Raw genomic sequence first — 71,756 nt, 5'->3', positions numbered from 1 at the left:
GGGAAATCAATCTTCAGAAAAGTTAACAAGCAGCAGAGGTTCTCACCAGAAGAGTTGGGCAGCGATCAAGTGATCAAAACAATTAAAGCCACAAAACCAACCTCCGTTTCAAACTAACAATTGTTCTTTGTTTGAAAAATTGAAGCAGGTGCAATCCAAAGCAACTGTACAAGAAACAGGTGCAAGCAAAAAGGAAAAAGAAATGTGCAAGTGCTAGAAACAGCTTTGCAACAATAATCAACCCAAAAGGCAAGTCTCATCCAAATTCTTTCCTGCATTTTTACTGAAAAGTGAAATGAAAAATGAATTGAAAAAAAAAGAAATAAGAAGAAAATTCAAAAAAAAGGATAGCTTAGGATTCCCAACCTCAATCTTTTACGCTTTTGCCAACATTAGGGCTCCAATCCCTAAATTTGAGATTTTAAACATAGAGCCTCCATTCCCTAGTCACCTTTTGCCAACATTAGGGCTCCAATCCCCGAGTTGAGATTTTAGACATAGGGCCTCCATTACCTAGTTGCTTTTTGCCAACATTAGGGCTCCAATCCCTGAGTTGAGATTTTTAGACATAGGGCCTCCAATCCCTAGTCGCCTTTTTGCCAACATTAGGGCTCTAATCCCTGAGTTTAGATTTTAGACATAGGGCCTCCATTCCCTAGTCGTGTTTTGCCAACATTTGGGCTCCAACCCCTGAGTTGAGATTTTTAGGCATAGGGCCTTCATTCCCTAGTCGCCTTTTCTTTGCCAACATTAGGGCTCCAATACCTAAGTTGATATTTTAGACACAGGGCCTCCATTCCCTAGTCGCCTTTTCTTTGCCAACATTAGGTCTCTAATCCCTAAGTTGAGATTTTAGCCATAGGGCCTCCATTCCCTAGTTGCCTTTTGCCAACATTAGGGATCCAATCCCCGAGTTGAGATTTTAGACATAGGGCCTCCATTCCCTAGTCGCCTTTTGACAGCATTAGGACTCCAATCCCTGAGTTGAGATTTTTAGACATAGGGTCTCCATTCCCTAGTCTCATTTTTGCCAACATTAGAGCTCCAATCCCTGAGTTGAGATTTTTAGACATAGGGCCTTCATTCCCTAGTCGCCTTTTCTTTACCAACATTAGGGCTCCAATCCCTAAGTTGAGATTTTAGACATAGGGCCTCCAATCCCTAGTCGCCTTTTGCCAACATTAGGGCTCCAATCCCTGAGTTGAGATTTTTAGACATAGGGCCTTCATTCCCAAGTCGCCTTTTCTTTGCCAACATTAGGGCTCCAATCCCTAAGTTGAGATTTTAGACATAGGGCCTCCATTCCCTAGCCGCCTTTTGCCAATATTAGGGCTCCAATCCCTGAGTTGAGATTTTTAGACATAGGGCCTCCATTCCCTAGTCGCCTTTTCTTTGCCAACATTAGGGCTTCAATCCCTAAGTTGAGATTTTAGACATAGAGCCTCCATTCCCTAGTCGCCTTTTGCCAACATTGGAGCTTCAATCCCTGAGTTGAGATTTTAGACATAGGGCCTCCATTCCCTAGTCGCCTTTTGCCAACATTATGGCTCCAATCCCTGAGTTGAGCTTTTTAGACATAGGGTCTCCATTCCCTAGTCTCCTTTTGCCAACATTAGGGCTCCAATCCCTGAGTTGAGATTTTTAGACATTAGGGCTCAAGAAACAAGCCCAAGTAGCAATTGGTGTTTTATTGCTGGTAGGGACTCGATATTGAGTCCTGATCCTCAGCTTTGACTTTGGCAAGGTTTGGATTTCTTGAGCCTGGGCCTTGAGGTCATTAGCAAGAGAGGGCGGTATGCCATAGCTACTCGGGCTTGTTTCTTGATCCCAGTAGCTCGTTTGTTTGCTACTGGATTTTCCTCACAGAAAATTTGATCCAAAAATGCATAAAAGATAAAGTTAGAAGCTCAGTTAGTTGATGTGTGCTAGATTAGTTCAAATTCAGAAGTTAAAAAGGGTAATTCAATTTTGTGTTTCGTATAGCATTAGTTGGTTGGCGTTTATTTGATTCTGCAAATTGTTTGGCTCTAAGCGTTGGACATAATGCTGGCCTAACTGATGAATGTTTAATTTCTTGATTCAATTGCATGTCTCCATGTCACTTGGTGTCTATCATTTCATAAATCTTGGGCTCATGTTGGGCCCAAGCCTGAAGAGGCTAGCAAAGGGGACCATATACTTTACACCATTTGGGTCTGTTTTGTCGAACCCAGTCCTTTGTTTAGTTGTTGTTGTTGAAGCAACCTCTCTTTAAATAATTGGTCATTCAACACAAGGCCCATCAGTAGGTTCGAACCCTTAGTAAAAAAAATAATAATTAGAATTACATTAAGCCTTTTCTTAGTTAATTAATTGGGCTCTTAAAAGTAGATTTGAGGCGAACCGTATTAAGTAAGATATAGTTATGGACCTCAAAAGTTTAGTTTGAATTCTTTTTAAAATTGGAATTGATGTGCGCCGTGCCAAATAAAATCTCAAAACGCATGGCCCTCATTTAATTAATTTTAATCCTTAGAAATCGAGTCGTGCCATTTAGTTGAATTTTTCATGGCCCTCGTAAATGTGAAAGTGCGTAGTTGCTTTAGGTGCATAATTTAAATTAATTTTCTTAAACTCGAGTGTGCATTTCATGTGACCCAAATTCAAATCTCAACAACGTTAAATAAAATGTGTCGCGGATCGTGGGTGCATTTCATGTGGCATGGTCCAAAGACATATTTTAGATAACGTTGAATCTTCCTAAAATCAATTAAAAGCGGTTAATAGTTTAAAATTATACCATAGGCTAAAGCATGTATTAAAATTAGATAATAGGCCAATTGTGATAGTTTAAGCGACCGTGCTAGAACCACGGAATCCGGAGGTGCCTAACACCTTCCATCGGGTTAACAGAATTCCTTATTCAGAATTTCTAGTTCGCAGACTTCAAAAGGAAAGTCGAATTTTCCTCGATTTGGGATTTAAAATAAACTGGTGACTTGGGACACCTAAATAAACTATTCCAAGTGGCGACTTTGATAAATTGAATAAATTAGTCTCATTTCGAATAATGTCACTTAAATTGGAAAAACTCCCATATGCCTTCGGGTGTGTAAAAAGGAGGTATGACAATTCTAACCCGTCTTTTCATTTTTCAGACGTATATGGTGGAAGTGGAGAGCATTCGCAGGGCCAAGATTTTCTTGAAGATGTTGGATAAATATTGTCGTTACCGCAACAAGTGTTGCGAGATGCATGAGCGGCTGAAGGCAAACCCCGGTAGTCGGGCTCTTGGTACGGAGTCAGAGAAACGTGACCAGGAATTAATGCAGGCTATCCGCAGCAAGAGTGTGCTTGAGGAGCAACTTCAAATAAAGAACGAGGAGCTCGAGTTGGGCAAGGGAGTTGCCATAGAGTGCGAGCATCTGCAGGAGAAATTGAGGTCAATGCAGTCAGAGATGGATCGGAACTTGATCAAGGTCGAGGCACTGAGCGCGGAATAGATGGGGAAATTGATTGAGCTAGAGAACAAGGTTGCTGGGTTGGAGAGCATCGAGAGTGCTTGGTCCGCGGCTTCGACGAGGGCGGCGATCCTGGATAACACCATCCACATCCTCCAATCTGAGCAGGAGTCAGAGAGAGCGACGACTACCCTTATGGAGGCAAGGCTTGAGGAGCGCATTAGCGAGATTGACCAAGAGGCATCGGTTCTGGGAGATCGGGTCGCATCATTGGAGGCAGAAAATGGGCGATTGTTGGGTCAGATTGAATCTCCCTCTACCGCCATTCCCTGCCACATGCATGAGCTTTAGGTTTACGCCGAAGCCTAGTGGGATATATACAAGAGTTTGTGGGAGGGGGTACTGTGACTGACGCTGCATATGAAGAGGCGCGAGTGAAAGCACGAGAGGCTCGCGTCAATTGCGGGTATGATGCGGTGACACCAGAAGCCAATGGGGGCACGGACGCCGAAGGAGAACTTCCCAAAGATGGCAGTGGAGAGGGTGGCGATGATGATGCAGAGTAGAGGGATAGTGATATTGATCCGTTTTCCGTTGTTTTCTTTCCAATTTTTTGTTTGTAGTCGATTGTCGTTGTTCCTTTCTTCTTTTTCCCTTTGTTGTTTTTTTAGATTGTTGACTTGTTTTTTTATGTAATCCGCAACTATTTGCGCGGAGTCTTTGTATAAAGGAGAATTTTTTGATGTTATTTGTCTTGTATTCTATTCTTGTTTTTGTTTCGCGTGATTTCGGTCTGAGATAGACTCCCGCACGGTGAGTCCCGGTCTTTTGTACTTTTTGATGATCCTTGGCCGTTGGAATATTTTGCACTTTCTCACTGGCGATGGCTTATAGCCTTAAAGGATGTTTGCCGAAATAGTAACCCGTCTTCATTCGACCGAGGTCAAACTCTCCTCTTGGGTGAAGGCCCTTGGCCTTAAAGGGTGTTATTTCGAACTTATCGAATTAGTAACTCTTCGTCGTTCGATCGAGGTCAAACTCTTCTTTTTGGCAAAGGCCCTTGGCCTTAAAGGGTGTTATTTCGAACTTATCGAAATAGTAACCCATCGTCATTCGGTCGAGGTCGAACTCTTATTTTTTGGCGAAGGCCCTTGGTCTTAAAAGGTGTTATTTCGAACTTATCGAAATAGTAACCCATTGTCGTTCGATCGAGGTCGAACTTCTTCTTTTTGGCGAAGGCCCTTGGCCTTAATGGGTGTTATTTCGAACTTGTCGAAATAGTGACCCGTCGTCGTTCTTCTTTATTGGTGAAGGCTCTTGGCTTTAAAGGGTTTCATTTCGAACTTGTCGAAATAGTAAACCGTCATCGTTCTTCTTTATTGGCAAAGGCTCTTGGCCTTAAAGGGTGTTATTTCGAACTTGTCAAAATAGTAACCCGTCGTCGTTCGATCGAGGTTGAACTTCTTCTTTTTGGCTAAGGTCTTTGGTCTTAAAGGGTGTTATTTCGAACTTGTCAAAATAGTAAACCCTTGTCGTTCTTCTTTATTGGCGAAGGCCCTTGGCCTTAAAGGGTGTTATATTAAGCTTGTCAAAATAGTAACCCGTCATCGTTCGATCGAGGTCGAACTTCTTCCTTTTGGCGAAGGCCCTTGGCCTTAAAGGGTGTTATTTCGAACTTGTCAAAATAGTAACCCATCGTTATTCGATCGAGGTCGAACTCTTTTTTTTTGGCGATGGCCCTTGGCCTTAAAAGGTGTTATTTCGAACTTATCAAAATAGTAACCCGTTGTCGTTTTTCTTTATTGGCGAAGGCCCTTGACCTTAAAGAGTGTCATTTCGAACTTGTCGAAATAGTAACCCGTCGTCGTTCGATCGAGGTCGAACTTCTTCTTTTTGACAAAGGCCCTTGGCCTTAAAGGGTGTTATTTCGAACTTTTCAAAGTAGTAACCCGCCGTCGTTCTTCTTTATTGGTGAATGCCCTTGGCCTTAAATGGTATTATTTCCAGCTTGTCAAAATAGTAACCCATCGTCAGTCCCAGTTTTTGGAGAGTTAGGTCTTTTCTGGGAGAGTCCCAGTTCGTTTGACATTACTTGCATTAGGGGCTGCAACGTTAGAGAATACGAAACGTTGCTATTTCTCTTGGGTTCGTTCTGTGCACACATTGTAGTTTCCTTGTCTGACTTCTGCTTTCCGGCTTGGAGGTGTCACCGACGGGCGGTGTTTCAGTTGTTTTGCAGTAGTTTTTCGTTCTTTAATTGAGATGTTTCTTTACTTGCTCGTCCGCGCGGCCTTTATGTTCATTCTTGAGTAAAGAGCAGAAGGTGAGTTAAAATGATATTCCCTCCGGTTCACAATAAGTGACCAGTTTTCTTTTAGCACGCCCATTAAGAAAATGCTAAATCCTATACAAAAATACCTATTATGACTAAACTATCCTTATTAAATATTGGTCACATAGTTATAGTGAGGAGTGAGAAAACTTTTTAGGTATATGCACATAAGGATAAAAGAGTAAAAACAAATTGAGCTTTTTCTTGATTACCTAACTGGACACTTATTTTGAACCAAAATAAAAAAGTAAACTGGTCACTTATTGTGAACCGGAGGGAGTACTTTCCTTGCCCCTATCCGGTGGTCCAATAGGGGAGAACAGGTTGGTAACGTTGTTCTTCTTGTTTGGCATTTCGATGGTTGATGGGGCGAAGATTTCTAAATTTGGTGATTCTACTCAGCTCTCCTCCCCCTCCTGTGTTGTGCTTTTGTCTCGCGTGGGTTGGGTTTTTCCTTCGCACTCTTTTCGGTTGGTGATCGTATTTCTTGTCTTTGATCTGGGAGAGACTATGAAATTTCACTAAGAAATCCCTACAGACGACGCCAAATTGTTTGACTCAAAAGATAGCGGAACCTTTTTGGACAAATCAATCAAAGAAAATAAAGGGGTAAATCTTAGTAAGACATAAAAAATCCAGATCAAAGAGCTAATAGAATAGATTATTATAGGACGAAAAAGATATAAACGATCTTATTGAAATTCAATATTGTGATTCCCATCGATCGATGGGGGAGATAGATTTACATGTTCTTCTGTAGATTTCTTCTTTACTATCAAGATTACAAGAATAAAGCTTAGAGAGAAGGGGGGGGGGAGGAGCCTTCTCTACTCGAAGGTTTTCCCCTACTATATATAGTCAAGACACCCTTGCCATTTACTTGGTCCGACGCTCTCTCGCCTCCAGTATGTCTTGGTCGTCCTTTAAGGCATTGCTCTTTCCGACTCGACGGGTGTCGGGAAAGGGATATAGAGTGGGCTATGTTATCTTTCATTGCCCGATCACTTAGGCGGGACGTTGGTCAGTTCGGCCGCGACGGTCAGATTTTGACCAATACAAATATGTTTTTTCCCAATAATTTTTTTCCAATGAATGTATTTTTTTTTTGAAAAAAATGGAATATGATCACACATGATTGTGACGATTGTAATTATAGTTGCTTTTTCTTGACTCGTGCAATACGAAATGGGTACTCGAATATCCTGGATTTGGTCCCCTCCGCCCTCGACCTTCTCCAAGGCTCAGCCGCTCAAAAACCTTTAATCAATAGTTGTATTAATATTTTGTTTTCCACCATGTATTTATAATAGAGCTGTCAATATGGGCCGGGACGGGATGTGGACTTTAGCAATTGACGGGCTGGGCTGAGTTAGCCCACTATTTTGATGGGCCTTATAATGGTCAGCCTACCCCACTCCTATATGGGCCGGGGGCCCCACGGGCCGGCCCATCATTTTTAATAATAAAATTTTATATTTTTTCTTTAATTTCTGACCTAAAAAAAAGATAATTATTTAAAAGTTAAAAAATATCTTATTGGAAAAAATTCGCAAAACTTAGTAACTTTTTATATTGTTCCAATTTATCACAATAAATACTAAAAAAAGTAAAAGACAAGGCTATATTTCATTCACTAAAAGTCAAAACATAAAACAAACTATTCAATAGAACGTTCATGATGCTTATGAGATATCCAACGCATCATCTTCATCAAACACATTTGAATCCGCTTGTGATAAGGTTGTCTTAACATCTTCACTTTCATCTACAATTCATATGCAATATTAATTAGTTAAATATTAAAAATAATTAAATTTTAAAAATTAATAATATTTAAATTTACATAAAAAAATATTACCAGTTTGAGTTCGGAAAAACCTGTGCAGCCAATTTCAAGTAGTAACAAGTGTTTGGACATTTTCATAATAAATTCAACTTCTGTACTTTTTAGAACACGCCACCAAGGTTAAATGTTGATTCCGATGGTATAGTGGTAATAAGAATGCTAAGTACATCATGCACCATCATTAAAAGATCGGGATATTTTCTAGAATGGTCCTTCCAATACATGACAACATCATCTCTTGAAACTTCTCAAGATCAAGTTTTGGTTCCTCTTAGTAAAGATCCAATTCTGAATTTCCATCTCTAAAACCAGTATATTTTTTATTTTATTTTTATATTTTAAATAAATATTTTATTAGGCCCACGGGTCGCCCCAGTCCAGCCTCAGTCAAGTCTTACGGGCCACGAGCTTACTCGGGTCGGGCTTAAATGCCTCATTTTTAAACGGGCTCCAAAAATTCTAGCTCAGCCTTGCTAAATCACGGACTGGGCTAGGTCGGCCCAACGAGCCAAGCTCATATTAACGGTCCTAATTTACAATCAACTACATGTAGTATTTCATTCATAATAATAGAATAATAATGAGATTTAAAATAGAAGAGTTGAAACATCTAATTTCGGTCATGAAGGTGGCATTAATTAGCATCATTAGCTTTTGGGTAGCCAATTAATCTTTAAATTATGAGCATTCATCAATCATCAACAAAGCGTGTAAAATAATTGAAAAGCCGATAAGCAATCAAAATTTTCTTTTATTCTTTGACTGGAAAAATGCCAATCACATTACAAAGATCCTTCAAATATGTTGGAGTCACTTTGATCCTAAAGTCAAATTTCTAGTACATATGACAAAATAGCGGTGCAACAATTAAAAAAATAAAAAAACATTTTAGAGGCAATATTGTCGGGCATGCCCTATTTTCTTCCTCTTCTTCTGCCACTAAATATAGTCAACCGAACATTCTGCTAATTAATTTATTTTATTTTCATGTTTTATATATGTAAGGTAAAACATGCACCACGCCATATGAAACTGTAGATGCATTAACCAATACGGGAACGTTACTAAGACTGCATACTATTCATTTGCCCATTTATTTATTAGGTATTTTTGTTATTGCAGTATAATGAGAACTGCCTGGGTTCTTGCATATATACTTATATAGTAAGCTGCCAAAATCGGAATGCAATTAAATATCCATGCATGCTTTTCCGGAAAATATGAAAAAAAGAAGGAAACTTTCAAAGAGCAAAAAGTTCCAAAATCTTGCAAATTCATTTCCTACGTGGATGGGTTACTTAGTTTGTTTTTCCCTTCTTTAGATATTGTGAAATCCCCTAATTTTGGGGGGTTAGTTTTGCTTTGACTAACTTCTTTTTCTCCATTGCTATGACTAATTTGAAGAAGAAGAAGTTGGGCCAATAGCCTCAGGGGTCGTTTGATTGCTTGTTAGAGTTATACAAGGTTTAGTTACGCATGATTTAATTATGAAGGAATTAGTTGCGTAAGAATTAGTAATTTATGGATTGTAATTGATGGTAGGCTAGAAACCCGTATTTTAGTCATAGTTTGCACTCTAATTAATGTATTTCATTTGTGTTTGAGCTTGAATGATAGTGAAGTGCACTTATTATGCGTGTTATACCTTGCAGGAAGTGATTCCTAGTTAAAAATATAATAGGGAGCTTAATCGAACAAGTTGGAACATTGAAGTATGAGTAAAAGCTCAAGAGATTAAACCGGGATAGCGTTCGAGGGTCGAGGACCAAGCCTGGATATCAAAAATCAAAGAAGCAATTTTACTCTGTAAAAAATGCACAGCTGCGGCGCATGGCAGTGCTTTGTGCTATTGTCTGTTAGAAACGACTCTCCGAATTTCCCCACTAGAGCCCCGTATCGGGTAGCGCACATGTACAAAATTCTCAAAGTATTTTTTCTATTTCGGCTTGGAAAGGGGAGTTTCGTCCGGGCACATTTCTACATGGTATAAATACACCAAAAAGACATTTTTGAAGGGACTTTTGACCTTGGAAGCTTTTGGAGAGCATTGGAGGCTACAAGACACGAGATTTCATCATTTTTTTCATCTATTCAATACAGGGGTTTGGATTGTAACATTAGATTGGTGTTTTTTTACTCTTTAATTATATTTGTGATGACTTCCTCTATGATTATGGAGTAGTTTCCCTTAGGATTTGACAGATATAATGTGTTGATAAATATTTGTGGATTTTAACTCTAGTTCTTTGCTTGAATACATTTATGGAGCTTTGAATTGTTGCAACTTTATTCACCGCGTTTATTTAATCGAAAGACGAATATTTTGGTGATTATCTTTGCATTATTTTGTTTGGTTTAATTCAGTAATTCTCTTAAGTAATCGAAAGAGCTTGTTGAATTGTTGACTAAATCAAGTTAGGAGAATATTCGAGAGACATTTTTCTGAAGACTAATCGATTAACGCATGCTTGCATATTTTCACAGTGCTTATATTAGTTCACCTCGTAGTGTTAAGATATAATCGAGAAGGGAGTCTTGACTATACGTTTGAACTAATCATCGAGTGAATTTGTGAGAATCATTATGACATTAGAGCAAATTAAACTAGAGTTGAATCCCAAATAGTTATCTTACACATATCCTGTCATGACCCTTATTCCTCACATTGATCAGAAACCAATCCTGCTAATCTCTAGTTCTGTACAGTTAATTGTCAATTACTTTACTTTAGTAGTTAATCATAGTTTGTAATCAATCCAAATCAAGTTTTGATCATCCTAAGTAATAGTTAAACTAGAAATTACTAGAGCATTGTTTAAATTCAATCCATGTGGAGACGATAATTTAATTATACTATATTTGGCTAGCAAGCATCAATTCGTATTGTGTTTTGCGCTCGTCAAATTTTGGCACCGTTGCCGGGGATCGACAATCAATAGTGTTCAAAATAGTTTTTGGTGCTAATTCAGAAGTCTATTTTATTTTATTCTTCACGGATTTTCTCTTCATGTGCAGGAAACATGTTGACTTCTCTGATGTATGACTTGATCTTCGTCAAAAGAATTGATTTCATACAATCAAGAGGTGGAAAAGTGTCTGCGACAGTTGAGGAAAGAGATATAATTCACTAGAAAATTTTTAGGGCAATGTTCAACCCAAGAACACGTGGCTAAGAACAGTGATGATGGGGTAGATTTGGCTGCAAGAGAGGTAACACAACAAGAAGTTTTAGGGATAGCAGCTGAGGTAGCCCTCAGAGCTAATGAGGACACTATTGGAGATGGTAGGGGTCGAAGATTCAATCTAAACTAACCATTGGTTGAAGACTAGCTTGAAAGTATGATACCTAGGCTTGGTAGAGCATTGGGTGATTATGCTAGACCAGTCTACAATCAGGGACTGTCCAGTGTCAAACCTCTATCCTTAGCAATACCTTCTAGTACAACGGAGTGTCAAAAGATGAAGTCTGCTTAAGGGCATTCCCCTTTTCACTGAAGGATGACACAAAGCAATGGATTCGTAGCTTCCTAACTAGGTCTATCAGGACATGTGAATATATGAAACTAAAAAGTTCCTTGACAAATACTTCTCAACTGCAAAAATAGTGAAATTTAGAAAGGAAATTCACAACTTCTTCTAGAAGGACATGAAATAGTTTTCAAGGCTTGGGAAAGATTTAAGGAGATAGTGAGAAAGTGTCAGCATAATAGGATTGAATTGTAGATGCAACTCTAGGACTTTTGGGATAGACTGACACCCTCCTCACGACGAAATCTGAGTACTGCAGTTGGAGGTACGTTAATGAAAAAGACTCCTGAGAAAATTGTTACAATTCTTGATGAGCTTTCTGAAGATGCTAACCAATGGCCTGCTAAGAGTAATGATAGAAGAAAATTAGCTGAGGTTCACCAGGTAGACCCTAACACATCAGTGCAAGCCCAGCTAGACACCATGGCCAGAGAGATAAGAAAGTTAACATTGGCCAAGGTACAGAGTGAGTTGCAAGCATCATGTGACTTTTGTATAATGGGACACCCTACACATGAGTGTCAAGCTTCAGTTGAAGTAGATGTTGTAGGGAGCTTTGATAGAGGCAACTACCAAAGTGACAACATTTTTAACTCCATGGGACATAGGCACCCAGGTTTCTCTTGGAGTTCACTAGGTGGTAGTGCAAACGCATGGCAGCAAAATAACTCCAGACCCCAGGGACATAGAGCTCCAGGTTTTCAAAATCAGCAGAGGCAGCAATTTCATCCTCCATAGTCTAATCAGTCTAGCATGGATGATCTAATGAAGACTCTTATTATTAAGACATATGAGAGGCTTGAAACCCATGTCACAACTATCAGAGAACAGGGCACGACAATTCGAAACTTGGAAAGGCAGGTGGAGCAACTTGCTAATCTATTGTCTTAAAGGATTCCAAGAACTCTCCCTAATGATATTAAAAGAAATCCAAAAGAGACAATAAATGCAGTGTCTTTGTGGATTGGGCACGTTTTGGAGGATCCCAGGGCAAAACAACAGGATGAGCTGATTGAAAGACGGGTGGATATTGTGGAGGAGCAGAAAAATGACAACATTCTAGAAAGTGCAGAGATGGTAGATGATGGTCTGAAGAAAAAGGGGAAGACTAGAGCTGAGAAGAAGAAGAAGAAGAAGAAAGATGATAATATGATAAATGAGGAGAATGAAGAAAGTAAATATATGCATGCTCTACCTTTCCCACAGAAGTAGAGAAGAGATAAGCTGGACAAACAATTTAGGCCACTTTCTGGAAGTGCTCAAGCAGATGCATGTGAATATACCTTTCATAGAAGTGCTCTCACAGAAGCCAGCTTATGCTAAATTTTTGAAGGAGATATTGTCCAAAAAGTGAAAAGTGGAAGAGACATCGGTTGTCAAGCCCACAGAGCAGTGTAGTGCCATTTTGCAAAATAAGCTCTCTTAAAAGTGTGAAGATCTAGGGAATTTTACTATATCTTGCTTTAGGAAGTACTAAATTTGAAAAATCTTTGTGTGATTCAAGTTCTTATATTAATCTTATGTCTTTGTCTATTTTTAGGAAATTAAATGGAAAGATTGGAGAAATCAGGTCGGTACATGTGTCCTTCCAACCGGAGGAACATAACACAATCATACTTGAAAGAATAGTGGAAGGTGTGCTAGTTCGGGGGGAGAATAATGAGGTCCCTCTAATTTTAGGAAGACCCTTCTTGGCTACTGGCAGAGTAATTATAGACATTCAGGAAAGGCAACTCATGTGTAGAGTGGGAAGGAAAGGGTAATCTTCAAGATGGAAAGAGTGAAAGAGACTTAAAGGAGCAAATTAGAGGGAGTAAAATTGATAAGCGTGGGGTGTACCGAAAGAAGGCAGAAAAGAAGCTCTCAGCATGGATGTGTGCACTAGGTCGGGCGTGCAAAGGAGATCCCGACTTCGATTCAGATCCCGATTAGATGAATTAGAAAAGTATTTTTTACCTCTTGCATTTTATTTGTGTGTCATGGGGACATGCCACAATTTAAACCATGGGGTGGGGGATGTAAATATGTACATGTGTGTTTGTTTTCATTTCTTTTGATTTGATTTTTTTTTTACTTTTTCCGATGATGGATTTCCTCGATTGTCTTCTTGAGGGATCAAAGTAGAAGAAAAAATATTTTATTTTCTTAGGTAGTGTAACAATTCCCCCTTGTTTTTTCTTTGTATTGCGGTTCTTTTCCAAGATTTTGCTTGAATCGAGTGTAATTAGTTTTTCTTTTATTAGGAATAGTGAAGTCTTGTGCTACAATATTAAATGTAGATGGCTTTTCCTAACGTTATTGTGCCTTGAGAGTAGTGAGTGCTTTAGTTGTGACGCCTAGGCTCAGTTCTTGACTCATGTATAAATATCGTAAAATGTTTGATTTTGATGTTGCTTATCTGCTTTGATTAGAGAGTCGAGATATATCCGATACTGAGTGAGTTATGTGCCAATATGTGTGTGAGGTTATTGTTGATATTCTGTGCATGCTAGTTGATGTCTAGTACTTGCCATGTGTTTGCAAAGCGAAATAGTAGTCTTGTTCAGTCTACGAAGTGATATAGGCATTTCTTTATTGAGCTAATTATATGTTTATGACCCGCCTAACTGTTATGTATCCTAGTAGCCCCTTTGATCCTATAATCCTACTTCATTGGCAACCATACTACAAGCCTGATCCATTTTGATTTAAATTGACTATCTGTTTGAATCTTCTACCTCTCTTGAGCAATTGAATTTTTTATGACCTTGTAAAAGTTGAGTTGAGGTATGGTCGAATTTTTTAGTGGAACTATTGAAAAAGAACAAAGGTGCACTGTTTGAAAAAATTGTGAGAGCCACTTGTAGAGAATAAAAAAAAGAGAAATAAAAAATGTTGGTGTTTGTATATAGTACAAAGAAAATTATTCCTTGCTAGTGGTAAATCTTGCTTTGTTTGTGTTTAAAGAAATTGTGAGCTTGGTGTTAATATGATGTGAAGGTTAGGATGTGGTTCAACACAAGTGTGTGGTTTAAATTGTGAAATTATATGTACTAAAGTGCTTAGGGAGGTGTAGTCAATATTATCCAAATTATATCTTACCCGTCCCGCAGCCTACATTACAATCAATTAAAGTCCTACTTGATCCTTGACTGAATGAGCTTAATTAGTAGAGACACTATGGACAAGCATATGATGCGTCTTATGTGGCACATGAATTTTAATTCTGAGAATGAGTAAATTATTTCTATCTTGAGTTCCTATGTGTTCTTAAATTTTATTGTGTGTGGAACTGCTCTCTATCTTTGGTGTGAGGTCACATGATTTGCGACGAAAAGGTAATATCTTTGGCCTCTGAGTTGGAGTAAGTGAGTAAGTTTTGAAATATGTGGCGCGTGTGAGTCGAGTCTTGAGGCTATGATGTTATAATATGGTGCTTAGTCTGCTTTAAATATTCTTGGTATGATGAGTTAAGGAAGATGTATGATAAGAAAGTCGTCTTTATGTGAAGTGCAATTTGATTACACGGGGACGAGCAATGGTTTAAGCGTGAGGTGTTGATGGTAGGCTAGAAACCCGTATTTTAGTCGTAATTTACACTCTAATTACTGCATTTTACTTGTATTTGAGCTTGAATGATAGTGAATTGCACTTATTATGTGTGTTATGCCTTGCAGGAAGTGATTCCGAGTTAAAAAGATAATCGGGAGCTTAATCGAATAAGTTGGAGCTTCGAAGTTTGAGTAAAAGCTCAATGATTAAACCAGGATCGCGTCAGTATCAAAAATCGAAGAAGCAGGCAGTGCGACAGTGCTTTGTGCTGCTGTCTGTGAGAAACGACTCTCCGAGCCTCGCATGGGGCGGTGCGCATGTACAAAATTCTCAAAGTATTTTTTCTGCTTCGGCTTGAAAAGAGTAGTTTTGTCCGGATCTGTTCCTACATGGTATAAATACACCAAAAAGATATTTTTGAAGGAAATTTTGCATTCAGTTGCAAGAAATTAAAATATTCGCTTTCAAGGAAAATGTTGCCTTTACTCAAGCCCAAGTTCTAAGAAGCCCTTTGTCATTTTGTTACTTGGCACATGTATATGAAAATTGAAATGACATTTTAAAATATAATTTAAGTTGTTAGGGGAAGAGAAACATTTTTGTCCAATAGAAAAGGTATGATATTTTATTTAAACAAATAAACTTATGTGAAGCTTTCCTTTTTTTCCCCCTTAATTTCTTGTCTGGAACTTTCCCCCCTAATTCGTTTCCCGAAAGAGGGGAGATTGGAGTATCTCAAACGCAAGGAATACAGCCATGGGACAATCAATTCAATGGGCCCACAAAGATCTAGTCAGATCTGCCACGTTGCCCACTCTGCAATTCGACAGGACTCCGAGTTTATAGTATCCAATAGCATATACCATATTCCCGCTGTATACCACCACAAGCTACGGCAGCGCCACCACAGAAGATTCACCGCTTCACAACAATGGTGGCTCTAACTAATAACCAAATATTGTTGTCTCTTCCACTGTCTTCCTCTCAATCTGCAACTCCGCGAGAATATAATCAGCTCGAAGTTAATTCTTACATCCGTCGGAGAGCTCATTCAAGGAGGTGGAAACTATGGAGTTCATCGCAGCCATTCAACTCCTCACCCTCTAGGTAAAACCTCCTACAGCTATTCATCGCGAAATTAGTATAAATACATATATGTTCTACTCTATTTTTTTTAACTATATAGATAGTGGTTGAGCTCAATTGCAACAACTCCCTTAAATATGTGCTTGATTTCATTTTGTGGGCTTCTTTTGCGATGGCTGTGTATTTTGGTTTTTGTTTTCTACTTCTCAAGGTGAGCAGAAGTTTGACATTTTGAGTGTTGCATTCTTTTTAATTGACTTTTTGCTTCCTTTTACTGTCTCTACCGACGCTGCCTATACATGTGAGCTTCAAAAGTATACTCAGGTCCTAATTTCGGACAGAGGTGAATGGTTGCTGTAGGTGTAAATATAGTTCAATTATGATGAATATTGCATACTGCCTGAATAGAGCGGAATAAATAAACAGGATTCATTCAGTCGATCCTAATTAGTTTGGGGTTTCGATAAAATCCTACCTAATTTGGAATTGAGGGACGGCTATTTGATTTTTACTGTCACTACATCCATGGGAGAGGAGGGAAAGTGGAGTAGGTGGATGCATGGATATCTCTAAAATACCTTAATTTTCTTCCTTTTGCTGTCTAGCACAACCTAATTACGTTAGTGTCCAATTTAGTGCGACCATATAGAATTTCATAGACACCTGTACGTTGTTTGAGTTGAATTTTCAAGGAGACATTTTAGTTAATGTAATTTGTAATTTTATTGTATCTTTTTATGCATCAACTAGAATATTCCAAGAGGACTCCTGTATAACTCCAAAACTGGAATTTAAGTCTAATCAACGGGTTTAGTTAACTGAAATTATCAATGTATTTTGGTAACGGACCTTATATATGTGACAGATAGTTATCCATTCGAGTGTAGGATCAAAACATTTCAGCTTGTGAGAGCTAAAAGTTATGAAGCAGGACAGTCAGAGGACGCTGAGGAGACAATGCATAAGTCTTCCAATAATTTACCTGGTAGTCCGGAAGGTAAAACTGTCCGCACAGGAAGTTCGTTTCTGGCAAAACTGGCAATAGCGCTGGGTATAGCTGCTACAATTACATTCCTATCCATAGGCCTTAAACAGCCTAATCAAGGATCAAATTTTGGGATTCAATATCTGGTTGATGGATCATCATCTTCCACAATTACTACACCTGCTTCTGGTTTTTCTTTCAAAACTTTTGGCTATAGAGTCATGCTTCCAGAATATGCTCCAGGGTAAGCAACAGTTTTCATGCATCTGCAGTTTCATCATGACCTAAGCAGAAAAAGAGACGAACCTTATGCTTAATATACTTTAGCTACCACTGTGGTAGATGCTAAAGAAATTGATATCCTGGATATCTTATCTATTAGCTTTATTTGGGATATGATATTAAGCCCCTGTACTTCTCATACTTCAGATGGATCTACTTTTGGCTTCTGATGGCAGCTGGTTGTGGAATTTTTATTAGTGAGGAGGCTTTGAATATATGGGTCTGTCTCCTCTGCTGGTACTTCTGTTCATGAACTTCCCTGCTAACAAATTTTCTGTGTTGCAGATACTGTAGTTTTCCTACGATTATATTTCTTCTTTTGATTTGACATTTCTTTCGACATTAACGATTTAAGTTGTTCTTGTGATGTGAGGAAAAAGTGACAGGCCAAGTTGGAAAATGAGTTAAAGAAGCTTTAAGCTTTATAAAGTTAAAAGCTAGAACCTTATCTTTAAAAAGTTGAAAGCTAGAAATATGCTGTCATATAGTATCTTTAATAAGCACTAAGTTGGCTTGTTATCCTTCTTCATGACATTCATTATTAAGGTCAAATTCTCTGATGAATCGTGTAGGTTGGAGCCTCTATAGCACGAATGCTTGTTCTAGATGGAACGTGGCAATCGCTGGTGAACTCCTTTTCCAGAAATGCTCCATATATAGCATCCACTATTCTCTGGGTGTACTGGTTAGTAGAAACTGTCCTTTTGAGTTAATTTTCATGAATACATGTGCATGTCAACCTCTCAAGATTCTGCCGATCGCACAACCTTCCTTTGCTACTACAATTTACAAAGATATTATGCACCTTCGGTGCTACTATATATTGTTTTTGTAGAAACAGTTATTCCCACAATGTTAACATTATTGTGGATTCTGAATATTCAGGGGTGTCTGTATAAGCGATATGATACCTTTTTACCTTGGGAAGCTTTTTAAGCAATCTGGTGCGTCCAATGATGTTTGCTCAAAGGTTTGTTTTGGCTACTAGCATTTCACGCATGTTAAGATATTCAGTCTCCTTGTATTATTTAAAAACATATAAACTTTATTTTTGGGAATTCAGATTCAATTTGGTTGTAGTTAGGGATCGGTGATCAGAAGGCAAGAGATATTACAAACGCTGTACAAAAATATGGAAATCTCATTGGTTTTGGTGAGTTCAAAAAGATATGCTGATTTACTCCAGTTATCTCTTGCCTTGTGCTGAACTTTTAATTATGAAACCTTTGTTTCCTTTGATACTTGCACATTTATAACTTTGATCATAATCTCTATGTGATGTCTGAAGGAGTATGATTTAATTCTTTGTTAAGGTCTCTCTATTTTTGGAAATATTAGATCAAAATAAGTGGTCTACCTTAAAATTTATGCTATGTCTTAAGAGGTTGTACTTCTGGTCCATCTTAACCCTCATATCTATATGTATAAATCTCTTAACTTCTTCACATCAATCTAAAACAGCTGATCCTTCTTCTTATGATCTCATATTTCCGACATCCTTAATTGCTTATTGGTGGATTTTCCAATGCTGATGCAGTGGAACGGTTTTCTCTTGGAGTGAGAAATCCCACCGCTTTCCTTGCAGGGGCTCTGGTGAGTGATCTTTTTCTGTTTTCCTTCTTAACATGCTGAGTATTATATAGCTTAACACCCTTTTCTACTCTTTTGTTCCCTCTTTTGGGTACTACAAGTTTGGTGGTACGATATGCTTACCCATAAAACAAAGAGGTCTTAGTTAAGCAAGGAATGTGTTATCACATATTTCATTGATAATGTCAAAAACATTGCCTTCAATGCCTAGAAGTTTTGATAATCTCATTCCATTGCTTGAAACGATTGACATATTTAGTGAAAAAGTCATGCTTTGAAAACACAAGAAGGATAAACCCAGTGACCCTCAGTTATGAAGTTTGTATGCTATTTCTAAACCTAGTCTGACTAGAAATTCAATAACTGAGAATACGATTCCTGCATGACCAGCTCAGAAGCTCTAATACATTTTTGTATAATTTTTGATTTCTTTTGTCCTACTCCTACATAAAATGGCTACCAAAAAGGGAAAGCACCCGCTGCAATCCACCACTGGGTCCGTGTACTCCAGCTCACGGAGGGGCTAACTGATTTTGTAGAACTGAAAATAAGTGGTCCTTGGTTTCCGTATTCTTGAATTAGCCTATCAAGTGCCGTATTTTGCATGTTCGTCCCAATAAAGTTGATTATAACATAAGAGAGATAAAGTGGAACCTTGGTGGGGCATCTTCTCTCACCAAAAGGTTTTTCCACTCAAATCTGGAGCTTTGCCTGCACTTCATGCATTGGCAACTTAAAATTTGCCTAATCTTAGCAATTAGGGAAAGAATGATACAGCAGCATCTATCAATTTGGTGTCCTCAGTCTGTTCTTCCTTCCTGACCATTTCTAACCATTTTAGGTTCATTGTATTAGTAATAGCATTTTGTTTCTAATAGTGTTATCCTTAGATATTCATTTACCTTTCTCCTACAAAATGGTATGACTATTAATGGTCCATCTCAAGATTCTTATGATGGTTATGTGGTAGCTATTACCCCATGAACAAATGGTGAACAACTCAATGAATTCTCCCACGTTAAACAGATAGTTATACTGTTACAATCATTCATCTGCTCATATCTATTGCAGGATATATCACCAGAGTATTTCTTTGCCGGTGTCTGTTGCGGTGGCTTGATAACTCTTCCAATTCAGGTAAGTCTTGTGCTTGAGAAACAAGAGATTTACAGTTTTTAAATGTGCGTGCTGTTCATGCTCTTATCTCTTTTCTTTTTCTCCAAAATGCAGTTGACAATTGGATTTTTGCTAAGAGAGCGTCCTGTATTTGCAGTTGCAACTGTTGCTACTGTACTGGTAAAGCATAAATTTTGCTCTGCCCAATTTTGCATTTATTACCACAGAGTTAAAGAATCCAATTCCGGTTCCTACTAATTGTGCAGGGAATCTGGACAGTATTCCCCTATGCAGTGGCTGCTTGTACAGCATTATTCCTATATCTACGGCACCAGTTTTCCGGTTAGGCCAACTCATTACTTTTCCGATTGGTTTCACAAGTCTTAAACAACGTGGACTGGAGGCAAGCACATGACTGCTCGCGCTGGTGCAAGCCTGGATGGATGATGCCACTATTTGTTGATAATCACCCACATTTCTAGTATCTTCCAAATCAAACTGATTGAAAATCATCGGAGATATTCTAGAATGATAAACTAATGTATAATTGATTAATGATATGCCCATGGACACTATTCTTTATTCTCAACGAGGATGTTTAACTCTTTAAGATGAGAAATCTTTTTCAAAAGGAGGGGGAAAAAGAAAAAGAATGGGTAAAGGCTGCAAAATTAGCTTCAAGATTGTCTGTAAATTCAATAAGAATTGAAGATTCAATGGAACCAAAGAGTATGGCCCGGTGGTCAATGAAATGGGTTCCCTTGGAGATCAGGTTCACATTCCAGTGGAGACAAAAAACACTAGGTGATTATTTTCCATATGCCTACAAATTGGTCTAGATGCACTGTTAATATTTAATTTTTTTTTGAAGATTTTGTGATACAGGCAAGATTTTGGGAACTTCTTTTGCAGATATTGTGATAAGAATTTGGAAACAAGGCATTTTAAATAGACAAGTATGTAATTAAGGTAAGTTTTTGGGGAAGGGAGATCCTTAAATGTGAGATACATATCAATAACTTAAAACATTTTCAAGCTCCCATTTAAAACTTCACGCATAAGTTACTGAGACGAGCTCATATATTTTCAAATTCCGAGCTGCATTAGTGAAGGCATAAATTATCAATTGGCAAGTCCTTCAGATGCTAAATAGGAAAGTTGAATGCTGTATGCATCTTTGAGCTCAGCCAATACTTCTGCAATACTTGGCCTCCTCAATGCATCCCTCTCCACTGACCTAGAGGCGATTAAAGCCGCTCTTCTCATGCTCTCCGTATCAAAAGTTCCTTTTATGCTCTCATCTACTATCTCAAATGCACCTGCCTGCAAGTATGGCTTTGCCTGAAATTCACAATTGATATACAACAGATGAGTATTGTTGGACTTCAATGAAATGCTTTGTATTATATTTGCTGTGTAACACAATATAAGACTTTTATTTACCCATAGAACCAAGTTAAAGGAATCTGGAGAGCCCGAGTGACTAAGTGGTTCTCGACCACAGATAAGTTCAAGAAGAACGACTCCAAAACTGTAGATGTCACTCTTTTCAGTGAGTTGTCGAGTGGAATAGTATCTGTGGACAAGTAACGATAAAGGTTTAGGATTTTGAAGTAGCAAAATTGAAACATTGAGAACAGTATCTTGAAGCTTACTCGGGATCAAGATAGCCAGCAGTGCCTTTGACAACAGTGCTAACATGAGTTGCATCTGATTGAGTTACTTGCTTAGAAAGGCCAAAGTCAGATACCTTAGCATTCATGTCTGCATCCAGAAGTATGTTGCTGCTCTTCACATCACGGTGTATAATTCTTGGCTCAGTTCCATTGTGCAAGTAATCCAAACCTTTGAAAGTTATAATCAACTATTATAAACTATGTAAAACTTATTCTACATCATAAAGCTATAAGTATCTGCAGAGGGAGCAAAATCTACAAAGCAACTTATTCCTCTGGGCTATATATGGATCTTTTGGTTGTAGAAAACCAAGCATTTTGCCACACAACTGAGATGAACTCGCAGAACTACTTCAAGTATTTGTTTTCTCACTATGTATGATGCAAACCAATGTTTACTTCTGTACAGAAGAAATTTGTTGTTGATGGTAGTTCTCCAATGGAAGACAAGTTCGTTATTATCACGTCTCACTTTTACACATACCTTTTGCAGCATCAACTGCTATTTTCAATCTGCGCACCCAGCTTAGTGTCAATTTCTTGCTCATTGCTCCTGAAACAGTTATGAAGTGTTAGTTAACAATACGAGACAGAAGAACGTGGTGGATTTAGCATGTGTATACGGGTGAGATCATGTGTGACATACCGTAGAGGTTATCAGCCAGTGATCCTCCAGGTAAATACTCATAAACTAGAATTTGCTGTTTAGATTCATGGCAAAATCCTTCTAGTGACACAAGATTTGAATGACTTATATGTGATAGAAGGGACACCTAGAGAGATAATAAAGAAGCTGTTGAGTCTCTTTTTTCTTTATAGACTGAAACTGAACTAGCACAAGTTTAGTGACAAACCTCATTGATAAAAGAATCAGCACCTAGTTGAGTTTTATCGAATCGAACTTTAACAGCAACTTGTTTACCATCAGGAAGTTTCCCAAGATAAACAGACCCGAAACTACCGCGACCAATAACCTCTTTGAAGTTGTTTGTAGCAGCTTTGATTTCTTTGTATGAAAAGACTTTTGCAGCATTCCAGTTTTTCATTTCTGCTGCAGTTCCTAAAATTAGAAAATAGTTCCTGCTTAGAAGTAGATTTATCACAATTCTGCTGATAAAGAAAAGTTTCGACTTTTTCATACTTGATGCATATGTATCTCCACTTTTTCTTCTCCTCATGTACAAGAATACTGATATAAAGATTAGGAATAGAGCAACTATAGCTACTCCAACTGCACCAAGTATAATTGCTAATCGTTTATGGCTCTTGCGTTTTGTGGGGGTAAATACAGTGACTTGTGGTGTCTCAATTGTAGGGTTTTTTGAGAAGTCATTGCATAAAGACATAGTGAAGGACAGACATAGATTTCCTGATGATCTGCAAAATAGGGGGGAAAAAACATAAATCGAGAAACTGACATGAGAAGCAAAGAAACACGACGTTTTCAATTTCGTACAGGACTTGTAAACTCTCTCTGTTCAAAGCTTGTGGCAGCGGGCCTTGCAGCTTATTGTTCTCTAGGTTCCTGAATGTTGCAGAGAGGTAATCAGTATACTTCATCAGGTGAAGTACTTTAACAAGTTCTAAATGCCAGTATATATTATCCTCACTCACAGTAAGTGGAGGTCCTTCAGTTCTCCAACGCTATCGGGTACTGTTCCCTGCAAACTATTGTTATGCAAGTCCCTTCAATAGAAAACACATCAGTTTTAAATACTGTCTTTCCCACCGTTGAACAATAGTAGCAACAAATAAGCAGTGAGACTTACAAAACTTGAAGGTTTATCAAGTCTTCTAACTCAGAACCAAAAGCTGTAAGTTGATTGAAGCTCAAGTTCCTGCATCATTGAGCACAAAACTATTTTAGTCAATGCTCTCTAAAATACATTAACATAACATGGTAATTCCTCATCACAAGTATTACAGCTTCTTAAGATGTTGCAGGCTGCCGATATTTTGTATCTCTCCAGCAAGTGAAGTGTTATGCAAATCCCTGCAACAAGCAGAACCTCAAATAAGTAAAACGCAACGTAGCTAAACAATGGGTTATTAAGTGATAAGTTGTTAAGATTAATGACTCTTACAGGGATTTCAGATCCAGTAAATCACCAAACGTTGGGCTGATTGACCTCAAGTCTACATCAGAAAGCTCCCTGTACAAAGTCTAACTTTAATATGTTTTGTTCTTAACAGAAGTGAGACCAAGAGATAAGGAAAGGAAAATATAGTTCCTAGGAAAGCTTGGACATACAATGAAGTTACCAAATTTCCTTCACATTCTATGTGTTCCCATGATTTAGGAGAGCATGGATCATCTTCCCAATCAAGATGTAGACCAGTTGACTGCTGAATAACTTGTAGGGCTGAAACTGCAAAAATTAAACAATGTCAAAATTTGGTGCAATTGGTTCTAACAGACTACTTTGAAGATCATAGATATCGAAGAGACAATAAAACAATAATAGAACCTGTGGTTGTGGAAGTTTCTAAGGGAATTTCCAGGATCTCATAGACCTCAAGAGCATTGATTATGGGATAGTAGTGAACAGTCTTCAATGTGATGTTCAAGCTATCAATTCCTTTCATGGTAAAGAACAGACTACTGACTTCCCATCGATTCACTGTGTAGTTTGATCGAACAATATAACCATTAATGAGTACATCGAATGAAGGGGAGACAGGCAAAATCCCAGCAAAGTAAAGAACAATGTGGTAATCTCCTTGATGATCAATAGGAAAGTTATATGTCATGTCGTTCCGACGTGCCAAAACTCTTCCAGTTTGAAGAACAGCTGCAGGAGGGCTCTCTTTCAGAACTGACATATTGAAATTGGCTTGAATATCAAAACCAGAAGACACATGAAATGGACTGAAATCTTCATCAGCATCCCAAATTCTATCATACAGATCAATCGGGTACCTTTTACATAGCACGAAAAACATCACATTTAGACAGAAAGTAAGGACTAAACAATCGATAATACATTAACATAATAGACAAGTGAGAGTTTTGACCTTAAGGACCAATTATAACCACAATTGACACGATAACATTTCCTCAACATCTTGTTCGGAAAATCTCCCAAGGCATCGATGTAAGCTCCTTGAGGAAGTGGCCTAAGTTCAAGGGATGAAATAACTGGAAATCCACTATTTGTAAGAGAGTGAAAACATAAAGACACAATGTCTTTATCAACTGTCCATATGAACTCTTCGATCCACGGATCGGTGTTACTAAGATTGACTGTGGTTGTGATAGCCCTCCCAAGAGAAACAGAGAATGCAGGGGGTTTATTAAGTCCATCATAATTCTTATACACAAACTGAGTCCTCACAAGAACCAAGGATGATACATTTTTCACTGGTAGCTTGTAACATTTTCTAAGCAGAGAATCAGGAAAGAACCTAACTGGGAGAGTAGATGGAGAGGATCCCTCTTGAAAATGGACAGTGGCGACGTCGCCAGCTGAGATATAGGCACCATCTGGTGTCCATGTAATGTTGGAGGAATCAACATAGGTAGTATTTTCACCACAAGACAAGCTCAAAAATCCTGCATATTTTCACAACATAAGCAAGAGTTCATCTCAAAACATTTATTTATTTGTGGAGAAAGATTGTAATAGTAAAAAGTTCTAAACTAACAGCATCCTACTGCAACATAAGGGAATGATTGTAATAGTTAAGAAAATGGACCGGCCTAATTCAAACCCAAAAGCTAGTTCATAAGGGAGTGATTGTCTAAGAATATATAAGAAAATAAACACATACTTTCAGTCAATGTGAGACTCTAACAGCCCCCACATGCCCAAAGATGAACATATGGAACAACATAAGATGGAAGTCCGACATTGAGTAAACAAAAAATATGGATGATTTGGCTCTGATACCACGTTAAAAGATAGACGTTGAGCCTAACTCATGTTAATGTTAACTCATTATGTGAGAATTACCCAAAATCATGTAAAGGACAACTGATACATACTCAACAAATGTGGGACTCTAACATTTAGGTTCTTAGAATCATACTTAAATTTCTATTGTGTAACGACTATTGAATATTTTCTAAAGCTTTGCATAAGGGTAAAAGAAAAGAAAAAGACAATTAAAGACTAATTGTGTACCATCTGGATCGCAGAAAGCAACAGTGATGAAGAGAGCAGATAGAAGAAACCAAGAATAGTAACACCGATGCAGCTCCATTGAAGAAGAGCAAAATAGTAGAGATAAGTGCCTTCCTTTAATATCAAAGAATGTATGAAAAGTTAAATTTGGAACTGAAGGGTCTGAATTGAAGGGACAGAGGTGAAAGCAAAAGGGAATGTTGAGGACATGTAATCAGTCGCAGCTTAGGAATGAAGAAGAAAGAAAAGCAGTAGCAAGAAAAGAGAGAAGAGACAACAAGTCCTTTTCAACTTTCCTTTTATGTTGCTTTATTGACAGAGTTGAGTAAAAGAGAAGATGTGATATTGACAGCCGTTGAAGCTGCGTTAACGGGCAAAATGATAATCATACGAAGATCAGAGAGGAAGAAAATAAAAGGGTTATGGCACATGGGAATGAGTAGTACTACAAAGCAATGATGTATGATGATGACCATTGTCTCCATTGATAAGCACGTCTTTTTAACAAAGAAAAAGAAGGAGAGACACTACGTGAAACACTGTGTCCTAAATGTCATGCACTCAAAATATGATGAGCAATTGTTGCTTGTTAGTACTACTCGTAACCGTTGCCCCTATGCCTCAAGCCTACCACACCCCTTGATGGTAATAGATACATGATATATGTTTGCATATACATTTCTTTAACCTAATCACAATTAGTTATTGCATATATATATATATATATATATATATATATATATATATATATATATATATATATATATATATTTTACCGTATTAAATCACTTAAGTGTCATTTGACACCCCTTCTATATGTATGTATGTGTTTTTTTCCTTCTCTTTCTCATTTTTTGGTTTGAGATTATTTTTAATCAAGGACAGGAATGATCATGTAAAATAATGGTGGATAGGAGAATTTAACAGTGTAAAGAAGTATTTATTTGTTTTGGGCATTCAGAAGAAATAAAATTCTTTCATTGTGACAATTTATAGGGAAAAGCTCTTGAGTTTTGTATTTTTCTAAATACCTGGCTGAAATGTAGGGAACTAATGAACTGTTGCCCAATCATTTTTCTTGCTTTTTAAATCTTGCTCTTTCAATTTTTTTCCTATTAATTATATCCATAATGCATAGGATGCTTAGTATTCCAGCATTCCCTTATATGATTGTTTTTAGGCTTTTTGCTTTTCCTGTCTTTTTATCTTTATAGGAGTATTCCATAGCTTAGCTTTCAAATCAGTCTCCATTTTGTTGTCTTCCTCATCAAGGAAAATCATCAATCTCAAGGACAAGGAAACATGGTTAGTCAACACAATGATTATACATTAGTTTACTGTCAAATATAATAATAATAATAATAATAATAATAATAATAATAATAATAATAATAATAATAATAATAAGAATAAGAATAAGAAGAGTATAAAGCTAATAATTGATTATCCATGGACAATGAATATTTAACGACTCAATTACAGCACAATTAACGGAAAAAGTTATATGGCAGTTCATTATGATATGAGGAATCTACTTTTTTTTCTCGAATAATCTAATTTTTTAATAACTATCTATCATTTTGCCAACATAATTTATGGCCAATTCAGGCGACATACATTAGTTAGCATCGCCCGTCAGCAGCGTAAGCTACTTGATTTTTTTCCCAAAATAGTATAACAACCTTTGATGTTACAACTTTGAATTAGTTTTCCAATACTTTTAGCGTAATTTATAATGTAAAGATTCGTAAAACTACTGCATATCATTTTAAAGATAAGATAGTACACAATATACAGATTTTTCGGCGCAAGTATTCTCGTTACTAAATTCTGAAGCTCGTTACAGAAGAAGCTCATCATCAAGCATACAAATTTTCATTTCCCATTACGACAACCTGTGCCAAAAAGAAGGGAGAAAACAGCATAACGATCAAAATGGACTACTAGTTACTCAGTACATATATTTTCTCTCCCCATACGTATTCTTTCCAATGATATCTCCCTTTTAATATTAAGTTGAGGATGGGATAAAGAACCTTTTCATGAGACCTCTTTAAATAGGGAACTAGAAAAACAAGCTAAAGAGTAATCACAAGTGCAAATAACGTTACATATAAAAGTTCTAAAATAGGACATTAACCATTAAATTAAATTTTCCACATTCCATTTACCTTAATTAAGAACAAAACAAACTCCGAATTAATGAAACCTTTAGTTCCATATTCAGCACAGACTCAGATAAGGAAATTAAATCAGGAGCAAAAGAGAAGCAAGAAGAACATTTCCATTTCACTGGCTTAATTTTATAAAGTAATCCATCCAACACTGTAAAATAGCATCTTCAAGAAAGCTACAAGACACACCAGCAGAAAATAAGCCAAATATACGGGTTATGAGGCGCACGTTAACCGTTGCTCTCGGCGCATGGTAGCAAGGATTGCAATTGTGACCGGAATCAATGGCTCGTCGCCGGAAAACTGTGCATGATACTACTACGCAGTCGGGGAAGCTTATTACTCCAGCAAACGATGCTCAAACGGAATTACCTCCACTCACATTTGGAAGTTTCCTTCCACAGAAATACCAGTCGACCGAGGAAGCTCATGAAACAAGCAGTTCTGAAGGAGATGTACAACTTCAACCTATTAAAGCAGAAGGAACAATGAATCCAGCAGTGAGACGCTTACAGTTTTCAGAAGCAAGTGGATCGGAGAAGCCAACTCCTACGGCAACTGATATTGTACGAGGGAATCGCATCTCGCAAATGGGTATAACATTATCATTTGTTCCTCCAATTGATAGAGATGGTAGGAAAATTGTTAAATTGAGTGAGGATGATCTGCAATCTCACGCGGATTATTGGAAAACCTCACTAATTGGATACATAATAGGGGAAAATCCTTATGAAAAGCTATGGATAATTTTGTAATGAATGTGTGGAATTTTATTACTAAGCCTCAGATTCTGATTCATTCTAAGGGCTATTGCATTTTTAAATTTCACACCATAGCTGATAGAGATCAAGTTCTTCAATCAGGACCATACACATACAGGAACAAACCTAGGGTGCTAAGGCTATGGGAAATTGACTTTTCATTCAATAGAGACATCTTAAGCATAATTCCAGTTTGGGTGAGATTTCCTGGGCCACCAGTGGGGTATTGGTCTACTGAAGCCCTAAGCAAAATGGCTAGTGTGGTGGGAAAGCCCCTGTACGCTGACAAATTTACTGCTCATTATGAGAAAATATCCTATGCTAGAGTCCTTGTAGAGGTAGATGTTGTCTCTGCCAGATCAGATAGAGATAAAGTCACCTTTTGGGCTAATGGTACAGACTATTGAATATGATTGGACACCTATTTTTTGTAATGACTGTCTGAAATTTGGGCATGACTCTATTGATTGTTGGCATAACACAAAGTGTGATGAAGAGCAGGATACTAAGGAAGGGGAAAGACCAAGGAGACAGAGAAGAAGAGCAAAGAAACAAGCAAAACTGTTAAACAAGCTTGGCTTGTAAAAAATCCTCAAGTGAATGCAGAGTTAGATCCTCAGAAAGGAATAGTCCTACAAGAGAAACCTACTCAAGAAAATGATTGCTTGGAGAAGGTTAGTGGAAGTATAGAGACTACACAACAGACTGCTTCTCTGCCATGTCAGGCAAGAGATGGGACCAACACACAGGAGATTATCTGCAGCAATACTGTGGTAGAAGGAGATATTGACAAAGGAAAGGCAATTGCTGAGATATAGGATGCTGGGCGAAGAGGACAACAGGAAGATCCAGGTCCATCTTGCCCCCTAATTTCCAATTTTCTATGATTATTGTCACTTAGAACATTAGGGGGCTAAATCAAGCCCATAAGTAGAAAGTGGTCAAGACTTTTCTAGCTACAAATAAAGTAGATGTAATGGGATGTATAGAAACCAGAGTTAAGGAGCACCAGGCTAAGAAAATACAAAAAAAGATTGCCCAGGGATGGAATGCTTGCTGCAATTCTTCATTTGTTGTGAATGAGAGAATTTGGATACTTTGGAAAGCTCATATACAAGTACAGATTATCCTTATTACAGATCAATTCATCCATTGCTTAATAGAAGATACTAGCACTCAATTTAAAACACATCTGAGTGTCATTTATGCTCAGAATGATGGCCACCAAAGGGAAAATCTATGGAGGGATCTTAGACAGATAAATATTCCGGCCCACGAAATATGGCTGCTTAGTGGAGATTTCAATAATGTTCTTTCTTCTGAGGATAGAATAGGATCCCCTGTAATTGCTGTTGAAATACAGGGATTTAAGGATGTGATAGATACTCTACAGCTTACCCCATTTAGAGCTAAAGGTTGGCATTACACTTGGACAAATAAGTAAGGTACTGGTTTAAGAGTCTATAGTAAGATAGACTGGGCATTTGGGGAACTATTAGTGGATTCAGCAGTATAGTCATACAGAAGCTGATTTTTTGAATCCATCACTTTCTGATCATTCCCCTATCTTAATCAAATGTGGTAGTCAGAAGTTATTGCATCCTAAGTCATTTAGGCTATACACAAATATCATGGAGATAACACAATTTCAGAGTATTATTCAGCAAGTATGGAATCAGGACTATGATGGAGCACCTGTGCAACAGATCTGGTGCAAACTAAAGACTATGACAGAAGAACTGAAGGATATAAATGCCTATATGACTTCATACAAACAGAAACTGGAGCAGGCAAGAAAAAATTGGATATTATTCAGAGTCAAATTCAACAGTATCCTCTGGCACATGGCCTTTTTTATGAAGAGAAAGACACTCTAGCTGAAATTGAGAAATGGAGCAATGTGGAGGAACACGTGATGAGGCAGAAGTCCAATGCTTGCTGGATTGAATGTGGAGATACGAATACAAAGTATTTTCATGCTCAGTGGAAGATTAGATCCAGTCAGAATAGTATAACTTCCATATATACTAATATAGGAATAAAACTAACAGAGCCCAAATTAGTTGAGCCGGAATTTATCAGTGTATTTCAGTCTTTTATGGGAGATTGTACTACTGAGTTTCCATGTGCAAAACACAGCTATAATTAAGGAAGGACCATGCTTAACTATATCACAACAAAGAAGTTTAATTTAGAATGTTACAATGGATGAGATCACAACTACAATAAAGGAGATGCCTAAAGACAAATCACCAGGGGTTGATGGGTTTCCTGTGAAATTCTTTACCAGGAATTGGGAGATAGTGAAAGAGGATATAGTTGCAATTGTAAATGACTTCTTTTCTACTAGCAGATTGCCTGGAATGATTAATACAACAACTATTACACTAGTGCCTAAAGTGTTATCACCTGCAACAGTAAAGGACTATAGACTTATTGCATGCTGTACTGCACTTTATAATATCATATCCAAAGTCATTACACGGAGGATAAAAAATATTCTTGATGGGTTGATTGGTCAGTCTCAATCAACATTTGTTGAAGGGAGAAGTATAATTGATAATATTCTGCTTAGCCATGAATTGTTTAAAGGGTATTCCAGAAAATGTCTCTCCTAGATGTGCGATGAAGGTGGATTTAAGGAAAGCCTATGATACTCTGGAATGGATTTTTCTTAGACAAATGCTTATTGATCTTGGGTTTCCATTCAAATTTGTACAGTGGATAATGATATGTGTCACCACTGTATCATATTCCTTGGTCCTAAATGATGGTCTGACAAAGCCTTTCAAAGGAAAGAGAGGGATTAGGCAAGGAGACCTAATGTCTCCATGCTTGTTTGTTATTGCTATGGAATATTTGAGTAGAGAACTGGGACAATTGCATCAAAATGGAAACTTCAATTTCCATCCTAAGTGCAGGAAACTAAACAACACACATATATGCTTTGCTGATGACCTTCTAATGTATTGTAGAGCTGATTTTGAATCCATAATTATCCTAAATGCTGCCTTCCACAGATTCTCAGCTGTATCCGGATTACAGGCAAATGTTAGTAAAAGTACAATATACATGGCTGGGATTTCTCAAGCTGAAAGAGAAGAAATACTTGAAACATTGGGGTTCACTAAAGGAAAGCTCCCTTTCAAATATTTGGGAATTCCTTTAGATTCTAAGAAGCTAGCAATCTATCAACATTTGCCTCTTATTGAGAAGATAGCAACAAAAATCACATGCTGGTCAACAAAACTTCTATCTTATGCTGGTAGGTGTCAACTGATAAAGGCTGTTATTTTTGCTATTCAAACATATTCGGCACAGATTTTTATTCTTCCAAAGAAGGTGATGAAAATAATTGAAGCAATATGCAGAACTTTCTTATGGACTGGTGTTGCTATATTTCAAAGAAGGCACTAGTAGCTTGGGAAAATGTGTGCAGACCAATAATTGCTGGAGGACTCAATGTACTGGACATAAAGGTTTGGAACAAAGCTACAATTATCAAACATCTATGGGACAAAACAAGGAAGAAGGACTGTTTATGGATAAAGTGCGTACCCAGTTTATATATAAAGAACAGGGACTTGAAAACAATGGCTACTGCTAAGACAACATCTTGGGTGGTGAGGAAGATACTAGACAATAGAAGTTTGATCATGGAGCATCAGCAATTCTAAGGAAGCATTCACACCGGATTACAGGCAATGTGCAAGAATGGAAAATTTCAGATCAAGCAGATGTAATTGAAGTTGATACCAGATTACCTCAGAATTGAATGGAAAAGTTTAATGCTGTATATAAATATACATCCTAGATATAGATTCACTCTTTGGCTTGCAGTACAACAGAGACTAGCAACAGTTGACAGACTATTGAAAATTGGTATTCAAGTTCCTGCAGCTTGTGCATTATGTGGGCATAATCTAGAATCATTTAACCACTTGTTCTTTGAATGCTCAAACACAAAGAAATTGTGGTCTAGACTATGCTTATGGCTGGGTATAAGAGGAATAATGGAGGATGGGAAGCTGAACTGAAATGGGTATGCAAGAAAGCTAAAAGCACGAAAGAAATAAATGCTATAACCAGCTGTGTTTTTGCTATAACTGTTGCAATGATTTGGAGGGAGAGAAACAGAATCAGGTTTGATAAAGCCAAGTATGATGAACTTCAAATATGCAGAAAGATAGTGCTGCACATACATATAAGAGGGAAGAACATCAGCAAATGGAAGGGCACATTACAACAGCTGAATTGGATTCCAAGATAGAACTAAGAGTAGGAACATAATAGGAGTTGATTAGAATAGTGTCTGAGAAGTAATATAGAAGATAGACACAAAGTGTTAAATAGCAAATTGTGATGTAAGTGGTAGTAGCCTGTCAAAGCTGCTACTAGGACTCAAATTGTACAGAATTTTTGAGTATCAATAGAAATATAATTTTAACTCAAAAAAGAAAAAAGCCTAATATACATTGAATTTCATTATCTTTTTTTTTTTCGTCTTCCTTTTTTAGTTTTCTTTTTACAATTTATTTACCACTATTTCCATGTTGCCACTTCGTTGAGAGGGACTAAAGTTATTTTCCTAAAAAGATTTGACGAATCAATTTCCAGTATTAGACGAATCGAATATCATATTCTACTCTCTAACCAGTCTTTTATTTTACATTTATTTGAAAGAAGGAAATACCATTCATTTTTTTTTTCCCGATATTGAAGACACAACATTTAATCCAGAACCAAAATAAGGTCGATTTTGGTCCAATTTTTTTATTTTTAATTTGGATTTGCACCTTTTCTTTCGTTTGATGGCTTCATAAATACGTACGACTCAGCTGTTGGATCAAACAATACAGTGTATATGACAAAATTTGAATATACCTCGTCGGCATTGAACAACATTATTGGCCCGACTTGGCATATTTAGCGGGTGTTTGGACATAAGAATTGTAAAATTCCAAAACAAGGTGATTATTTTTTTCAAGTAAAAATGGTATTTGAAATTTAGAGCTGTGTTTGGACATATATATAATTTGGGTTGTTTTTGAAGTTTTGTGAGGAATTTGAGTGAAAATTTTGAAAAACAGCTTTTTTGTTATAAATAGAATTCTATTTAAGATGAATGTCTATATTTTAGAGAGATCTTATGGTTTGTTACTTGGTAACTAAGTCACTTTTTTCCTATAAATAGAGGAATTCTATTCCATTGTAAATCATCCCAAATCAATAAGAATTCTCTCTTTATACTTTTCTCTGCAATACTCTTCTTTTCTTTTATTGTTTTATAACACGTTATCAGCACGAGACTCTAACTAATTGAGTAGAAGCTTTGGGATTGAGCATAATAATTGTCAATTGTTCCATGAACTTCCTTCATGGTTAAATTCTGGATTTAAGGTAGGTATTTTACTTTATTTTTCTCTTTTAAATTCTTGACATTCTATAATTTGATTTTAAATACAAGCAAAACGATAAATTTTGATTGTAACTTTAATGGAGTTTGAAAAAAATTATAACCGCCCAAAGTGATAAAGTTTCTATGCCTTGCCATGATCAAATTCTAACCCGTCCTATTGAATTTGCTTCATTCTCATTCCCTTAAGAGAATGTGATAGCAGTATGTGATAAGTCTGAAAGAAGACAAAATTATTACTATGAATATATCAATGGATGTGGATGTGGCAATAGACGAAATTATAATCGTCATTATTGTGGTAATGAGAACAATAAAGATTCTCAAAATAATCTTTCACTTTGTGAAAGTAATATTTGTCATCGATTTGACATGAGATTTTGTAAAGCACATATAAATGATTATGGTCCATTCATGATGTGAATGTGACAACATGTGATTTATGAATAAATATTCATTCTTGGAAGTATATGAGCGTGCCAGTGGTATATACCACACTCACATATAGAAGGAGGTTTGAGAGATAATAAAAAAAAATCATTATTATGGCATAAATGGTCATTGGTCACGTACTTATTATACGCCAAAATATTTTGGCAATGTGATTATTAAAAGACAACGGTAATGCAAGAAACATATCTTGCATATAATTTTGACCATAACCATAATAGTATAATTTTCTCTTTAAAAGAGATACTAACCATATGGATGTTGGTGAATATGTGGTAGTATCAAATTAATTGAGAGCTCTAGAAGAGCCAATTATTACTATTTTGGAGAAATTCAATTGATTATCATGTCAATTTGTTGTGTCGTAGTAAGTCTCAAAGAAACTTATTCAGTTTCCAAAGTATACGCGAAAGCAGTTGATTATATTGAAACTATAAATAAAAGAAAGATTTAATATCTTCTATTACTACAATTTGTAGCGGGGTAATATGTATGTGAAAAGTTACTCGCTTTATTCTCCAGTTTGTACTACATAAAAAAATGGCACAGTAAAGTGGAAGTTTATTGATATAAAAACCCATATCATAATAAATTTGGAGTTTGTTGATAATTGCACATGTCATGGTGTAAACCTAAAGTTTATCAATATTGATAATTTATCCAGTTGACATAATTGGTTTAGCCATGTTAATTTAAGTATGATGTGCAAAAATAAAAGAGAATTCACATGGGTAAATACTAAGAACTAGAAAGTTCTTTATGAATTCTCTTATGTTGCTTGTTCTCATTAATTAATAGACCAACTAAAATTAAGATTGAATCCTATGAATGCTGGAAATATCAAAGGTGAACACGGGCTCATTCACCTGTCATGTATACTGCATATGTAACTTCCTCAAAAATTTAATTTAGAGCATAATTTCTAGATTTATATTCAAGACAGTTCATCTTGATAAGTTGGTTTACATTACAGCTGATTTAGTAAATTAATTTATTGAGTGCCTCCACTTAATAACTAAATTGTTGCCGACGAGAACAAAGTTATCTATATCAGTTTGATATAGGTTATATACGTAAGTATATTACATTCTTCCCTAACAAGTGGTTTAGGGTCAGGAACCAAATAATTCCATCTTGTTATTATTAATATGCGGTGTATATTTTGATTAACACCATAACACACAAAGGTGGGTTTCCAAAGTTGAGGAAGCAAGTTAGTTTTTCTAACATGAGGGGGAGACATGATAAACAGTTGAGAAAAAGTTACGTGGAATGAATTATCATGGGTACATCTAGATCCTCGAATAAAATAATATGAACTTGAAGTTCATAAAAGGATAATTCATTTCAATATATTGCAAAGTATGGCAGACGTATTTGCTGACTCAAAAGAAAGTAACTATATTCTCACTGAAAATGCTCTTATAGAGACAAAGTCTATGGTACGCTTAAAACATATAGACAAATCGGTTTCAAATAAAATTCTTCATAAAGAAGATGAGCAAATGTTCATAATAAGGAGGCAAGTGATCTAGAAGATCACATGACATAACACTTCACAAAATCTCAGGAGAGGTTCGGGTACCTGAGTATATGAATGAAGAGATCTCTATGTTATGTCTTTATGAAAAATAAGGAGGTTGGAACCGATATAAAATGTTCATCGACGACATCTATGATAGCGCTATATATATATATATATATATATATATATATATATATATATATATATATATATATATATTATAAGGATCTTAAGTAGAAGAGACACAATTCAAATAGAATTAGTTTCATATGAAAGACATGTTGTTTTGGACCTGCAGTTCAAACAATTGAAAGTATAAGGTCAATGATATGTGCAATCAGTTTTCGATATCTTATTTGTTTAGCATGATATGAAAAATTGATATGCATCTAAAGTCGATTTGTTTAGATTATATAACTTTGATTATATGACAATCTCTGAAGGATTTAAATCGCTTAAAGCATATACAATTCTTGGTCCTGGAGTACCATATCCTAAGTGCTATTTGCGCACATATGTATCTTGCTATAAGTATAATCATGATAATGTGATAGCGAGGATTTTCAAGATGCAACATATTTATTGGAGAAGCTAGTGCACAAGATTGGAATGTGAAGGCTCAAAGATGTGAATTGATGCTCTCATCATGGGGAGTTAATACGTGTTGTACTCTCTTTTCCTTACAAGGTTTTGTCCTGCTGGGTTTTTCTTGCAAGAGTTTTAACGAGACAACCAAAAGGCGTATTATTAAACATGTGTACTCTTTTTCCTTTTACTAGAATATTTTTCCACTAGGTTTTATTTTTGTTAAGGTTTTAACGAGGTACATTATCTGTTGAGTAGACACTCAAGGGGTAGTGTTATAAATAGAATTCTATTTAAGGTGAATGTTTATATTTTAGAGAGATCTTAGGGTTTTTTACTTGGTGGCTAAGTCACTTTTCCCTATAAATAGAGGGGTTCTATTCCATTGTAAATCATCCCAAATCAATAAGAATTATCTCTTTATACTTTTCTCTACAATACTCTTCTTTTATTTTATTGTATCATAACATTTTTGGAGTTTTTAAAATTTTCGAAAATTTTCCAAATGCATGTTCAAGTGAAAAATGGAAATTTTATGAACAAATGTTGATTTCGAAAAAAAATATTTTTTTTTGGAAAAAATAGGAAAATTTTCTTATGTCCAAACGGGCTCTTAATGAAACCAATCTATAAGTATGTACGATATGTGTGTACCCCCCAACTTTTTGAAAAGAACATAACAACAACAATAATAACAACGACCTAGTAAAATCCCACTAGTGGGGTCTGGGGAGGGTAGTGTGTACGCAGACCTTACCCCTATCTCGAGGGAGTAGAGAGGCTATTTTCGAAAGACCCTCGACTCAAGCAAACGAAAAGAGACAATATTAATATCACCAATAGAAACCATAGGAAAAAGAACATCACGAAAATGAGAAAGTAAATGCAAAGCAAAAGATGTACGACCCGACCGGTCGTTTTGAGCTTTTGCACTTCGCTCGCCAGTTCTCGGGCATGACTAGCCCCGAGATGTATTATGACTTATGTAAATCGTCAGTTTTAGTTTTCAGAGTAATCAGAATGGATTTGGAAGAACAGTTCTTAGTTTGAAGCTTAAAATTTGAAAGGTTTGACCAAGTTCTGACTTTTTAGTATTCGATCTTGGATTTGGATTTTTATGATTTGATTAGCTCTATTAGGTGATTTTGGACTTGGGAGCGTGTCCGGAATGTATTTTGGAGGTCCGTGGTAGATTTAAGCTTGAATTGGTAAGATTGGAATTTTGGCATTTTCCGGTTGGTCGCGAAAATTTTGATATCGGGGTCAGAATGGAATTCCGAAAATTGGAGTAGGTCCGTTGTTTCATTTGTGACGTGTGTGCAAAATTTCAGGTCATTCGGTCGAGGTTTGATAGACTTTTTGACCGAATTCAGAATTCGAAAGTGTTAGAATTCTTAGGCTTGAATCCGAGGGTGATTCGATGTTTTGATATTGTTTTGAGCATTCCGAAGGTTGGAACAAGTTTTAATGATGTTATGGGATGTGTTGGCATGTTTGGTTGAGGTACCGAGGGCCTCGGGTGAGTTTCGGGGTGATTTCGGACCATTTCTAGTTGCTGGTTTTTGGCTTCAGGGGTGTGCAGTGCGTTAGCATAGATCTGACCACATTAGCATAGAAAAAATTTGGAAAAATGGAGTTGTGCTATGCGATCGCGTAAGTCTTTCCGCGATCGCATAGAGTAAAATCTCTGCTGCACTAACCCGACTTTGGAAACTTATATCTCACAATCTATAAGGAATTTGAAGATGATTCAAAAATAAAAGTTGTAGCATTTGATGTCTAGTTTTCAGAAAGTTGAACCAATTATAATTTAGAGTTTTGTACAAAAAGGTATGACCATTATACTAGAGGCTGTCCAGAAGAGTTGGAGAAGGCTGTTGGAAAAATTTGTTCTACGCGATCGCGGGGGAATAGCCGTGATCGCATATGGTAAAAGAAGGGCTGAAAAATTTTGTGCTTCGCTATCGTATTAGTTTGTACACGATAGCATAGGGTAAATGCCTAAGCAGATTATAAAGCACTCTATTTTGAGGATTTCGGCTATTTTTGCATTTTTGGAGCTGTGGAGCTCGAATTGAGGCGATTTTTGAAGGGATTTTTAGAGGATTGATTGGGGTAAGTGTTCTTCACTCAAATTTGGTCAAATCTCATGATTATGCCTTGATTCTTATCATTTAATTTGGAAATTTGGGGTGAAAATTGGGAAAAATGGAGGAAGGTTTGGAGAGTTGATTTTGGGGATTTGGATGGCCATTTGATGTCGGATTGTGGTGAATTTGATATGGGTAGAATCTTGAGCGAATGGGTTTCCAAGTTTTGTGATTTGTATCGAATTCTGAGACGTGGGCCCAGGGCTGGGTTTGAGCCAACTTCGGGATTTTTGAGTTAATTTGATTATTTTTGCTTGGGCTTTGTTCCTTTAGCGTATATTGATGATAATATACTGATTTTCATTAGTGTGATGACCCGGCCAGTCGTCTCATGAGTTACCGCTCCATTTCTTCCATTTCTGCTTCTTATTGCTTTGTCTAATGGTTCTATATGTGATCAGGTTGATTGGTTCGGGTTCGGAAAGGATTTGGTAAGGTTTGAAATACTTAGTTTCTTTTGAGGAAGCTCAAGTTGGAAAAGTCAATTGGATGTTGACTTATGTGTTATAGGGCTCGGATGTGAGTTCCGATGGTTCGGTTAGCTTCGGGAGGTGATTTGGGACTTAGGAGCGTGATCGGAATGAGTTTTGGAGGTCTGGAGTAGTTTAGGCTTGAATTGGCGAAATTGGATTTTTGGCGATTTCCGATTACTAGGTGAGATTTTGATATAGGGGTCGGAATGGAATTCTGAGAGTTGAAGTAGTTCCGTTGTGTCATTTGGGATGTGTGTGTAAACTTTCAGGTCATTCAGACGTGGTTTGATAAGGTTTTTGATCAAAAGCGTAATTTAGAAGATTTTGGAAACTTAGGCTTGAATCCATTGTGTTTTGGTTGATTCGGTGTTGTTTGAGGTGTTTTGAAGATTTGTCTAAGTTTGAATAAGGATTTGGGATATGTTGGTGCTTTTGGTTGAGGTCCCGGGTGCCTCGGGGGGATTTCGGATAGTTGATGGAGAGTTTGAGATTTTTGGTGAAGCTGCAGATTTTCTGCTTTTGGTATTTCCGCACCTGCGGATTGGGGACCGCAAGTACGATGCTGCAGATGCGAGGAAATTACCGCAGAAGAGGTCAAGGAGGAGAAGGGCGGGAGTCGCAGATGCGATTGGCTGAACACACATGCGATGGCGCAGGTGCGGCTATTTGGTCGCAGATACGACTTTGGTCACTTAAGTGGAAACCGCAGGTGCGGTGTCTTGGACCGCAGATGTGGTTGATGGACCGTAGGTGCGGAATCCCTAGGTCAGAAGGTATATATTGTTTCCTTCGCGAATTTTTGCTAAGTTCTTCATTTTTGAAGACGAGAAAAGGGCTAAGGCAGTGGATTTCAAGAGAAATCAAGGGATATCAGTTGGGTAAGTTCCCTAAGCTTCATTATTTGGGTTTAAGATAATTTTTCCATTAATTAATCATGGTATTAGTGGAGATTAGGGAAGAAAAATTGGGGACTAGGGCTGGAGATTAAAAGACATTAAAAGGGGAATTTGAGGGGTCATTCGGACTCCGATTTCAGTGTTCTTGGTATGAATGGACTCGTGAAAGGATAAGGATTCCGTTGATGTGATTTTTATCGAGTTATGAGATGTGGGCCCGGAGATCTGGTTTTGGTCAATTTCGGTAATTGTGCTATAATTTAATTAATTTCGCATGGCTTCATCCCTTTAGCCTATTCTAATGTTATGATTCTGATTTAGGGTAGATTCAGCGCGGGTTGAGATCGAGGCGAGAGGCAAAGGAGTCGCAGAGTAGTATTTTCACCAGTTTGAGGTAAGTAACCATTGTAAATATGGAACTGAGGGTACAAAACCCTGGTATGTGAATTGTTTTGATAAATACGGTGACGCACATGCTAGGTGACAAGTGTGTGGGCATGCAGCAGTAGGGATTGTCACCTGGTCCGTCCCGTAGTGACTATTAAGCCTCGTATTTTGATTTGGAAACCTTATGATATTCCGTACTTTAGTCATTATATTGTATTATGGGCTGTATGCCATGTTTGAGGCCTTGTGCCTACCTGTTGAGACGCTTATGGGCATTCTTACTATTTTTCCTCACCCTACTTGTTTGCAAGCATATCCTCAGTCATATTTTACCCTTTTATTGTTTAAAACTGGTTTTACCACTCTACTTCTTAAATGTGAGGACTATTTGGACTGAGTTTCCTAATTTCTACTATTGTGCCCAAGAGACTGTGGGGTTAATGACTGAGAGAGGTCGAGAACCTAATGGTGAGGATATTTATATGTATGAATTATGGATCGGGCTGCACACCGCAGTGATACTTGTCACACCTCCTTTTTCCGCACCCGCGGGGTGCATGGGAGTTTTTTCCAATTAAAGGACAATCGAAAGGGGATTTATTTGTTTATTTCAGAGTCGCCACTTGGGAGGTTTAGGGTGTCCCAAGTCACCAATTTTAATCCCGAATCGAGGAAAATAATGACTCTATATTACAGTCTGCGTACCAGAAATCCGGATAAGGAATTCTGTTAACCCGGGAGAAGGTGTTAGGCATTCCCGAGTTCCGTGGTTCTAGCACGGTCGCTCAATTGTTATATTCGGCTTGATTATCTGACTTTATACAAGTGGGAACTTACGTGCAAAATTTAACTTTTAACCGCTTTTATCATTTGCTGTTTTTATCAAGAATTGCAACATTGTGAAAATGTATCTCGAACCGCGTTACAATCAATGTACCCGTGGTTGTCGACACACTTTGACTCCGTTGAGATTTGGATTTGGGTCACATCAATGTGCACCCGAGTTTAAGGAGGTAAGATTTATTAAGGCGCGTCCTAAAGAGTCTAACGTATTGTTATTTTTAGGAGAGTTGTGAGATTTGCTAAACAACCCGTCCTGGAACCTAGATGCTTTGATAATGCACATTTAAACAAGGGCCCCGCGTCTGCGCGTTTTGTTTATTTTCATCGAGGCTCATCTCGTTCTTATTTTAAAGGGATATCTTATAGCAACTACGTTTCTTGTCGTGTTTGTCTCTATCAATTGAAAACAGTAGAAAGTCCTAATTAATTACATGTTTGAAGATGTTGTAACAACATTCAGAAAGGCTTAAAAAAATCCGAAACGGGGCTGCATACACAGTCAGCCGATCCAGTAACCACGGGCCCAAATCCAGCCCAAGCATGATTGGCCAGACCCGGGCCACTGCTTGTTCGATGCGAGCCTGCCGGGTCTGTTTTGACCCGGGCTCGACTTCTCGTGGGGTTGAGATTGTAAACCGTGTTCTTTATCTAAAAAAAGTTTTAGCAGTTATATACGGCACATGTATTGGAAAGGAAAGAAATTAATTTATAGTGTACGATTTTCATGCTTCGCATACATTACTTGTTTATACTACACTATTGCATTAAATCTGAGATACAACCCACTGCCTTGGGCATACTCTTATCACCATCCTATATACACAATCTAACATTCAACTACCATTCATTGACAGTTTACTAGGACTGTAAGCTAACTTTAGTATCCAAAACAAGAAGGTAAACTATTATACATTATATGAGGTCTAACATAATATTCTATGTATATATAGACATCTGCAGATCTTCTCCATTCATGCTCAAACTTTTCAAGTTACATTGGTAATATATTTGTGTACCTGGTATAGAGGACAACAGGAGGGAGAAAATGATCAGCTGAGTGGTATGCAACAAACACAGCAACAACAACCAAACAGTAACAACTCAACAACAAACCAACAGCCACAAATGCTCTCCACAGTCCAACAGACAAATAGCAACAGTTTCCAGAACAACAGAAACCACAGGTGGTCGAGGCCCAAACAAACAACCCCAGAAAAGAGTAATGAACCAGTAGGAAATCCAAGATACCAAATGTGACAGCAACCGAAAAAACCCAATAACCACAAAGCTCAGCTAATACCCGATACAGTTTCAGCAATCAGGAAGACTAAGACTCGAACCACAGCACACAGAAAACTCAGTATAGTAACAATCGCAGCAGAAATACACAGCCTTTCTCTTAATGGAACAGTAACGATCCTTATTAGAATAACTGGCTTGGCTAGAATAGCCCAACCAATTTAGCTTCTCCTGCAGTTTTGGGCAGTGATTGGTTAAAGTGTTCCGAAAATTTCCCCTTTTGTTTTCTCCTTTTTTTCTGAAGACCAAAAGTCCACCACCGTTTAAGTTATCAAATGGCCTATTTATAGGCCAAATGAACCAGTACAGCTGAGCTGCCTGCCCTGCCAATTGGCAGAATGCCCATACCCTTTAAGCCCATGCCTAAGCATCTTTGGTGCCAGCCCCTTTGCTCCCCACGCCTGGTCTTTGTTTAATCAAGAGTTATGGGCTCGTTTTATTTTATTCATTTTAAACCCATACTCTTGTGTCTTGTCCCCCCATTAGCATTAGTTTAATCCTAATTTCGTACCCCATTTGTCAGCTCACTTAAACTAATTACTTCTGTTCTTTTTGACACCCCAGAATACCCCTGTTAAACCCTGGTTATCACTGTCTTGACCTTTTTGCAGTATCAGGGCATTTTTGAACTGATGAGAGTTCAAATTCAGGACTGCCTAGACTGAACCCTTTTAGTCATTTTTATAATGCCAACAAACCATTTCAAACATTACTGGGACATTCAGTCAGCGTCCGAGTTCAATTAGTTACGTGGAAATACTAGCTCATTCGATTCATTAGTTATAGCAAACTAATCGACGACATTTATCGAGTCGACTATACTAATTATAACAGGTAATAATCAGTCGCTCACATAAACAATACATTTAGGGATCTAAAGGGCATCAGACAATTTTTGTTCAATTACTGGGGCCTATATGAGTTATCATGTTTATCACAGAGTACATTCAGAATCATACACAGAACACAATCGACCAAATAAAAGGTCTTTACAGAGATGAAAGAAATCCGAATGAAAAAAAAAAAAAAAACAACAAACAAACACAATGAAGCATGCTGACCACTTAATCAAAACTAACACAAAAGAAAGGAAAACTTACCGAAAATGTTTAAATCAAACAGACCCAAATCTGATTCATCTTCGAACTTTTGAGGCCGAACAAACTTTAATCAGGGTGTTCTCACATGAGAACACCTTGATTAAGGTCTATTAGACCTCAAACCCATGTCCAAACCGGCCGGATTCCCCAGGTGCATGTGTTCTAAAGTCTGGATTTCCAGATCTGATTTTTAGGGAGTTGTGGGTAGATTCGGACCAAACCAAGCTTGGTTTGGTCACGAGGAAAGTCAGGGGAGTGTCTGGTATGAAGATGGGGTGGTTTTGGCATAGGTCCGGGTTCGACTCAAATCTTCAAACGAAGATTCGAGACGAGGGAAGGTGATTCGAGGCAAGAGGGTAACAGATCCATGTTCAGGAGAGTGAGGGGGTCTTAGGGTGTTCAGGAGGTGGTCACCGGCATTCGTGCCGCCGGCTTTAATGGCGAGGGAGACGAGGGCGGCTAGGGTTTCTAATGGGAGGTCCGGGTTCGACTTGGGGACGAAGGGGTGGGGTGTTGGTATAGGGGGCGTGGGTATAAGGGAAGGTTTATATATGGTCTATGGGATTGGATCTGAGCCGTTAGATCAGATGATCTCAACGGCTTGGATCTGATGCTGAGAAATGAGACGGGGTCGTTTGGCAGTTAAACGGGGTCGTTTGGTTTAAGTGAGGGGTTGGGTCAGGCTGGTTATTTGGGTCGGGTTTGAACATGGGTCGCTGAAAGAGGTCCTGAACCGTTGGATCGGCTGGGACGGACGGCTCAGATTGATTTGCCTGAAACGACGTCGTTTCAGGAAGTGCCTGGGCAGGCCTGGTCTGGACCGGGTCAGATCGTTGGTTTGGGCTTGTTTTTTGTCTTATTTTTTGGCCCAAATTGATTTCAACTTTCTTTTGTTTTCCAATTTAAAGAAAAATAAAAAATAAAAATAAAAATAACTAATAAAACCAAATGAAATTAAAACAAATAACAATATGGCATTTCAACATAATTATCATACCAAGTAAGTTAAATCACAACCTAAAACGGACGATGCACATATATTTATATTTTTGAATTTTCTTTTAATGCCACATATATTTTTTGTATTTTTGTTTGATAATGACTAGATGCAAAATGGACAGACTCACAAACGACTAACAAAACATGTCACGGAAAGACCGAAAAATTGTACAGCGAAGCCTTTTGCCACTATTTTTATTTTCTTTTGGAGCGATTGTCCGTGAAGCAAAAATCACGTGCTTACAGCTGCCCCTCTTTGCACGAAGACACGAAGGGTTTTCGCGCAAAGATAAAGCGAGCGATTTTTGCCCGTCCGAATACTCCGTGTGAAGCATTTTTGAAAAAGATTTGACCGAACCTTTGCTTCAGAGGTTTCCTACATATCCTGGGCTGAAACAGGAATCAGGTCAATGTAGTTCGGGAAATTTTGGTAGCTGGGACTACCGTGTGACTGTAGTGTTTGCTGTTGTTGTGCGCTGTTGTATGCTACTGTAGGATGCTACTGCTCAACCGATCTCCCTATTACATTGCTCTAAAAGGAAAACAAGAAGCTAAGCTAAACTGAGGATCCTGAAATCTCATCCATCTTCAACTTGTTCTCGCTGCCTTGCTTTCTTGTCGGCTAACGCTTTCCTCTGACGCCTTTATTTTGTGAACTTGGAGATGATGCTGGTCCTTCACCTTTTTGAATGTCAGTTCTCATCACTTTGCTTGATTTGCTGGGGACACGGCTTTCTTCTTTAAATCTTCCAATGGTTTCTTCAGTGGTATGGCTTTTCATCGGAATTGTTATACTGGGCATGCTACACCGTTCCCAAACTACTTCCTTTGAGACGCGTCCCTTTTTCCTTTTGAATTGCGCGCTTGCCTCTGCAGTTGTCTGCTTCTTGGTGCTGGGGATTTCATTGTTTCCCGTTTGGGGATCTCTGTTGTACCCTTCCGTCTTCAGGTGGGGCGACTGATTCCAAAATCTAGAGCTGAATGTATTCCCGCATTATACTAGTGGGCGACCTAGAACTTAAAAGTATTCCCGCATTATACTGGTGGGCGACCTAGAACTTAAAAGTATTCCCGCATTATACTGGTGGGCGACCTAGAACTTAAATGTATTCCCGCATTATACTGGTGGGCGACCTAGAACTTAAATGTATTCCCGCATTATACTGGTGGGCGACCTAGAACTTAAAAGTATTCCCGCATTATACTGGTGGGTGACCTAGAACTTAAATGTATTCCCGCATTATACTGGTGGGCGAACTAGAACTTAAAAGTATTCCCGCATTATACTGGTGGGCGACCTAGAACTTAAATGTATTCCCGCATTATACTGGTGGGCGACCTAGAACTTAAAAGTATTCCCGCATTATACTGGTGGGCGACCTAGAACTTAAAAGTATTCCCGCATTATACTGGTGGGCGACCTAGAACTTAAATGTATTCCCGCATTATACTGGTGGGCGACCTAGAACTTAAAAGTATTCCCGCATTATACTGGTGGGCGACCTAGAACTTAAATGTATTCCCGCATTATACTGGTGGGCGACCTAGAACCTAAATGTATTCCCGCATTATACTGGTGGGCGACCTAGAACTTAAATGTATTCCCGCATTATACTGGTGGGCGACCTAGAACTTAAAAGTATTCCCGCATTATACTGGTGGGCGACCTAGAACTTAAATGTATTCCCGCATTATACTGGTGGGCGACCTAGAACTTAAAAGTATTCCCGCATTATACTGGTGGGCGACCTAGAACTTAAAAGTATTCCCGCATTATACTGGTGGGCGACCTAGAACTTAAAAGTATTCCCGCATTATACTGGTGGGCGACCTAGAACTTAAATGTATTCCCGCATTATACTGGTGGGCGACCTAGAACTTAAAAGTATTCCCGCATTATACTGGTGGGCGACCTAGAACTTAAAAATATTCCCGCATTATACTGGTGGGCGACCTAGAACTTAAAAGTATTCCCTCATTATACTGGTGGGCGACCTAGAACTTAAAAGTATTCCCGCATTATACTGGTGGGCGACCTAGAACTTAAATGTATTCCCGCATTATACTGGTGGGCGACCTAGAACTTAAATGTATTCCCGCATTATACTGGTGGGCGACCTAGAACTTAAAAGTATTCCCGCATTATACTGGTGGGTGACCTAGAACTTAAATGTATTCCCGCATTATACTGGTGGGCGAACTAGAACTTAAAAGTATTCCCGCATTATACTGGTGGGCGACCTAGAACTTAAATGTATTCCCGCATTATACTGGTGGGCGACCTAGAACTTAAAAGTATTCCCGCATTATACTGGTGGGCGACCTAGAACTTAAAAGTATTCCCGCATTATACTGGTGGGCGACCTAGAACTTAAATGTATTCCCGCATTATACTGGTGGGCGACCTAGAACTTAAAAGTATTCCCGCATTATACTGGTGGGCGACCTAGAACTTAAATGTATTCCCGCATTATACTGGTGGGCGACCTAGAACCTAAATGTATTCCCGCATTATACTGGTGGGCGACCTAGAACTTAAATGTATTCCCGCATTATACTGGTGGGCGACCTAGAACTTAAAAGTATTCCCGCATTATACTGGTGGGCGACCTAGAACTTAAATGTATTCCCGCATTATACTGGTGGGCGACCTAGAACCTAAAAGTATTCCCGCATTATACTGGTGGGCGACCTAGAACCTAAATGTATTCCCGCATTATACTGGTGGGCGACCTAGAACTTAAAAGTATTCCCGCATTATACTGGTGGGCGACCTAGAACTTAAATGTATTCCCGCATTATACTGGTGGGCGACCTAGAACCTAAATGTATTCCCGCATTATACTGGTGGGCGACCTAGAACTTAAATGTATTCCCGCATTATACTGGTGGGCGACCTAGAACTTAAAAGTATTCCCGCATTATACTGGTGGGCGACCTAGAACTTAAATGTATTCCCGCATTATACTGGTGGGCGACCTAGAACTTAAAAGTATTCCCGCATTATACTGGTGGGCGACCTAGAACTTAAAAGTATTCCCGCATTATACTGGTGGGCGACCTAGAACTTAAAAGTATTCCCGCATTATACTGGTGGGCGACCTAGAACTTAAATGTATTCCCGCATTATACTGGTGGGCGACCTAGAACTTAAAAGTATTCCCGCATTATACTGGTGGGCGACCTAGAACTTAAAAATATTCCCGCATTATACTGGTGGGCGACCTAGAACTTAAAAGTATTCCCGCATTATACTGGTGGGCGACCTAGAACTTAAAAGTATTCCCGCATTATACTGGTGGGTGACCTAGAACTTAAAAGTATTCCCGCATTATACTGGTGGGCGACCTAGAACCTTAAATGTATTCCCGCATTATACTGGTGGGCGACCTAGAACTTAAAAGTATTCCCGCATTATACTGGTGGGCGACCTAGAACTTAAAAGTATTCCCGCATTATACTGGTGGGCGACCTAGAACTTAAAAGTATTCCCGCATTATACTGGTGGGTGACCTAGAACTTAAAAGTATTCCCGCATTATACTGGTGGGCGACCTAGAACTTAAAAGTATTCCCGCATTATACTGGTGGGCGACCTAGAACTTAAAATGTATTGAAATTGTTTCCCCGTTCTTCCGAGAAAATTTTCGACAATCGGCAGAAAATTTTCTGCCCCGGTTTTTGGTGAATTCCATGGCGGTGCATCTTGCTGCCATCATCAATCCTTTGTTTTCCTGCAGCAGACAAAAGGATTTAATCAGTTTTAATCGTGGTGGTAGAGGGTGCCTTTCTGGCGAGCAATTTTCTCTCTTCCCCTTTTCTTGCTCTTTGTCCCCATAATTGGTTGGCGGGCAAAGTTGCCTGTTGGGGGTCTCTAGCCTGCTGGGGATTGGTTTTCAATTTATCCCCTTTTCTGCTTTCTTTTAAAACACATGATGTGGGAGTCTGCTTCTAACTCCCGAAACCAATCCCTTTTGGAGCTTACTTCTTCCAACATTTCCGAGCACAATCCCTGCATTGCCTGGGGCCAGCCTTTAAGACTGTTTGTATTATCCTGCATTGGATGAATTCCCCTTCGGTTTCTGGTAGTAAGCTCTGACAAATCCTTCAAAGACACATTTTTTAGGAAAAGAAATAAAGATATGGAAAAGAGAAAATCTTTCTGAACCAATATTTTGTAGGAGGAGACAATCCAAAGAACTTATCTGGAGGACACAACTGGTCCTCATGATCATGACGTGCACCATAGATTCCCTACCCAGTCTATTTGTATCAATCGATTTGCCGAATGGTCTGACTTGCTGGGGATGATAAGTGACCGTCCATGCTGTTGCAAATGTGGTAGCTTTTGTTGATTCGTCTTGTCGCCTCATAGTGCCCTTCGAGGGGTTTTCACTAATGAGACTCTCTCTTTTCTCTCATCTCCCGGCGCCTTATGGTGCCCGCGAAGGTTTTCACCAATAAGACTCTCTCATTTCATATCCCTCATCTTACATCGCCTTTCGGTGCCTGTGAAGGTTTTCACCGATAAGACTCTCTCATTTTATTTCTTTCGAGAATCCAGTGTGTTTGTAGATACGACCCTCTCTTCCGGGGATTCTTTTGACTATCAACTCATTCCCAGTCTTACAATCCTTTTCTTTGCTGGGGATCAGTGTATTATTCTCGGCCTTATTTGCTGGATTTGGCATCTCTCGAACATTGATCGGGAGGTCTTTTGGATGTCGATGTTGGTTTTGGTGTGGGTTTGAAGAAAGGCTATAAAATGAAAACAACTTGAAGGGTGATGTGCTACAACTTTTGGAATCAAACCTTTGTTGGAACTTAAAACATAACCTCTGCCCCAGTTTTCTTGCTTGGGGGATTTATTTTTTACGCTTATGTTGAGTTATGTGCGTTACGCACATTGTGCTACATTGTGCACACTATGTACATTATGCATCCTATATTTGCTATAATGCACACTATGTACATTATGCATCCTATATTTGCTATGATGCATACTATGCACATTATGCATCCTATATTTGCTATGATGCATACTATGACCGAGCCGTGAGGCGCCTACGTATCCTCTTTGAGGAATCAGGTCAAACGTAGTTCCCACGGTTTTATATTCCTTGATTTTTCTTTTCTTTCTTTTCATTTTCTTTTCCTTTTCTTTTTCTTTTCTTTTCTTTTCCTTTCTTTTCTTTTCTCTTTTTTTTTCGTATCTTTCCCATTAGTGATTCCAAAAGAGGGGTATTGAAAGAATTTGCTTAAGGCTCAAAGGGGGAAGCGAGGGTTAAAAGTGTTTGGATAGAAGAAAGAATTGCCTCCGTCATCTCATTATTCAATAAATTCCAAATACAAACAAATAAACCAAAAATTGCCATAATTAAAGAAATTACGCATAATATCTCTTGACTGCATCTGAATTGATAGCCATGTCGACACATCTACCTTCGACATCTGTCAAACACAAAGCACCGTTGGACAATATTCGGGTCACGATATAAGGCCCTTGCCAATTTGGGGCGAATTTGCCTTTTGCCTCGACCTGATGTGGGAGGATCTTCTTCAATACCTGCTGCCCTACTTCAAACTTCCTGGGGCGCATCTTTTTATTATACGCTCTTGCCATTCTCTTCTGGTACAGCTGACCATGGCACACTGCTGCCAATCTTTTCTCATCTATCAGGCTCAACTGTTCCAAGCGAGCTTTGATCCATTCATCATCATCAATTCCGGCTTCAGCGACAATTCGGAGGGACGGAATTTCGACCTCCGCTGGTATCACGACCTCAGTTCCATACACCAACAAATAAGGAGTTGTGCCTATGGAAGTCCGGACGGTAGTGCGGTAACCCAACAAAGCAAAGGGTAATTTCTCGTGCCACTGTCTGGACCCTTCCACCATTTTTCGCAGTATCTTCTTGATATTCTTATTGGCTGCTTCGACTGCTCCATTCGCCTTGGGACGATATGGGGTGGAATTGCGGTGTGTAATCTTAAATTGTTGGCATACCTCTCTCATCAAGCTGCTATTAAGATTCGCACCGTTATCCGTGATGATCACTTTTGGGATCCCAAATCTACAGATGATATGGGAGTGAACAAAGTCCACCACTGCCTTCTTAGTTACTGATTTGAAGGTTTTAGCCTCAACCCATTTGGTGAAGTAATCGATGGTCACTAGAATGAACCTATGACCGTTGGACGCTGCTGGCTCGATGGGCCCAATGACATCCATGCCCCATGCTACAAACGGCCAGGGTGCTGACATCGTATGCAACTCTGTTGGCGGAGAGTGAATCAAGTCTCCATGTATTTGGCACTGATGGCATTTCCTCACGAAAGTGATACAGTCGTGTTCCATGGTGAGCCAATAACACCCTGTTCGAAGGATTTTTCTTGCCAATACATATCCACTCATGTGGGGCCCACAAACTCCAGCATGTACTTCTGCCATAACCATCGTTGCCTGCCCGGCATCTATGCATCTCAACAATCCCAAATCCGGGGTTCTTTTGTACAATACCCCTCCACTGAGGAAGAAACCATTCGACAACCGCCGAAGGTCTCTTTTTTGGTCTCCAGAGGCATGTTCTGGATATATCCCCATCCTGAGGTATTCTTTGATATCATGAAACCAGGGTTCGCCATCCGCTTCTTCTTCTATGGCATTGCAGTAGGCGTGCTGATCACGGACCTGGATGTGTAGAGGATCAACATACATTTTGTCAGGGTGGTGCAGCATTGATGCTAAGGTGGCTAAGGCATCCGCAACCTCATTGTGAACTCTCGGGATGTGTTTGAACTTTACCGATCGAAATTGCTTGCTCAGATCATGCAAGCATTGTCGGTATGGTACGAGTTTTAGATCTCGTGTTTCCCATTCTCCCTGAATTTGATGTATCAAGAGGTCCGAGTCTCCCAAGACCAAGACGTCTTGGACATCCATGTCGGCAGCCAGGCGCAGACCCAGAATGCAAGCCTCATATTCGGCCATATTGTTGGTGCAATAGAAGCGCAGTTGAGCCGTAACAGGATAATGCCGTCCTGTTTCAGAAATGAGTACTGCTCCTATTCCAACCCCTTTTGCATTTGCAGCTCCATCGAAGAAAAGCTTCCAACCCGGTTCCTCAGGTAATTCCAAATCAGTCGTGTGCATCACCTCTTCGTCAGGAAAATACGTTCTTAAGGGCTCGTATTTTTCGTCAACGGGATTCTCTGCCAAATGGTCTGCCAGTGCCTGGGCTTTCATGGCCGTCCTCGTTATGTAGATGATATCAAACTCTGTGAGCAGAATTTGCCACTTTGCCAACCTTCCCGTGGGCATAGGTTTCTGAAAGATATACTTCAATGGGTCCAAGCGGGATATGAGATAAGTAGTATATGAAGACAGGTAGTGCTTCAACTTCTGAGCTACCCAAGTTAGGGCGCAGCATGTTTTCTCGAGTTGAGTGTACTTGACCTCATGCACTGTGAATTTCTTGCTAAGATAGTAGATGGCCTGCTCCTTCCTTCCTGTGTCATCATGTTGCCCCAGTACACAACCAAATGAATTTTCCAAGACTGTCAGGTAAAGGATTAGGGGTTTCCCGGGCTTAGGCGGGACCAACACGGGTGGATTAGACAGATACCCTTTGATTTGGTCGAAAGCCTCCTGACACTCTGTCGTCCAACCTTCTGCAGCATCCTTTCTCAGTAGCCGAAATATGGGCTCACAAGTTGCTGTGAGTTGAGCGATGAACCTGCTGATGTAATTGAGTCTACCCAGCAAACTCATTACCTCTGTTTTGTTCCTTGGCGGTGGCAAGTCTCGGATGGATTCAATTTTGGATGGGTCTAACTCAATCCCCCGTCGACTGACGATGAAGCCTAGCAACTTTCCTGATGGAACCCCGAATGCGCATTTGGCCGGGTTAAGCTTGATATCATACCTCCGGAGTCTTTGGAAAAATCTCCTTAGGTCTGCTACATGGTCCTCCTGACGCCAAGATTTGATGATCACATCATCGACGTACACCTCAATTTCCTTGTGTATCATGTCATGAAACACCGCAGTCATTGCTCGCATGTACGTTGCCCCGGCGTTCTTTAACCCGAATGGCATTACCCGATAGCAGTAGGTTCCCCATGGCGTAATAAACGCTGTCTTCTCAGCATCCTCTTCGTCCATTAGGATCTGATGATAACCCGCATAGCAATCCACAAAGGATCCGATCTCGCGCCCAGCGCAATTATCGATCAGGATATGAATGTTGGGTAACGGGAAATTGTCCTTGGGACTTGCTTTGTTGAGGTTGCGGTAGTCGACGCACACCCTGATTTTTCCATCCTTCTTTGGGACTGGTACCACATTGGCCAACCACTCGGGATATCGAGTGACCCGAATGACCTTCGATTGCAACTGCTTAATCACTTCTTCTTTGATCTTTACACTCATTTCTGTTTTAAATTTCCTTAGTTTTTGCTTGACCGGAGGGTATGCCGGGTCAGTGGGCAATTTGTGAACCACTAAATCGGTGCTCAATCCAGGCATATCATCATATGACCATGCAAAAACATCTTTGAATTCCCTGAGAGTTTCGATCAATTCTGCTTTGACATTCGGCTCAATGTGGATGCTAATTTTGGTCTCTTGGATGTTATCAGCGTCTCCTAGGTTCACAGCCTCAGTGTCATTTAGGTTAGGCTTGGGTTTCTCTTCAAATTGGCACAGTTCTCGGTTTATTTCTTCGAAGGCTTCCCCTTCGTCACCTTCGGATTCATTATCACAAACGACCTCTTGCATCATTGAGTCAGATTTAGATTGATTATTTAGACTAGGTCGAAGATCCGCTGTGCATGCCATGTCATTAGGACCAGTAAAAAGAGAACTGTTCAGAAAGAAAAAGAACAAAACAAGAAATTAAAATGGGACAAAAGAAAAGAACTTTATTAAATTTGCAGGATAAAAAGGGTTCACACTTTTACAAAACGGGAGTAAAATTTGGATTACACCCTTGAATAATCCGATCAAACAAATAAACAAACAAAACATTAATCAAAGCCTACTACCAAGACTCCCCTCGGACAGGAAGAGGAGTAACCGTCCAATTGTTGGTCTTGGCCTCAGGCCCCACGAATTGTATCTCTGCTCTGCTGGAACCCTCTCCAGCTTCCACCATACTGACATCCGCGAATAGTCTCTCAAAACTTTGATTCAGGTCTTCACTTATGCCGATCAAAGGTCCTCGAATCTTTGGGATCGCTGACCCCTTGGCACTAGCTTTAACAAAAGACCTTGAGAGGCGTGGCACTGGTTTAGGCAGAAACCAAACTCTCTTCTTCATTTTTCGCGCTTGCTTCCTGTCTGCTGCGGTTGGTTTGAACCCCAACCCGAAAGTTTCCAGATTCTTAGGAAGGGAGACAGGTTGGACTATCCCTTGAAGTTCAACTCCCAGGCCTTTGCCCGGCACAAACCCATTACCCAGCATTTCTGATATCATCATGACTGTTGCGGCAGCTACCCTAGGGTGCGGGATGATTTCTCCTTCAGAAATTTTGTTGGCCGACCCTGTATCGAGAATCTGGTAGGCCCAGGGACCCTTGTCATCAGTGGTCTCTATGAAAGGCACAATGGTTCCGCCCATGGTGCATGTTGTATCCTCGTCGTGCAACACGACCTCTTGTCTTTCCCACTCGAACTTCACTGTCTGATGTAGGGTGGAAGGCACCGCTTTAGCTGCGTGAATCCAGGGTCGTCCTAACAACAAGTTGTAAGATACCGTGGCGTCCAATACCTGGAATTCCATGGTAAACAGGACCGGGCCAATGGTTAGTTCAAGTACAACATCCCCCACAGTGGCTGTTCCGTTTCCGTCAAACCCTCGGACACAGATGCTATTCTCCCGGATTCTTCCACGGTCAATCTTTAACTGGTCCAGGGTGGATAATGGACAAATATTGGCGCTTGAGCCGTTATCCACCAATACTCGGGTTACCACCGAGTCTTCACATTTGACAGCTAGGTATAGAGCTTTATTGTGCTCCGTTCCTTCCACCGGCAGGTCATCATCTGAGAATGTTACTCTGTTCACCTCGAAAATCTTGCTGGCAATGGTTTCCAGGTGGTTTACGGAAATCTCACTGGGTACATGGGCCTCGTTCAGTATCTTTAACAGGGCCCTGCGATGTTCCTCGGAATGGAGGAGTAATGACAATAGTGAGATCTGGGCAGGCGTTTTTCTCAGCTGCTCAACCACAGAATAGTCTTGTACTTTCATCTTCCTCAGGAAGTCTTCAGCCTCTTCTTCTGACACTGGCTTCTTGGTTGCTACTGGGTTGGTTTTTCTTAACTCCACCGGAGCAAAACATCGACCTGATCGAGTCAGCCCTTGCGCTTCACAACTGACTTCTTCCACCTGTTTTCCTTGGTACGTCACCACTGCTTTTTCATATTTCCAGGGCACAGCCCTGCTGTCAAGCATAGGCAGTTGGACCACCGGCTTTATGGTTACCCGTTCTCTACATACCCCTTTCAACACGACCGCCGGTGTGGGCAGGATCCCTGGTATTACCAACTTGCTTGGCTCGGGTTTGCTTGCTATGACGGACGGGTTCTTCCCCCATAATACTACCGGCTTGACACCTTCTCCCTGCGACTGTACATTTGTTCCTCCACTGGTTAAGACTTCTTTTGGGGCAGCTTGGATCATCATCACTGTTTGTGAGGGTTTTCTTAATTCACCTCCCTCACACACCAACTCAATCATGTGAGCTTCGTGGTGCGCTGGCAGCGGGTTTTGGTTGATGTTAGGGGCCTCCGGTGTCTGGACCTCGATCTTATTGGTGTCAATAAGATCCTGTATGGCATGCCTTAACTTCCAACACTTCTCGGTATCGTGCCCGAGCATCCCTGAACAGTATTCACAACTGATTGAACGATCTAAATTCTGAGGCGGGGGATTTGGTTCCCGAGTATGGACAGGACTAACCAAACCTAATTGCCGCAGCTTGTGGAACACAGCGGTGTAGGTTTCTCCCAGTTCGGTGAAGGTTCTTTGTTTCCGCAACCTGTCATTTCTGGCATCTGGATTTCCCCGGAAACCTGCCCCCGAAGGATTTCTATATGCCCTTGGTGGAGGGTAAGTGTTTTGTGGTGGTGCATATATGTTCTGGGGAGCCGGTGCGCGCCATTGTGGGCGAACCGGAGGCTGAGTGTATACCTGGGCTTGGTGTACGGAACAATGTGGTTCTCGAGGTGGATAGAAATTTTGTGGTGGGTTGTATGGGTAGTTTGACCTGTGAGGCCTGGGTTGGTTGTAGTGCGGCCTGCCAGCCCTGGACCAACTGCCTGCCTCGATCGTGGCAACCTCTTCTTTCTTTCTTCTTAGCGCACCTCCCGTGCCGCTTTGAATAGCCTGGGTTGTGGCCTTAAGTGCCGAATAGTTTAAGATCTTGTCCGACCTCAAACCTTCTTCTATCATGACCCCTATTTTGACCACCTCGTTGAAAGATTTTCCAACCGTTGTCACCAAGTGACCAAAGTAGGTTGGATCCAATGTCTGCAAAAAGTAGTCTACCATTTCTCCCTCTCTCATGGGAGGATCGACTCTAGCTGCTTGTTCTCTCCAGCGGAATCCGAACTCGCGAAAACTTTCCCCGGGTTTCTTCCCAGTTCTCAATAACGTGAGACGGTCAGGGACTATCTCTAGATTGTACTGGAAATGACCTGCAAAAGCCTGTGCCAGATCATCCCACGTGTACCACCTGCTGAAATCCTGCCTGGTATACCATTCCAGTGCAGATCCGCTCAGACTTTGGCCGAAGTAAGCTATCAAAAGCTCATCCTTGCCTCCTGCCCCTCTCATTTTGCTACAGAATCCCCGCAAATGTGCCATGGGATCACCGTGCCCTTCATATAAATCAAACTTGGGCATCTTGAACCCTGCCGGGAGTTGGACATCTGGGAAAGGGCACAGATCTTTGTATGCCACGCTGACTTGGTTGCCCAGCCTGTGTAAGTTCCTGAAGGATTGCTCCAGGCTTTTGAACTTTCTCAACACTTCATCCTGTTCAGGGGCCTTAACCGGCTTCTCAACCTCTGCCGGAACTTCCAAACGGGGATTGTAAGCCTGTGGTTCGGGTGCATGGAATGTAGGCTCAGGGGATAGTATTGTGTATCGTGAGCCTGAAACAATGGCTCACTGGTCGTTCGCTGCAAAGGGGCTGATGCAGGTCCCACAAAAATGGGAATATTGGGTGTTGGGAGAGGTTGATGGGGTGGTGGAGCTTGGGAATCATGAGGGCTTCTTTCTTGATGATAGAGGGGATTTGGGCGGCTTGTGGAGGGGCCAGAGTGAGGGTATTCCGGCATGTGTCCCAGTGTCTCAGGGCTCTTTTGTGTTTTGGCCAGGGCTAGCTGCATTGCATGCATCTCTAGTCCCATCCTTTCAATCTTTTCCATTGCCTCTTTTAGCAACTGGCTCATCGGCCTTTCTTCCTCATTACTATTCTCTGAAGTAGTCATGCTTGTCGCTACCGGTCCTTTGGATCTGGTTTGGTATGAATGTGTTGCCAGAATTCTTTAACAACTAACTGTCTGGCATCAGACAACAACAAACTTTGTTAGTGTTAGAGCTTAACAGATTTGATCATAACACATAGAGGATGCAATACACCTAGGCAGTTAACCGTTTCTACATGCTTTGCTTCAAACCACATGCGTCATCCCGGTTTGTTCATTCGTCTCTTTTTAGAGTATTCTGCGAAACCCCGCGTTTTATTTTATTTACATTTTCTTTTCTTTATTTATTAAAAGCGGTCGAATCTTATGGGGATTGCCTACGTATCACGTCCCCGCGTGAATCAGACCAGGCGTAGTTCTGCTTCAAGGTAAAGACACATAAAAATTCTTCCGGAGTCACTTAATTTCATTATCAAAATTTGCTATTACACATTGCTTCAAACAAAATAGCAACAGTACAGACTCCACGGTTCTTTGACCCTATTTGATTGAAGGCAAAGTGGAAAACAACATATGGGAAAACATCAAAGCTCAACTAAAACAAGACTCGACCAGAGGTTAATTTTCCAACTTAGGGACCCGCGAGGCGTCGTTCGGCCTTTTCGCGGTTCTAGGTGCGAGATCCCTTTCGAGCTGCTCCAACTCGTGCATGGTCTGTTTGACATAACCCATCACTGCTGGGAGAACGGTAACGCATGTCATGTTTTCACACCGCCGACACCTTATGATGATGGCATGGGCAATGGCCCTGATCTTGTCTCTGGTTTGTTTCCTCTCTATGAGTAGGTGTCTTATCTGATCACTGCACGTCTTGAATACCTGTGAGTCCTGTATATGCTGATCCCTTAGCTGCCGCACTTCTTCCTTCATTTGGGCCAACAAGTCGTAACAGTATCTACTCTCCGATTGGAAATCCCCGGCCTGCTTTACTGCTTTAAACTCAAGTGTAGCCATCTCCCTCTTTATTTTGGCCACAGTCTTCTCGTGGTCACGTTTCAATTGGTTCAAACATCGGCGATGCTTATCTACTCTTGTTCCCCACCGTGCCTTGAACTCTGTCATGACCTTTTCGGATTCTTCTAACCTGTCTCGCCATTCCGTGATCTCTCTTTTCAAACCCTTTATCAACCGCTGGTCTGATCGACTTCTGGGATGCTCATCAAGAGACAATCTCAATTTTTGGACTTGGGCCTTAAGCTCTTCATTCTCTTGGATCAATCTATTCTTTTCGCTTCGATCTGCCGCGATTTGTACGCCGTTATCGAATTTCAGACTGTCCATTTGTAGCTTCAAATCGCCAATCTCTGCCCGATAACCCTTCTCTTTTGCTAACCAGTTCCATTGTCCTTGGGATGATTCTACGAAATCTTTGAGATGCGGCCTCTTAGCCGGTCTTTCGTAGGACAGGCTACCTCTAAACCAAGCGTGATATCCCGGGGTGACTTCCCCTTTTGCCGTATCAATCACACAAGTGTCTGCTGTCAGATGTTGGCATTCACTCCAGATTTGGCGAACTTCTTCTTCAGGGAAACGACCGTTCGGACTGATTTCAATCACTTGGGTACTCAAATCTTCATCTTTCGGTACCACTTGGTATCTCCCAAGTTGCCTCAAAACCCGATACGGTGCATAGGGTTGGATACTTTTCAGTCCCATCAATAGAAAGTGAGGCCGGGTTGCCGGCATGTATATGATTTCTTCGATAGGTGACCATCCGAGTGTCCATTGGATTTGGCTGTCAGTGAGAGTTCGGAGAAATGAGGTCCATGATGTGACTCCCTCAGGTAAATTGAGCCCTTTGATTCTCGTGTAGAATTCTCCAATACAAGTTTTCTCTGGCGAACCATAACCCAAAAGTGAGGAGCGATGGCATAAATGATCGGTCATCCACATTTGCAACAGTAGGTTACATCCTTCGAAAAAGTCGCCCCTGGCTCGACAAGCGGTGAGAGCCCGGAAAATGTCAGCCATAATCATAGGCGCCAGAGTACTTTTATCTTGGGTAAGCAAAGTATTGACGACCCCGGTTATCCTTAGATCAATGTTTCCATCTTTCCTAGGGAACACTATAAGGCCCAGAAAGGCTGTCATAAAAGCCACTAGCCTGTGTTCGTCCCACTTTTGTCGGTTGCCTCTACTGCATAGTTTGAAATCCGGCTTATTGAACCCGCCCACGTGGCCGTATCTAGCATATATGAGGTGGAGACTGCAGAATCCTTTGGCAAGATCTGGATGGTGGAACGTCCGAGGTATTTTTAGGAAATCCAAAAACCTGTGTACCGTGATAGCTCTAGGTGCAATCAAGTATTTGAACCTAAAAGGGGCTTCATCCATCCCGATGTACCCTGCTATTTCTTCCAACGTCGGGGTGAGCTCGAAGTCCGAAAAATGGAACACGTTGTGTGCGGAATCCCAACAAGTGACCAATGATCTGATGATATCACCCCGAGGCTGAACGTTTAGTAGGTCCGGGAGACCTTTCAGATATTTCCTTACTTTGTCTTGCCCTTCTTTGCCTAAGTCGTTCCACCATAACCGCAACTCAAACGGGATCTTGGTCATTACTGAAAAAGGTTCGTTTTGTACCATGCTCATCCTGCACATTTATTAGGGTGATTATGCCAAGTGAAAAAAAATAAAACTTTATTTAGACGTATACTTTTTATAAAACCTTATGAAAACCCTTTTTTTTTTTTTTTTTTTATATATATATAAAAAGTATATAAAAGCAGAACGACGACCCCTTTTTTTCTCTTCTTTTCTATTTCCCCTTTGCATTCAATAAAACAAAACTAATAAGACATTTTCTTTTCATTTTCTCAAAATTTCGGCAGAGTTTTGACGGTATTTTGGCATTGGCCTTTTTTCAAAAATAAACAATTAACTCCTTAACTGCTATTCCTTCCCTTTTTTTTCATAATTTTCCAAATATTCAAACACCGGTCAGCATGCGGGCATGAGACAAATAAATACACGAAAAACAATAGGATGCATCAGAATGGTCTTTTCATATCAGGTCGCTAGTCCTAGACGGACCCAACCCCTGTGTTGAGTCCCCTAAGTCATATGCAACATGATGCAAATAAGCGTTCCTACTAGGGATCCGGCATGAAGTCACGTTATTCTATGTTCAAAACCTGGGTCAGTGTTCTAGACAGTGTACCCGAGCGGACAACTCGAGCCGAGGAGGGGCAACTTACCAGGAACCAAAAGGCCGTCCGGCTTCGTAACTTATCCGTCCTCTTTCTTATTTCGGGTATTGACACTAACAGAATAGGGAGTCTCGACCAGCGAGCTTCTCCCCGTAGGTAAGAAGAGAAGGGTTTCGGCACAGTTTATATACAGTCCAAATAATATCAAAGCGGTAACAGCAGCATTTAGCACATTAGGCTCAAACATGTAAAAATCAGATAATAAATAAAGCCAAATAATAACAATTATTTTAAGCTCGAATTCTTAACCCTGAACCAGTGGTTCTGGGTCAACTCCCCAGCAGAGTCGCCAGAGCTGTCACACCTCCTTTTTCCGCACCCGCGGGGTGCATGGGAGTTTTTTCCAATTAAAGGACAATCGAAAGGGGATTTATTTGTTTATTTCAGAGTCGCCACTTGGGAGGTTTAGGGTGTCCCAAGTCACCAATTTTAATCCCGAATCGAGGAAAATAATGACTCTATATTACAGTCTGCGTACCAGAAATCCGGATAAGGAATTCTGTTAACCCGGGAGAAGGTGTTAGGCATTCCCGAGTTCCGTGGTTCTAGCACGGTCGCTCAATTGTTATATTCGGCTTGATTATCTGACTTTATACAAGTGGGAACTTACGTGCAAAATTTAACTTTTAACCGCTTTTATCATTTGCTGTTTTTATCAAGAATTGCAAAGTTGTGAAAATGTATCTCGAACCGCGTTACAATCAATGTACCCGTGGTCGTCGACACACTTTGACTCCGTTGAGATTTGGATTTGGGTCACATCAATGTGCACCCGAGTTTAAGGAGGTAAGATTTATTAAGGCGCGTCCTAAAGAGTCTAACGTATTGTTATTTTTAGGAGAGTTGTGAGATTTGCTAAACAACCCGTCCTGGAACCTAGATGCTTTGATAATGCACATTTAAACAAGGGCCCCGCGTCTGCGCGTTTTGTTTATTTTCATCGAGGCTCATCTCGTTCTTATTTTAAAGGGATATCTTATAGCAACTACGTTTCTTGTCGTGTTTGTCTCTATCAATTGAAAATAGTAGAAAGTCCTAATTAATTACATGTTTGAAGATGTTGTAACAACATTCAGAAAGGCTTAAAAAAATCCGAAACGGGGCTGCATACACAGTCAGCCGATCCAGTAACCACGGGCCCAAATCCAGCCCAAGCATGATTGGCCAGACCCGGGCCACTGCTTGTTCGATGCGAGCCTGCCGGGTCTGTTTTGACCCGGGCTCGACTTCTCGTGGGGTTGAGATTGTAAACCGTGTTCTTTATCTAAAAAAAGTTTTAGCAGTTATATACGGCACATGTATTGGAAAGGAAAGAAATTAATTTATAGTGTACGATTTTCATGCTTCGCATACATTACTTGTTTATACTACACTATTGCATTAAATCTGAGATACAACCCACTGCCTTGGGCATACTCTTATCACCATCCTATATACACAATCTAACATTCAACTACCATTCATTGACAGTTTACTAGGACTGTAAGCTAACTTTAGTATCCAAAACAAGAAGGTAAACTATTATACATTATATGAGGTCTAACATAATATTCTATGTATATATAGACATCTGCAGATCTTCTCCATTCATGCTCAAACTTTTCAAGTTACATTGGTAATATATTTGTGTACCTGGTATAGAGGACAACAGGAGGGAGAAAATGATCAGCTGAGTGGTATGCAACAAACACAGCAACAACAACCAAACAGTAACAACTCAACAACAAACCAACAGCCACAAATGCTCTCCACAGTCCAACAGACAAATAGCAACAGTTTCCAGAACAACAGAAACCACAGGTGGTCGAGGCCCAAACAAACAACCCCAGAAAAGAGTAATGAACCAGTAGGAAATCCAAGATACCAAATGTGACAGCAACCGAAAAAACCCAATAACCACAAAGCTCAGCTAATACCCGATACAGTTTCAGCAATCAGGAAGACTAAGACTCGAACCACAGCACACAGAAAACTCAGTATAGTAACAATCGCAGCAGAAATACACAGCCTTTCTCTTAATGGAACAGTAACGATCCTTATTAGAATAACTGGCTTGGCTAGAATAGCCCAACCAATTTAGCTTCTCCTGCAGTTTTGGGCAGTGATTGGTTAAAGTGTTCCGAAAATTTCCCCTTTTGTTTTCTCCTTTTTTTCTGAAGACCAAAAGTCCACCACCGTTTAAGTTATCAAATGGCCTATTTATAGGCCAAATGAACCAGTACAGCTGAGCTGCCTGCCCTGCCAATTGGCAGAATGCCCATACCCTTTAAGCCCATGCCTAAGCATCTTTGGTGCCAGCCCCTTTGCTCCCCACGCCTGGTCTTTGTTTAATCAAGAGTTATGGGCTCGTTTTATTTTATTCATTTTAAACCCATACTCTTGTGTCTTGTCCCCCCATTAGCATTAGTTTAATCCTAATTTCGTACCCCATTTGTCAGCTCACTTAAACTAATTACTTCTGTTCTTTTTGACACCCCAGAATACCCCTGTTAAACCCTGGTTATCACTGTCTTGACCTTTTTGCAGTATCAGGGCATTTTTGAACTGATGAGAGTTCAAATTCAGGACTGCCTAGACTGAACCCTTTTAGTCATTTTTATAATGCCAACAAACCATTTCAAACATTACTGGGACATTCAGTCAGCGTCCGAGTTCAATTAGTTACGTGGAAATACTAGCTCATTCGATTCATTAGTTATAGCAAACTAATCGACGACATTTATCGAGTCGACTATACTAATTATAACAGGTAATAATCAGTCGCTCACATAAACAATACATTTAGGGATCTAAAGGGCATCAGACAATTTTTGTTCAATTACTGGGGCCTATATGAGTTATCATGTTTATCACAGAGTACATTCAGAATCATACACAGAACATAATCGACCAAATAAAAGGTCTTTACAGAGATAAAAGAAATCCGAATGAAAAAAAAAAAAAACAACAAACAAACACAATGAAGCATGCTGACCACTTAATCAAAACTAACACAAAAGAAAGGAAAACTTACCGAAAATGTTTAAATCAAATAGACCCAAATCTGATTCATCTTCGAACTTTTGAGGCCGAACAAACTTTAATCAGGGTGTTCTCACATGAGAACACCTTGATTAAGGTCTATTAGACCTCAAACCCATGTCCAAACCGGCCGGATTCCCCAGGTGCATGTGTTCTAAAGTCTGGATTTCCAGATCTGATTTTTAGGGAGTTGTGGGTAGATTCGGACCAAACCAAGCTTGGTTTGGTCACGAGGAAAGTCAGGGGAGTGTCTGGTATGAAGATGGGGTGGTTTTGGCATAGGTCCGGGTTCGACTCAAATCTTCAAACGAAGATTCGAGACGAGGGAAGGTGATTCGAGGCAAGAGGGTAACAGATCCATGTTCAGGAGAGTGAGGGGGTCTTAGGGTGTTCAGGAGGTGATCACCGGCGTTCGTGCCGCCGGCTTTAATGGCGAGGGAGACGAGGGCGGCTAGGGTTTCTAATGGGAGGTCCGGGTTCGACTTGGGGACGAAGGGGTGGGGTGTTGGTATAGGGGGCGTGGGTATAAGGGAAGGTTTATATATGGTCTATGGGATTGGATCTGAGCCGTTAGATCAGATGATCTCAACGGCTTGGATCTGATGCTGAGAAATGAGACGGGGTCGTTTGGCAGTTAAACGGGGTCGTTTGGTTTAAATGAGGGGTTGGGTCAGGCTGGTTATTTGGGTCGGGTTTGAACATGGGTCGCTGAAAGAGGTCCTGAACCGTTGGATCGGCTGGGACGGACGGCTCAGATTGATTTGCCTGAAACGACGTCGTTTCAGGAAGTGCCTGGGCAGGCCTGGTCTGGACTGGGTCAGATCGTTGGTTTGGGCTTGTTTTTTGTCTTATTTTTTGGCCCAAATTGATTTCAACTTTCTTTTGTTTTCCAATTTAAAGAAAAATAAAAAATAAAAATAAAAATAACTAATAAAACCAAATGAAATTAAAACAAATAACAATATGGCATTTCAACATAATTATCATACCAAGTAAGTTAAATCACAACCTAAAACGGACGATGCACATATATTTATATTTTTGAATTTTCTTTTAACGCCACATATATTTTTTGTATTTTTGTTTGATAATGACTAGATGCAAAATGGACAGACTCACAAACGACTAACAAAACATGTCACGGAAAGACCAAAAAATTGTACAGCGAAGCCTTTTGCCACTATTTTTATTTTCTTTTGGAGCGATTGTCCGTGAAGCAAAAATCACGTGCTTACAATACTTATATAGATCTGACTGTACGCCGCATCGATGTGTGCATTGGATGGGGCTGCACGCCGCAACGATATGACGCTTGGGCTGTAGGAGCCCCTCCGGAGTCTATACACCCCCAGTGAGCATAGTCGACTATAAATTATGGACTGGGATGCACACCACAACGGTTACTATGATTGTTATTATTATGAGATATTAATGAGCCTGAGTGCTGAGAGTGAGTACTGAGTGACAAGAGTTGAGTCACGAGTGACTGAGAGGCTGTCCGAGAGGCCATATTCTGAGTGATACCTTGCCCGAAGGGCCCATTCATGATATTTTCACTGATTTCACTCTTCTTTTAAAATAAGCCTCTGTTGAAAAATTGCTAAGTATATGATTTCAAGTATTCCAACTGAACCTGGAGATTTTATGACAAAACTGGTTTTAAACTGTGGAGTTTGATATGTTATTCTGTTTTTTATTCCTTTATATGAGTTTAACTGCTCGTCACTGCTTTCAAACCTTATTTACTTTAGTTACTTACTGAGTTGGTGTACTCACGTTACTCCATGCACGTTGTATGCAGATCCAAGTGCCCGAGCAGCAGAGTGAGGGTCTTCAGCTTATCCAGAGTTGCCAGAGATTGCAAGTTAGCTGCATGGTGTCCGCAGCCCTGCTTTCCTCCTTCCTATCTTGTTCTTTTCTGCATTTTTAGACTTATGATGTATTAGACAGTCGATTGTGTATTTAGAGGCTCTAGACTTATGACACAAGATGTTTGGGTTGTGTTATCTTATGTGTTATTGATTTCCGCACATTTTTAGTTGTTTAATCATTTTTTATGAAAATAGGTATTTACACCCGTGTTAGAAAATGATTTATTAAAAGAAAAAGGGTTATAATCGATGTTTGGGTTGGCTTGCCTAATAATGTGATAGGCGCCATCACGATCGGGTATTTGGGGCCGTGACAAGTTGGTATCAAAGCCTAGGTTACATAGGTCTCGCGAGTCATGAGCCGGTTTAGTAGAGTCTCGCAGATCGATACAGAGACGTCTGTATTTATCCTCGGGAGGCTGTAGAACCTTTAGGAAAAACTTCATATTCTTGAAACTCTTGTTGTGCGAGTCTGTTGACCTGAGAACTAAACTTCTGTTATTCCATTCTCTCACAGATGGTGAGGACACGTGCTACCGGGCAGGATGGATGACCACTAGTACCACCAGATGGGGACACTAGAGGCCGAGGATGCGGTCGAGGCCGTGGTAGGGGCAGAGCAGCTAGGGCATCACCTGCAGATCCACCAGCTGCCCCAGTTCAGGTTCAGGTCCAAGTTGTGGACGCTACAACAACACCATCTTAGGCACCAACTGTGCCTATTGTGATTCCAGGCCTCTAGGAGGCTTTAGCTCAGATTTTATCAGTGTGTACTAGTCTGGCTCAGGCGGTCTCAATTACTGCGGCTGCAGCTACTTCTCAGGCCGGGGGAGGCACCCAGACTCCCATTGCTCGTACACCTGGGTAGGTTGTGCAGGGACTTCAGACACCGAGGGCACCTCCAGCCCAACCGGTTGCACCAACTCAGGAGTATGTGGTACCAGTTATGCCAGATGGCGAGCAGCGTCGACTAGAGAGGTTTGGCAGACTTCAACCTCTAACTTTCAGCAGTGCAGAGGGCGAGGATGCCTAGGGTTTCTTGGATAAGTTCTAGAGGATGCTTTGTACAGTAGGTATTCTAGAGACCAGTGGTGTATCATTCACTACCTTTCATTTTTCTAGGGCTGCCTTCACTTGGTGGGAGGCTTATGAGAGGTGCAGGACTGTTGGTGCAGCGCCCCTTACTTGTCAGCAGTTCTCTGTTCTCTTTCTAGAGAAGTATGTGCCACAATCTCGCCGAGAGGAGCTGTGCAGGCAGTTCGAGCAGCTGTGTCAGGGAGAGATGACTGTGATGCAGTATGAGATGTGGTTCTCTGAGTTAGCTCATCATGCAGTCTGGTTGGTTCCCACAGATCGAGAGAGGATCAGGAGGTTTGTTGATGGCCTCACATATTATCTTTGGATTCTCATGACTAGGGAGAGGGTGGCAGGTGCTACTTTCTAGGAGGTTGTTAATATCGCCCGTGAGATTGAGTTGGTTCGCTGCCAGGAGCGAGAAGAGAGGGAGGCCAAGAGGCCTCGGGGATCTGGTAGCTTTAGTATTGCTCCTTAGAGGGGTCAATTCCAGCAGGGCAGAGGCCATCCGTTCAGGTAGGCTCAGTCGGATTGCCCAGGTTATCATGGGGCATCATCGGGTCATGGTTCTCACAGTTTCCATCAGGGCCATTTATCACTCAGTGCCCTTCTAGCCGAGAGTTCATCCCGTGCTTCATCTGTTCAGGGTTCTTCCATGCCAGGTCCTTCTACTGGTCATTCTGGTGCCAGGGTTTCCATTCAGTCCCCATCTCCAGCACCAAGGAGTTGTTATGAGTGTGGAGAGTTTAGGCATATGAAAAGGTAGTGTCCTCGTCTTCATGATGGTCCGTCTTAGCAGAGGGGTAAGCCCTCAACTTCAGCTCCAGTTACTTCAACACCCACCCAGTCGGATAGGGGTGAAGGTCAGTTAGCTAGGGGTCGCCCTAGAGGGGGAGGTCGATCAAGTGGTGGTCAGGCTCATTTCTATGCCCTCCTAGGTAGACCAGATACTGCTACTTCAGATGCCGTGATTTCAGGTATTGTTTCAGTCTACCACAGAGATGCCTCTGTATTATTTGATCCTGGTTCCACCTTTTCTTATGTGTCATCATACTTTGCCCATTATTTGGATATGCCTCGTGAGTCTCTTATTTCACCTGTTCATATATCTACTTCGGTGGGCGATACTATTGTTGTAGATCGTGTGTACCGGTCGTGTGTGGTGACTATTGGGGGTCTGGAGACCCGAGTTGATATTTTATTATTGTGTATGGTGGATTTCGGTGTCATTTTGGGCATGGATTGGCTATCTTCGTGTCGTGCTATTTTGGACTGTCATGTCAAGACAATCACATTAGCTATATCGGGTATGCCACAGATCGAGTGGCGAGGATTGACTGATTATGTTCCCAATAGAGTGATCTCATTCTTGAAGGCCTAGCATATGGTTGGAAGGGATGTCTTTCGTATCAAGACTTTGTGAGGGATGTCGGTATAGAGACTCCCAATATTGATCCTGTCCCAATTATGAGGGATTTTCCCGATGTCTTTCTTGCACCTGTCGGGCATGCCACCGGACATGGATATTGATTTTGGTATTGACCCGGTGCCGGACACTCAGCCCATTTCTATTCTTCCATATTGTATGGCACCAACGGAGTTGAAAGAGTTAAAGGAGAAGCTTCAGGAACTCCTTGATAAGGGGTTCATTCGGCCTAGTGTTTCACCTTGGGGTGCGCCAGTTATATTTGTGAAGAAGAAGGATGGAATGATGAGGATGTGCATTGGTTATAGGCAATTGAACAAGGTAACAATTAAGAACAAGTATCCTTTGCCTCGCATTGATGATTTATTCGACCAGCTTCAGGGAGTAAAGGTGTTCTCCAAGATTGATCTCCGTTCAGGTTATCACCAGTTGAAGATCAAGGACTCGGATATTCTTAAGACAACTTTTAGGACCCGATATGGTCATTATGAGCTCTTGGTAATGTCTTTTGGGCTGACCAATGCCCCAACAACGTTCATGCATTTGATGAACAGTATGTTCCGGCCTTATCTTAACTCGTTTGTCATAGTTTTCATTGATGATATACTGGTGTATTCGCGTAGTCAAGAGGAGCACGCTGAGGATTTGAGGGTTGTGTTGCGGAGAATGAGAGAGGAGCAACTCTATGCAAAATTTTCCAAGTGTGAGTTTTGGCTCAGTTCTGTGGCTTTCTTGGGGCATATGGCGTCCAGCGAGGGTATTCAGGTTGATCCGAAGAAGATAGAGACGGTTCAAAGTTGGCCCAGACCGTCCTCAGCCATAGAGATTCGCAGCTTTCTTGGTTTAGCAGGCTATTATCGCCAGTTTGTTTAGGGATTCTCATCTAGCGCATCGCCCTTGACCAAGTTGACTCAGAAAGGTGCTTAATTTGTATGATCAGATGAGTGTGAGGAGAGCTTTTAGAAGCTCAAGACAGCCTTGACCACAGTTCCAATGTTAGTTTTGCCGTCAGCTTCAGGTTCATATACGTGTATTGTGATGCTTCGAGAGTTGGTATTGGTTGTGTATTGATGCAGGAAGGTAGAGTTATTGCTTATGCTTCTCGTCAGTTGAAGCCCCATGAAAAGAACTACCCCGTTCATGATTTGGCATTGGCTGCCATAGTTCATGCGTTGAAGATTTGGAGGCATTACTTGCATGGTGTGTCTTGTGAGGTGTTTACTGATCATCATAGCCTCCAGCACTTGTTCAAACAGAAGGATCTCAATTTGAGGCAACAGATGTGGTTGGAGTTGCTTAAGGATTGATATCACTATATTGTACCATCCGGTGAAGGCCAATGTGGTGGCCGATGCTTTGAGCCGAAAGGCGGTGAGTATGGGAAGTTTGGCATATATTCCAGTTGGGGAGAGACCTCTTGCAGTGGATGTTCAGGCCTTCGCCAATCGGTTTGTGAGATTAGATATTTCGGAGACCAGTCGGGTGTTGGCTTGTGTGGTTTCTCGGTCTTCCTTATATGATCGCATCAGAGAGCGCCAGTATGATGATCCACATTTGCTTGTCCTTAAGGACAGAGTTCAGCATGATGATGCCAGAGATGTGACCATTGGTGATGATGGGGTGTTGAGGATGCGGGGCCGGATTTGTGTGCCCAATGTGGATGGACTTTGGAAGTTGATTCTAGAGGAGTCCCATAGTTCGCGATATTCCATTCATTCGGGTGCTGCAAAGATGTATTAGGATTTGAGGCAACATTATTGGTGTAGAAGAATGAATATAGATATTGTGGGATTTGTAGCTCGGTGTCTTAATTTCCAGCAGGTGAAATATGACCATCAGAGACCGGGTGGCTTACTTCAGCAGATGGATATTCCAGAGTGGAAGTGGGAGATGATCACTATGGACTTTGTAGTTGGACTTCCACGGACTTTGAAGAAGTTCGATGCTATTTGGGTGATTGTGGATCGGCTGACTAAGTCCGCGCATTTCATTCCTGTGTGTACTACCTATTCTTCAGAGCAATTGACAGAGATCTATGTCCGAGAGACTGTTCATTTGCATGGTGTCCCCGTCTCCATCATTTCAGATAGGGGCACTTAGTTTACTTCGCAGTTTTCAAGGTCTGTGCAGTGAGAATTGGGTACTCAGGTTGAGTTGAGCACATCTTTTCACCCTCAGACGGATGGGAAGTACGAGCGCACTATTAAGATATTGGAGGACATGTTGCGTGCTTGTGTCATTGATTTCGGAGGATCATGGGATCCATTTCTACCGCTTGCAGAGTTTGCTTATAACAACAACTACCAGTCAAGTATTCAGATGGCTCCATATGAGGCTTTGTATGGGAGGTGGTGTAGATCTCCAGTTGGTTGGTTTGAGCCGGGTGAGGCTAGGCTATTGTGGACAGACTTGGTGTAGGATGCTTTAGAAAAGGTGAAGGTAATTCAGGAGAGGCTTTGTACAACATAGCCGAGGCAAAAGAGTTATTTTGACAGGAATGTTCGAGATGCGTCCTACATGGTTGCTGAGAAGGTTCTGTTAAAGGTTTCTCCCATGAAGGGCATTATGAGATTGGGAAGAAGGGTAAATTGAGTCCTTGATTCATTGGGCCTTTTGAGGTGCTTCAGAGGATTGGGGAGGTGGCTTATGAGCTTGCTTTGCCACCAAACTTGTCGAGTGTGCATCCGGTATTTCATGTTTCTATGCTCCGAAAGTATGTTGGGGATCTATCTCATGTTCTGGATTTCAGCACGGTTCAGTTAGATGATGATTTGACCTATGGTGTGGAGCCAGTAGCTATCTTGGATCGTCGGGTTCGAAAGTTGAGGTCAAAGGATATAGCTTCAGTGAAAGTGCAGTGGAGAGGTCGGCCCGTGGAGGAGGCTACCTGGGAGACCGAGCAGGAGATGCGAAGCAGATATCCTCACCTATTTGAGGCTTCAGTCATATTTCTTGACTCATTTGAGGACGAACGTTTGTTTAAGTTGGGGAGGATGTGATGACCCGGCCAGTCGTCTCATGAGTTACTACTCTGTTTCCCCCATTTCTGCTTCTTATTGCTTTGTCTAATGGTTTTATATGTGATCGGGTTGATTGGTTCAGGTTCGGAAAGGATTTGGTAAGATTTGAGACACTTATTCTCTTTTGAGGAAGCTTAAGTTGAAAAAGTCAACCGGATGTTGACTTATGTATTAGAGGTCTCGGATGTGAGTTCCGATGGTTCTATTAGCTTCGGGAGGTGATTTGGTACTTAGGAGCATGACCAGAGTGAGTTTTGGAGGTCTGGAGTAGATTTAGGCTTGAATTGGCGAAATTGGGTTTTTGGTGATTTTCGATTGATAGGTGAGATTTTGATATAGGGGTTAGAATGGAATTCTGATAGTTGTAGTAGTTCCGTTGTGTCATTTGGGATGTGTGTGTAAAATTTCAGGTCATTCGGATGTGGTTTGGTAGGGTTTTTTTTATCAAAAGCGTAATTTGGAAGATTTTGGAAACGATATGTGCATTGAATGGGGCTGCGCGCCGCAACGATATGACGCTTGGGCTATAGGAGCCCCTCCAGAGTCTGTACACCCCCATTGAGCATAGTCGACTATAAATTATGGATCGGGCTGCACGCCGCATCGGTTACTATGATTGTTATTATTATGAGATATTAATGAGCCTGAGTGCTGAAAGTGAGTACAGAGTGACGAGAGTTGAGTCACGAGTGACTGAGAGGCTGCCCGAAAGGCCATATTCTGAGTGATACCTTGCCCAAGGGGCCCATTCATGATATTTTCACTGATTTCACTCTTATTTTAAAATAAGCCTCTATTGAAAAATTGCTAAGTATATGATTTCAAGTATTCAAATTGAACCTGAAGATTACGAAACTGGTATTAAACTGTGGAGTTTGATCTATTATTCTGTTGTTTATTCCTTCATATGATTTTTAGCTGCTCGTCACTGCTTTTAGACCTTATTTACATTAGTTACTTACTGAGTTGGTGTACTCACGCTACTCCCTGCACCTTGTGTGCAGATCTAGGTGCCCGAGTGACAGAGTGAGGGTCCTCAGCTT

General features: G+C 40.2%; 3 protein-coding genes across 7 annotated transcripts; 2 read left to right on the top strand and 1 right to left on the bottom strand.

Moving 5' to 3' along the window:
- Positions 1 to 15,485: 15,485 nt before the first annotated feature.
- Positions 15,486 to 20,325, top strand: LOC107791568 (uncharacterized). 4 transcript variants are annotated; one of them, XM_016613653.2, is made up of 10 exons: positions 15,489 to 15,784; positions 16,651 to 16,992; positions 17,178 to 17,250; positions 17,603 to 17,715; positions 17,916 to 18,000; positions 18,111 to 18,183; positions 18,568 to 18,623; positions 19,692 to 19,757; positions 19,851 to 19,916; positions 20,003 to 20,325. In XM_016613653.2, exons 1-10 carry the CDS (start codon positions 15,609 to 15,611, stop codon positions 20,081 to 20,083), a joined length of 1,131 nt encoding a protein of 376 aa, XP_016469139.1. In that variant the 5' UTR covers positions 15,489 to 15,608; the 3' UTR covers positions 20,084 to 20,325. The 4 variants fall into 4 exon arrangements, with proteins under 4 accessions (XP_075099238.1, XP_016469140.1, XP_016469139.1 ...); XM_016613655.2 differs by having other exon boundaries at positions 15,551 to 15,784; positions 16,629 to 16,992; XM_075243137.1 differs by lacking the exon at positions 16,651 to 16,992 and having other exon boundaries at positions 15,486 to 15,784.
- Positions 20,326 to 20,678: 353 nt separating this feature from the next.
- LOC107791566 (putative LRR receptor-like serine/threonine-protein kinase At5g48740) lies at positions 20,679 to 25,792 on the bottom strand. 2 transcript variants are annotated; one of them, XM_016613652.2, is made up of 16 exons: positions 25,537 to 25,792; positions 24,428 to 24,965; positions 23,881 to 24,332; positions 23,664 to 23,781; positions 23,497 to 23,565; positions 23,337 to 23,405; positions 23,182 to 23,250; positions 23,027 to 23,098; positions 22,869 to 22,937; positions 22,554 to 22,789; positions 22,267 to 22,472; positions 22,059 to 22,185; positions 21,897 to 21,965; positions 21,392 to 21,581; positions 21,180 to 21,312; positions 20,679 to 21,077 (listed from the first exon to the last, which is right to left on the bottom strand). In XM_016613652.2, the coding sequence occupies exons 1-16, from the start codon at positions 25,613 to 25,615 to the stop codon at positions 20,859 to 20,861; spliced, it is 2,715 nt and encodes a 904-aa protein (XP_016469138.2). In that variant the 5' UTR covers positions 25,616 to 25,792; the 3' UTR covers positions 20,679 to 20,858. The 2 variants fall into 2 exon arrangements, with proteins under 2 accessions (XP_016469138.2, XP_075099237.1); XM_075243136.1 differs by lacking the exon at positions 22,554 to 22,789 and having other exon boundaries at positions 22,267 to 22,463; positions 22,831 to 22,937.
- Positions 25,793 to 29,447: 3,655 nt separating this feature from the next.
- On the top strand, positions 29,448 to 30,620 carry LOC142176170 (uncharacterized). The gene is made up of 2 exons (XM_075243255.1): positions 29,448 to 29,886; positions 30,178 to 30,620. The coding sequence occupies exons 1-2, from the start codon at positions 29,448 to 29,450 to the stop codon at positions 30,618 to 30,620; spliced, it is 882 nt and encodes a 293-aa protein (XP_075099356.1).
- The last annotated feature ends 41,136 nt before the right edge of the window (positions 30,621 to 71,756 follow it).

The sequence above is a fragment of the Nicotiana tabacum genome, chromosome 22 (genome assembly GCF_000715075.1).
Source record: "Nicotiana tabacum cultivar K326 chromosome 22, ASM71507v2, whole genome shotgun sequence".
In the NCBI taxonomy this organism is placed as follows: domain Eukaryota; kingdom Viridiplantae; phylum Streptophyta; class Magnoliopsida; order Solanales; family Solanaceae; genus Nicotiana; species Nicotiana tabacum.
The sequence above is the reverse complement of the archived record's forward strand: the minus strand, read 5'-3'. Positions and strand labels throughout refer to the sequence as shown.

What these genes read in the sequence shown, in the direction of transcription:
- LOC107791568 (XM_016613653.2), top strand. Translation starts at nt 15,609, where the DNA reads ATGGTGGCTCTAACTAATAACCAAATATTGTTGTCTCTTCCACTGTCT. An exon ending in TTCAACTCCTCACCCTCTAG is followed by an intron (nt 15,785 to 16,650) that starts GTAAAACCTCCT and finishes ATTCGAGTGTAG; the next exon opens with GATCAAAACATTTCAGCTTG. An exon ending in AGGAGGCTTTGAATATATGG is followed by an intron (nt 17,251 to 17,602) that starts GTCTGTCTCCTC and finishes TGAATCGTGTAG; the next exon opens with GTTGGAGCCTCTATAGCACG.
- LOC142176170 (XM_075243255.1), top strand. Translation starts at nt 29,448, where the DNA reads ATGGGATGTATAGAAACCAGAGTTAAGGAGCACCAGGCTAAGAAAATA. An exon ending in TACCCCATTTAGAGCTAAAG is followed by an intron (nt 29,887 to 30,177) that starts GTTGGCATTACA and finishes CCTGTGCAACAG; the next exon opens with ATCTGGTGCAAACTAAAGAC.
- LOC107791566 (XM_016613652.2), bottom strand. Translation starts at nt 25,615, where the DNA reads ATGGAGCTGCATCGGTGTTACTATTCTTGGTTTCTTCTATCTGCTCTC. An exon ending in CTGAAGGACCTCCACTTACT is followed by an intron (nt 22,938 to 23,026) that starts GTGAGTGAGGAT and finishes TGCAACATTCAG; the next exon opens with GAACCTAGAGAACAATAAGC. An exon ending in TGGAGATACATATGCATCAA is followed by an intron (nt 22,473 to 22,553) that starts GTATGAAAAAGT and finishes TTCTAATTTTAG; the next exon opens with GAACTGCAGCAGAAATGAAA.